Here is a 72,089-nt window from a genome sequence, read left to right on the forward strand (position 1 = left end):
TTCCCCTTTCTGGAGACATAGAGGAAGGAAAATAACATTAAGTATACCTTCCTTTAGGCCAAAATATCTCCGGAGATGGCAAGGTGTCCTTTTACACTACAATTTCTAGATATCACAAGAAAAGGTGAGTCCTCACGGGTATGAGCAGCTCTCTGTGGGCTTTGTCGTCCTGTGGGTGACAGAGTACTTTGCTAGCGTCTTTTGCCTATGGGTCAGTGATGACTAAGGTACGGAAAGTCCCTTTCCGAGGTAAAAGGTGAGGGCATCGATATATGGTGCCGTCTGTGGCCTCATCTCCTAGTGTTCTGAAACACGCGGCTAAGGGATGTGGCCTCTGTCTACATGGCTTTCCCTTAAATACCTTTGCAAAGTCTTCGAGTAGAGTGACATTCTGCGTCAGAGCTAACTCTCAATGAAGAGGCCTGGACGAACACGTTGTCATTATTAGTTAACTGTACTTGTTGTGGTAACGCGTATAGACATGTTGACCAAGTCTCTCTAGTCAGAAGGAAAGGGGTAGCCTATATCGGGGGCTTGCAAGGCCCAGTCGAGCAGACCTTTGGAGTGAACTGCAATGCCGTGCAAAGACCAGTGGATCAGGAAGTTTTGGTCCATTTTGGCCCACATTATTCCTCTGCCGATGAAGTGAATGAACCCCTGTACCTTCCCTTGACATGAATGTCCCATACCCTGCTGTTGGGAAATGGAAAAGGCAAGCTGTCAAAGGGAAATATCATATGGCTTCCCACAACATGTGCCTCGGGTGGAATACCTTGGCCCTAATAAGGAAGGGAATACTGAAGGGCAAGAAGTCAGAGATGGAGCCCCACAGGAGTGACTCAGGACTCTGAGAATCAAGCTGAGGTTTACCGAAAAGAGTACTGCTTAATGGGTGGTCAGGAGTTGTGGCATATATTAGGAGGAGCACTAGGACTTACATGAAACTAATGCATCCGTGAATTCTCTGTCAAAAACGGATGAGGGATGATAGGCAGGCTTTCTCAACAGAACAGCAACAACAACAACATAAATTCAGAGTAAAATAATGTGGCCCTCTCAAAACCAAAGGAAGCCACAGGGAGAAAAGGAGCCATTAGATTGTTTATCATCTTTCCATATTGAAATGACATGGGATTGGTTTCATAAAATGTCCTTCTTTGAATTGGGTCTTTATCCTTGTGAATTAGAGTTTACCCCCCTCTTCCATCTCTGGATTTGATCAGAGGACATGGCAATGCCTTCACTAAATACCTAGAAGAGTGGTCAAGGAAAATGATATTTTGGGCCTAGCTTCTTTAGAGATGGAAAGTATTCCTATTTCTTCTGAAATTTCTAGAGACATCAGAAACAACAAGTCCTCTTGTATATCATCCCGTCTCTCTGAGGTTTCTCATCCTGTGGATTAGAGAGTGACATTATACATAATAGCTAAACCTTAAGGAGGAGCAATGGACAGCACTCCTTGTTACCATTATTTATCTCTACCTACTGTGTTAATGGGTATAACCCTGTTGACCAAGTCTCTTTAATCAAAAGAAAATTAATGGCCTATATCGATGGCCTGCAAGGCTCACTTGAACAGAACTGAGGATTGAGCTGCAATGTCCTTGCAAAGACTAGTGGATAAAGAATGTGTGGTCCATATTGGCAACAGAGTATTCCTCAGACATTAGGGAGGATGAACTCTTGTTTTTGCACTGACTTGAATGACACAGGACTGGGTTTGTGAAATGAAAAGGGCAAGGAGACAGAGGGAAATATCATATGGCTTCTCTCATATGTGCGTAGGAGGAATACCACGGGCCTTAGTAGAAAGAAGGAAAAACTGAAGGGGGATAAGTCATGGAATAAGACAAACCAATAGTAACTCAGAACTCTGAGGAATCAAGCTGAGAGTCAAGAAAAAAAGAGACATGCAGAGAATGAGGGAACTGGCTAGTGGGTGTTGACGAGTTCTGGCATATCTTAGGAGGAGTACTAGGTCATATATGGAACTAAAGCATCAGTGAATAATCTGTCAAAAATGGATGATGGATGACAGGCTGGCTTCCTCAACAGTACAAAATAATAAAACAAAAACAAGCTGGCCCTTTCAAATGCAGGTGAAGACAGAAGGAAAAAAAAAGAATTATATTTTTATTATGTTTAATTATTGAAAAGGAATATAATTGATTTCCTAAAATGTCATTATTTGAATTGGGTCTTTATACTAGTAAATTAGAGTTCATCCACCTCCTCCCTTTGTGGAATCGATGAGAAGAAATGGCATTGCCTTCCCTAATGTCTAGAAGAGTTGAACAGGAAATGATTTGCACCTCACCATCTGTGTGGTGACAGGGGATTGATTACTGCTTCAAACGCTTTAGTCACTACTACAGAGCTGAGATTTTGTAGGTTTCCTAACCTAACCTTTGGAGTGAATATGTGCCTTGGAATTTATCCTTTTCTCTCAGTTCTTTTCTTTTGGGTTTGCTTCATTAGTGCTATTCTTCACTTCCTCCACATCTTTGTGTGTCTTATCTGTGTGTGTGTATGTGTGTGTGTGTGTGTGTGCTGTCTGAGTGTGTTTCAAATAACAATTATAATTAAATTGATGATATAGGAAGTCGGTATTTAATGGATGCAATTCAATTTGACATTCCTTGAAAACTCACATTCCCTCTCTTTCAGCCACATTTCCTACAAAGAATGTCATCTGTTGTCCTCTTTGATAAACACATATTCTCTCAAACCTGACCTAAACAAACACCACATTTTGTGTGCCTAGTTAGTGTCGTATTGTTTGTCCCTTTTCCCTTGCTTTTTCATATGTCTCTTTAGAGTCATGAGAGAGTGAAATTGTATGTTATTTGTCTTTCTGGGACTGATAGATGTGACGTAGGCTAATGCTCTCCACAATTCTGCCACATGAGGCAAGTGGCAAGAATTCATTCTTGCTTATGGCTGGGTAAGATTCTGTGGGGCTTTTTCAGGACAGTGAGATGGTAGTAGTGTTTAGGAACTCCAGACTTGTCCTTAGCCAGGAACACAACAGGAAGATTACCACATCAACTTCAACATGGCAGAAATGAACTGGAGCCTACAAAGCAAACTCCATAGCAAAAGAGAGAATAAGTTGTAAACACTATGGGAGAAGATTGGAGACATGGTTTAGGGGGAAAGTGGGAAGTTGGTAATTCAGAAGGCAGTTGAGACAAGGCAATGGACAAATCCACAAGAGATCGGAGCACACTTGGAACCCACAAGGAGTACGCTCTCCAATTCCATTGATTCTGAGCATCAGGGGGTCTGAATTGTACTACTTCATGCCAACAAAGGGCCTTGAGTCCTGGAGATTTTAGATCATCAGCCTTGGCATATCAACTCAAAAGAACACTGTATTTCTCTGGCAGAGAACACCAACAAATAGCCAGGTGAAGACAGCCTGGAAACCACGGTTAGAGACAATACCAGGTAACACAGTGGGAAGATGGTGGGTTCTGGCTGTACATTAGTGAGAGGCAGTCTTCTTGGAGATGATTTGATGGGGGCAAAAGAAATTTGGGGCTCTCGCATAGGCAGCATCAAGTCAGACCTACTGGCCAAAGACAGGATGGTGAGGGCTTTAATTTTCTCTCCAGCAAAAACGGAATTATAACCATGGAACACATAGGGTACTGTGTTCTTCAGTCCAACTTGCTTCATTTTAAGAGAACAGATTCTCAAATAGGGGACTAGAAGAAAGCCCTGTCTACAGGCTCTCCCCTGACCACAGAATGCTACAGGCCTTTATTCTGTTGTGTAGGTTGAATTTCTCCTTTCACAGGCGCACCAGATCCCACCAAGCTAAACCTAGGCCTATTCGGCCCAGACACCAAACACACCCAAAGGCTTGCAAAGAGAGCCTCTGCAGATGACTGGTCTCAAGGACAGGGGGCAGGTATGATACAACAGCAGAGGGCATGCATGCCACACACATACCCGAGACTCCCGCAAGGGCCACTCCCTGATCTCTTATTTCTAAAGAAATTACTATCAGGATAAAAAACAGAATTGATTTCTCAAATACTGAGAAAAATTCAGAGACCTATATCCAAGACAAAAATGAAAGCACCAATAGTTGCCAAGGAAGAAGACAAGAAATAATCATGGACAGGTAATCAGAGTGAAACCTCACATATAACACGCCCAATGGAGGATTGAAAGCAGAAAGATATCAGGGATTCTCAAACCACATAGATTAAACTGATAGAAGTAAGATAAAATGAAATAAAATAAATAAATAAAATAAAATAAAATAAAATAAAATAAAATAAATAAAATAAAAAAGAGTTTCTGAAGAAAAGGTTGGTAGCAGACTGAAGGAAAAGTCCAAGAAGCTGGCAGAAGCAAAGGACCTAATTTTTGACCTGGCAGAAAAGGATTGGTAAATAAGGAAGTAAATCCAAAGAAAGAAGGATGAATGATGAAACATGACCATAAGCTTAGGAAAGTCATAGACACCAAGGAATAGAAAGAGGTGCTTATTGTAGGAGAACTAGGACTGAGAGAAAAAAAAAGAGTGCTGAACATGGATTTGAGAATTCAGAGGTAAAACTGTCCCTCATCTGGGAGCAGAAACAGAGATCCAGATTCAGAAGCAAGGAGGACTCACATCACCATCCACAGAAGCATAGAACCACAAGACATAGTTTTATTCCCCCTGCAAAAGCGATCAATGGAGGAATTCTCTTTACCTAAATATGCGTGGGAGTGTAGTTTGTACATAGCCAAGTCACTTAACTCAAGAGGTCAAACTATACCAGCTCTCGAAGCAGGCCAGATAGCTCAAGCAACACCAGCCCAAGCCAAAATAAATTTCCCCTGCATTTGTGAATTATGACAGAGCCGTGGTTCACGACTAGAACTAGGACATATTCAGAAGTCAAAGATTGTGTCATGGATTGTGTCTATCAGTTCAGACGCAGCCTTCAGCTCAACTCATGATCCCATGGTCTTGGCATCGACTCTGGTCTCAGGTTCCCTTCTCAGGGATAAGTCAGCTTTTCCCTCTCCAGCTCTACAGCCTGATTGTGATCTCTCTGTCAAATATGTGTACGTGCATTGTTTGACAAAAAGACAAAAAGATAACCAGGGTACAAGGATTGACTGTGGCCAGGGGATGTTTTCTTTAATTTGGACCTAGATCTCTATGGAAGGCAGCCAGGTTCAGAGAACCTCCCACCATCCTCAAATGCCAGACCTTCGCTCAGAGCTCCAATGTTCATTCTCCACTTCCTTATCTTCCTGAATATCCTCACCAACCTGTAGCATACGCTGTCTGTGGCTCTGTAATGGCCCTTTGTTGACCCACTGTTCATCTTCTGCTGGCTCCATTAGAACACGCCCATCTTCCACAAGAGGCACTGTTTGCTTATCCCATAAAACCATTTGGGGGATGTTCATGAGAGGGTGAAGGCAGGCTTGTGCTGTCACATCCACATGTACTTCTCCAGAGGGTATCTGCAGGACCCTGTGGGAATTCTCCAGGTTCTTTGACATTTGAATCCTCTTCAATGCGTCCTTTTGAAAATACAAGTTGTCTTCCTGAAACAGGCACAGAAGTCCTTCAGATGGCTTCCCTTGGGCTATGGGTCTTTTCCAACATGCTCCATGCTTGCTCCTGTGGACTCCAAGTACATGAGTCCAATGTGGACCTAAGGTTCTAGGATGTAGAATCTGCCTTTGGTACATCGTCAGTTTTGAAAATTTGGAAGTCATTTTGGCTCGATTTCTATACACGCTACAGGTACTCGTTATAAGGGCCACTAGGCCAGAGGGAGTCATTTTGTGTTTCTGCAGTAAACTTATATTGAACCCATGCAGTAAACTAAATTGTCCCTACTCCTCCCAGTGGACACTAGAACTCTCAAAACCTAGATAAAAGGGTGAATCAGGCCAGGTGAAGACATCTCATTAGAGAGGCATGCATATATCTACTAGGATAATTTGAGATCCAATTGTCCACCCATGTGTTACCTAGCATTTTTGTTTTTGTGGTGTAGCCGACTTAGCATGACTGTGCAGTTTTTTTCTGTATTGTGATCTCATTGGCCACCTCTGTATAGCCTGGCTAAACTACCGCTATAAATGTTAGTCTGTGAGGCTGGGAGGTGTCGCCTCTTTGCAAGAGAAGGCCCTGACCAGTCAATATGATTCTCGATGCTTTGTGCAAAATTAACGTTTGCTTGACCTTCACTTTGTATCAGACTTGCTCCTTTGATAAAGGACCCTATCTTTGGAGGGCAACCCGATTTCAAATGATGAGAACTGAGCCAGCATTCGAATTTTTGGAAAAGCCTCTGGAATTAACATCTTGAGATTCTGCATGGAGCTGCAGGGTATGGCCCACTGGTAGAAGCTGGCAGCAGCCATGCTCCCCAGAGCTGGTGTGGATGCGGAGATGCCCCATCCTCTCCTGGTAGATTATATGGGGTTTCAAGTCCCTTTGTGTGGTCAGGAGGTTCGAGTCCCCCTAGATGGTCTGGGGGCTCGAGATCCTTTTGGCGGTTTTAGGGGGTTCAAATGCCCCTAGGCGAACTCCAGGGGGTTCGAGTCCCCCTAGACTTTCAGGGGGTTCACGTGCCTCTGGGCGGTTTGGTGGTTCGAGTCCTCCTAGGCAATCAGGGGATAAAGAAAGCCCCCACCAGTGTAAGGTTATTGGTAAGAATTGTTGGGCCTACGGTTGTCTTTGCCTGGTCCTTTTGTTTTCTGTTGTATTGTTTGTTATGATTGAAGGAATGGGGAAAGCAGAGAGTAAAGGGATTCTGACTTCATCTCTCTGTTTTTCATAATAGATGTGAGGCTTCTCACTCACTCATTTCGTGTGTTAAGGGCTATGACTGTAGCCAACTGGGGTTAGTCTAAGAGTGAGTTAAGGTGCCCAATGCTGATGCTCATTGGAGCTGAGCGTGGTATATGAGTGCCAAATGGACCACTTTTGATAAGCAGAACTGGCACTGTGAGATGAACCTACCTTGAGCCAAAGACTTTAAAAAATATTCCCAAGCAGCTGCCCGAAACTGCCTTTGTTTTGGGGAATTCTTTGCCTTCTCTGGCCTGATATGGACTGCCTAGCCCCTCCGCCTTGTTGGCGGGAAATCATGGCATCTGAAGTGGAGATAGTTATTTGTTTGTCTCAAGGTTTTAATGGGTAATTGTTAAAGTGGCTTCCAAAGTCTTTGGTAACCTGAAACTGTGAACGGTTGCTTGAATGACAAATGGAATTAAATTCGTTGGACATGTAGGTCTTAACCAAATGAGATATAATGCTAGACCATTAGGTCAAAATCTCATCTTGACCACCACACACTCTATCGAGGACATTCGTAGACTCCAACCGACTGATGATGGTGAACACCCGAGAGACAGGGTATCAGACCCTCCTCCTCAACAAACCAAGAGTGATCTCACAGCACCCAGTGGTGCTAAATCCAGCCACACTGCTCCCAGAGGAGCTGGCTGACCATCCACACAACTGTGGGGAGGTCCTAAACCAAGTCACAGGAATAAGACTGGATCTCAGAGACATGCCCTTCCCAGATGCAGAGATGACTCTGTTCATGGAAAGAGGTATGTGAGGTATGTGAGGGCTGTGGTAGTTTATCCTGAGCAGGAATTCTGGGCAGCAACCCGCCACATGGAACTTCGGCACAACAAGCAGAACTGATTGAAATCACTAAGGCACTGCAGATGGCTAAAGGTAAAACCACCAACATCAATACGGATCACAGGTATGTCTTTGCTACTCTCCATATACATGGAGCTAGTTACATTAACATTAGAAGGAAAAGGAATTAAAACAGAAGAGAAATATTGGGATCCAAAAGAGGTGGCTCTTATGAATTTCTTGCGACACCAATAGCGGACTGATCTGATTTCAAAAGGTAACCAATTATCAGTTTGATATTTAAAAAAGCAGCCTGAGAAACAATGCAAGAGCTGGTTACACACCTGGATCTATCCCTACCAGATAAACTGGAGAAATAAGAGGTTGATTTAAAGTATTTACAAAAATGACTAAATTATATTATAAAGGGGACTGGGCTAAGACTAAAAGAGGAATATTAATTCTTCCGCAAAGACTAGGTAAGAAGTTAGTAGACCAGATACATTAGGGTACTCACCTGGGGTCACTCAAACTCAAGGAACTCAAAGGCACGCAGTACTAGGGTTCTAAATTATGGTGTATGGTTCAGGATATATTGATAAATATGCTCAGTGCCAGGCAGTTAATGTGGGAGGAAGTAGAATTGAAGAGGGAAAAGAGAAAGAGGAAGGGTACCAGGAATTTATTGGAAAATAGATACACAGAAATAAAACCCGGAAAATATGGAGACAAGTACACGTTAGTTTTTGTAGATACCATTTCAGGCCAGGTTGAGGCTTTTCCTGAGAAACATGAGACGGCAGGAGTGGTAGCCAGAAAGCTACAAGAAAAATAATTCCTAGGTCTGGGCTGCCTCTCATGATTGGGTCATTCAATGGCCTTGCATTTTGTGGTCAGTCTCACAGGAATTGGCCAAGGCCATGGGCACAGATTGGAAACTACATTGTGCCTATCAGACCCCGAGTTCAGGGCATGTAGAGAGAATGAACCAGACTCTTAAAGAGACCTTGACAAAACTAACCCTGGAGACGGGCAGTGGATGGGTGGAACTCCTTCTTTACCCTGCTCAGGGCAAGATGTACACACTATTGAAACAGGGTGACCCCATTTGAAATGTTTGGGAGAACCCTGCTCCCGCTCTGTCCTCGGCTACAAAAGGTTGCCCTAGCAGAAATGACTGATCAGTCTGTACTCCAGTCACTGCAGGTATTACACTCTGTATTTAAAAAAAATGCAGGGATCCAGACTGCCCACACTGGTATGGAGACTGAGGTGGAACCACATCCTTTCCAACCCAATCACTTGGTTTGGATATGACATTATCAATTGGGGAGCTTGGAGCCTTGCTGGATGGGACCTTTTACTGTTACCTTGAACACACCACAGCAGTAACAGTAGAACACATCAGGGCCTGGATTCACGCATGTCACATCAAATGAGCCAAGGATGAAGATGACCCCCAAAGGTGGAAGCCACAGCCAAAGATCCCGCTCACCCTGGACTAAATCTAAGACTGAAAAGACTATGCGTTTGTTGTTGCTTCTATTTTTACCTGTTTATGTAAAGTATAGGTAGTTAATTAGATAAAGGAAATTAGAAAAAAAATGGAAAGGGTTCTATGAAGTGGTAAATGGGTAACTCATCAGCCGACTGTGCACTAGTGTCATTTACACTAGTGTAAATATACAGCAGACTGTACAGTAGTGTCATGTACAAAATAAAATGAGAGCGATAAAAATGTTAGAATTACATGCTCAATAAACCCTTTATAACCAGAGAATGTAGAACTGGATGAAAAGTCAAGGATTGGACTAATCTCCAAAAAATAGGGAGGAATGTAAGAGCCTGGGTGGCCAGAGGAAATCATTTTGTGTTTATGCAGTATACATAGATTGGCCTCATGCAGTAAATTTAGATTGATACTGCCCCTCCCAAAGGTATTTACTCTCAAAGCCTAGATATAAGGGCAGGTAGGGCCAGATGAAGATATCCACTCAGTGGGGAGATTATATCTACTACGTAAATTGAGATTCAATTGTCCATCTGTGTGTTACTAGCAGTTTTTTTCTATGTCTGGCAGACGTAGCACCACTGTGCAGTTTTCTCTGTGTATTGCAATCTCAAGGCCACCTGTGTATAGCCCAGCTAAACTACATCTATACATGTTAGTCTGTGATGCTGGAGGGGGTCCAATTTGGAAGAGAAGGCCCTGACCAGTCAGTATGATTCTCGATGTTTGGAATGAAATTAAGTTTTGCTTGACCTTCGCTTTGTATCAGTCTTGCTCCTTTGATTAAAAACCCTAACACTTCTGTCTGCACTGTTGAAGACTCCAGACATGTCTAAGTCATGATTGGAGGTGTTCCCTTTGAGCTTTCCTTGGGTGGCTCTTCTCCTGTTCAGAAGATTGGTGATTGGGTGGTAGGGCCTAACACTTGTGCAGGGCTCAGATTCCCTCTCCTGAGGTTTGCTTGAGGCATGATTGTTACTTGACCTTTCCTGGCTAAGATGGAATGGTGGATTCTTGCCTTTCTCCGGAATCCAGAGGGCTGGTGCTGACAGTCAGGACCAAACACTATGAATCAGTCCATGATGAAGGTGATACCGAATAGCTTCACAAATTGCCTTGGTGAGAGAACCAGGAGGCTCCACCGGTTTGGGAAGGCTAGGGGTCCTATTGGCACACCCATGAATACTCCAACCAAGTTTAGTGATCAGGCATGGGTTTATGAGGAGTGGTTGTTATGACCTCAAAGCGTTGTGACATCACAGATGCTGGCTTCACTGAAGCAGCTGTCCCTCTCCCATGACCTTAGTATCCTATGGCTTTAGGTAGGAAGCAACAGGAAGGACAGAACATTAGCCCTCTGAGCCTGAACAGGAACTCAGGATGTCTTGTGGGTTAATGTCCCACTTCCCCTTTCTAGATAAATAGGAAAAAAAATGATGTTCATTATACCTTCCTTTAGGCCAACATTTCTCCAGAGACAGCAAGGTGTCCTATTTCCACTACAATTTATAGATCTCAAGAAACAGTGAGGCATCTTGGGTACCAACAGCTCTCCATGGGATTTGTCATCCTGTGGGTGATCAAGTCCATTGTCAGTGTCTTTTCCCAACGGGTCAGTTATGACTAACGGACAGAAAGTCCCTTTTGAGGAGAAAGGTAAGGGCATGGATATATGGTGCTGCCTTTGTCCTCATCTCCTAGAGTTCTGAAACACAAGGTTAAGGGATTAGGGCTCGTTCTACCTGGTTTTCCCTTAACTTTGCAAAGTCTTCGAGGAAATTGACGTTCTGAATCAGAGCTAACTCTTCAGGAAGAGGCCTGGACCACACCTTTTGTCATCATTAGTTAACTGTACTTGTAGTGGAACGGGTATAGACATGTTGCCCAAGTCTCTTTAGTCAAAAGGAAAGGTACGGCCTATATCAATGGCTTGCAAAGCCCACTTGAGCAGAACTGTGGACTGAGCCTCAAGGTCCTTGCAGACCAGTGATGAAGAAGGTGTGGTCCCTCTTGGTAACACAGTATTCCTCATCCATCGGGGAGGATGAACCCCTGGAACTTACATTGACATGAACATCCCATGTCTGGGTGATGGGAAATTGAAAAGATAGGCAGAACAATGGAAATATCATATAGCTTTCCACAATATGTTTCTCAGGAGGAATACCTTGGCTCTTCGAAAAGGAAAGGGAAACTGAATGGGAAGAAAGCAGAGAAAGAGACCCACCAAGAGTGACTCAGGACTCTGAGAACCAAGCTGAGGGTTACAGAGAAGAGACACATGCAGGGAATTTTTAAATGCTTAATGGGTGTTCAGGAGCTATGTCATAGATTAGGAAAAGCACTAGGTCGCATATGAAACTAACATCCGTGAATACTGTGTCAAAAAAAAAAATGACAAAAAAATTCAGAGAAGAATTCTAAGATTTTAAACAAAAAAATTCCGAAAAAAACAATGTGACCCTTTCAAAACCTAAAGAAGGCGCAGGGAGAAAAGGAAAGAATTATATTTTATATTATCTTTCCTTATTGAAATGGCATGGGATTTTCCTAAAATGTCCTTATCTGAATTGGGTCTTTATCCTTGTAAATTAGAGTCTACCTGCCTCTTCCATCTCTGAAGTTGATGAGAAGACATGACATTGACTTCGCTAAATACCTAGAAGTGTGGCCCAGGAAAATGACTTGGACCTGGCCATCTGTGTGCTGGCAGGTGTTTGATTACTGCTTCAAACACTTCAGTCACTACTAAAGAGCTGAGATTTTGTAGGTTTCCTGACCTCATCGTGGGAGATTCTATGTGTCTGGGAATTTAACCTTTTCTCTCCGGTCTTGATTTGCTAGCATAAATGTGTGTATGTGCCTCTTAGGTTATTCTTTTTTTCTTTCTACCAGTTGTCATGTAATTTCTTTCTTTCAGCTGTGTGCTTGTCTCCCTGCTATATCCCAGTAATGGCTTTGCAGTTTGTTCATGTTTTCAGAACTGAAGTGTGAGATCTCTGGATTTTTTTTTTAATTGGTTTGTTTGTATTTCCTTTATTTCGATAATCATATGTATGATTTCATTTTTTCCATTAACTTTGGAGTTCGGCTCTTCTTCTACTTGTTCCTTCAGGCGTCCAGTTAGGTTCCTTTTTTTTCCAGTGTTTTTAAATTTTGGAAATGCATGCGTTTAACACTTTATGGTTTCCCAATAAAATGTTTTGGCATCACTGCTTAAGTTTCTTGACATTCTTTTGTTCATGGCTCTTTCTGCATTTCCTTTGGATTTTCTTTCTTGCATTCATTGCTAGTATGTGAGTGTGTTGTGTTTTCCAACCTTTAGGGTATGGCTGTATTTCCAATTTGAAAGTGATATCTTCCCGTTTTCATACCTTTGTGATCATAAGTGCCCAGGATAGGTTTTGACTTATCTTCCATGATTTAAGACTCGATTTGGTATCGAGCTCATGACCTGCGATAGACAAAGTTAGGTCTGCCGCTGAGAAGAACATATCTTACTGTCCTCATAGACGCAATCTTACTCATGGATCCCCAAAATTCAGGTGGTCTCGAGAGCCCATGTGGACGTCAGTTATTCCTTACAACCTTTCCATCCAGATGATCTATCCTGTGCTTAACTTGGATATCATAGTCCCCAACAATATTGGATTAAAGTCCCCATCTCCCTTCCTCTCTTTTCATATGCTTCCAACGTTAAGATACAGCCATGTTCTGGTATATATGTTCGCAGTTCTTCCAGGTTTCTGATGTTTTGATGCTCCATCATGACAAAACACCTTCCGCTCTCTTTTGTCTCTCAAAGGCATGAAAGCACTCTAGATGACTTAGGCACAATCACTTTGGCTCTCTTCACCTTGGCAAGAGCAGAACATACGTTTCCAAATTTCTTCACTTTCAAGCTATGTGTATCTTTATAGTCAAAGGAAATCTTCTATGGGCAACAGAATTCGAGCTTATTTAATATTTGTTGTTTTCTGATGGATCTATTCTCGTTTTTTGTTTGTTTGTTTGTTTTATTTTATTTTCTTTTATTTTATTTTATAATTTCAACCACACCTACAAAATGTTTGTATTGACGGGAGACTTTCGTCCTGAATGCTGAATGAATTATTGTTAGGTAAGAAGTTCACTTTCTTATTTCGGTGGACTTCTGACTTGAATTCTCTGTGCCTTTCTCTTTTATGGTATTTTCATTGGGGATGCTTCATTAGTGCGATTTCTCACTTCCTCCCCCTCTTTCGCATGTCTTATCTCTGTGTGTGTTCGTGTGTGTGTGTGTGCATGTGCATGTCTTAATGTGTGAGTGGTCTGTGCATGTTTCACACAAGACTTGTAATTCAATTTCAAGAGGTAGGAATTGGGTCTCTTAAGGTTAGCAATTCAATTTGACCTGCCTTGACATCTCACATTCCATCTGTTTCAAGAACATCTTCTGCAAGGAATGTCATCATTTGAACTCTTCCATAAACACGTATTCTCACAAAACTGCCTTCCAAAAAACACCACATTTTGTGTGCCTCATTAGCATCGTATTGTTTCTCTGTATACCCTTTGATTTTTCATACATTTCTTGACTGTCTTGAGGGAGTGAAATCGTCTGTTTGTTTTCTTTCTGAGAATGATAGATATGACAGAGCCCAAAGCTCTCTGCAAGCCTGTCACATGAGTCATGTGAAAGAATTCATTCTATTTTAAGTCTCAGTAAGAATTTGCGGTGACATCGAAGACAGTGAGATGGTAGTAGTGTCTAATAACAAAGTGGTTATCTTCAGCCATGAAGGCAAAAGGAAGATGACAACAATGACGGAGGCGGGGTGGAGATTGACCTGAAGCCTACACAGTAAACTCCACAGAGTAAGAGATCGGAGGTCGCAGAAACTATGGGAGTTTGGAGACATGGCTCATGGGAGATTTGGGTGGTTCGTGCATCAGAGGGCAGTGATCCCATGCAATGGACAAAGGCACAGGAGAACAGGGCACACTGGGAACCCACAAGAAACCTGTTTCCCAGTGCAATTGGCTGTGACTAACAGAGGGCCTGAGTTCATGACAACACAATTTTTGAGGGCTGGAGTTTTCAGATCAGCAGGCTTGGCAGAATACGACTCGAAAGAACACCATGTTTTTCTTGCAGGGGACACCAACAAGCAACCAGGTGCAGAAAGCCTGGAGACCATGATCAGAAACAATACCAGGAGATGTAGTTGGGGGAGACTGGGTCCTGGCAGTGCATCCATGAGAGGCAGTGTTTGTGAAAATGATTCAATGGGTGCATAAGAAATGTTCGGCTCTCAAACCTGTAGAAACAAATCTGAGCTACTGGCCAAAACAGGATGGTGAGACTTTTGCTGTCTACCCTGCCAACACAAAAACCCAACCGTGGAACACTTGAGGGACTGCCTTCCTCAGTCCAAGATGCTTAGTCCAAGGAGAACACATTCTTCCATAAGGGACAAAAAGAATTCCTTGACCACATGCTCTCTTCTGAACACAGCATTCTGCAGGCCTGCATTCTATTAGGTTGTGGAATGGCTCCTTTCACACGCACACCAGATCCTACTAAGTGAAACTTCAGCATATTCAGCCCGGGCCCCAAACATAGCAAACGCCAGACAAGGAGGGCCCTTGCAGTTGACTGGTCTCAAGGACAGGGTCAGCCACAATACAACAGCAGATGGCATGCATCACACACACACACACACACACACACACACACACACACACACACACACCTCCATCATCCCTTAAGGGCCAGCACTTGGTCACTCACGGATTTCCTCTACTTTCCTCTACCTCAGGATGGAAAAAGAATGAGCATTCAGAATATGGAGAGGAAGACAAAAACTTATATCCAAGGGTTATTCATTCTCCTGTTCTTTGTCTTCATGGATCTCCTCACCAACCTGAAGCATCAGCTGCGTGTCACGCTCTACTGACCCCTTGTTGAAACATGTTCATTCTCTTCTGGCTCCATTATAACATGCCCATCTTCTACAACAGGCACTGTTTGATTCTCACATGACATCATTTGGCTGAGGGTCATGAGAGGTAGAAAGCAGGCTTGTGCTGCCACATCTCCAAGCAGTTCCACAGGGGTAGCAGCTCCACCCTGAGGGAGTGCTCAAGGTTCTTCCACATTCGAATCCTCTTCAATGCGTCCTTTTGGACATACAAGTTGTCTTCCTGAAAAGGGCATGGAAGTCTTTCAGATGGCTTCTCTTGGGCTATGGGTCTCTTCCAAAATGCTCTCCGTTTGCTTCTGTGGACTCAAAGTACATGAGTCCATCCTGGACCTAACGTTCTACACCTAAGGTGTAGAGTCTGCCTTTGATGCATGGTCATTTTTGAATATTGGGAGGCCTTGTTGGCAGCATTTCTGGAGAGGCTTGAGGTACTCGTGTCCTCCCTGTTGAAGACTGCCGACATGTCTTTGGCACGGTTGCGGGTGTACAGTTTTCTTTCCTTGGGTGGCCCTTCTCCTGTTCAGAAGCTCTGTGATTGTGTGGGAGGGCCTTATCCTTGTGCCAGGCTCAGATTTACTCCCCTGAGGCTTTGCTTGAGGCCTGATTGTTTCTTGCCTGGTCGTGATTAAGATGGAATGGTGGATGCTTGTCTTTCTCTGGAGTCCAGAGGGTTGGTGCTGATAATCACGACCAATGACTATAAATTGGGCCCTGTAGAAGGTGACTCCGACTCGCTTCATAAACTGCCTTGTTGAGAGACCAGACATCTCCAGCGGTTCAGGACGGTCTGTGGTGCTCTTGGCCCACTCACGACTACTCTAGCCAATTGTAGTGATCAGGCGTGATGTAATGAGGAGTGGTTGCTATGAACTCAAAGCATTGTGTCATCACAAATGCTACCTTCACTGAAGCAGCTGTCCCTCTCCCATGACCTTGGTGTCCTAAGGCTTTAGGTAGAAAGCCCCCAAAGGAGAGACAAGAGCCCTCTGAGTCTAATCAAAAACTCAGGTTGTCTTGTGGGTTAGTGTCCCACTTCCTCTTTCTGGAAAAAGGGGAAAGAAAATGATGTTCAGTATACCTTCCTTTAGGCCAACATTTTCCCAGAGACGGCAAGGTGTCCTATTTCCACTAAAATTTCTAGCGATCTCAAGAAACGGTGAGGCCTCATGGGTATCAACTCTTAGTTGGTCTAATCTCTTAGTTTTCTGAAACACACGGCTAATGGTTTAAGGCTCTGTCTACCTGGCTTTCCCTTACACACCTTTGCAAAGTCTTATAGGAGAGAGTCATTCTGCATCAGGGCTAAATCTAAGGAGAGGCCTGGACCGCACCCGTTGTCATCATTAGTTGTCCTTGTTGCGGTAACGGGTATAATCATGTTGACCATGTCTCTTTAGTCAGAAGGATAGGTACGGCTAATATCGATCGATTGCAAGGCCCATTCGAGCAGACCTTTGCAGTGAGCTGCAATGCCCTTGCAAGGACTAGTGGATAAGGATGGCTTGGTCCATTTTGGCAAGACAGTATTCCTCGGCCGTCGATGAGAATGAACGCCCTGGACCTTGCCTTGACATGAATGTCCCATGCCTGGCCTATGTGAAATGAAAAGGCAAGCAGAAAAAGGGAAATATCATATGGCTTCCCACAATATGTTCCTCATAAGGAATACCTTGGTGCTTTGTCCTCTTCAATAAACACGTATTCTCATAAAACTGCCTTCACACAATCACCATGATTGTGTGCCTCATTAGTGCCATATTCCTTGTCCCTATACCCCTTGCTTTTTCATCTGTTTCTTGACTGTCATGATGGATTGAAATCATCTGTTTGTTGTCTTTGTGAGAATGATAGATGTGACGAAGCCCAATGGTCTCCGCAGCACTGCCACATGAGGCAACTGGAAAAATTCATTCTTTCTTATGTCTCAGTAAGAATTTGTGGTGACATGGAGGACATTGAGGTGGTAGTAGTGTCTAATAATCTCGTGCTTGTATTCAGCCAAGAGGCAACAGGAAGATGACCACAACAACTGCAACAGAGTGGACATTGACGGTAAGCCTACAAGGTAAACTCCACAAAGAAGAAAGGTAGTTGCAGAGACTAAGGGAGAAGTTTGGAGACATGGCTTATCGGAGATTTCATTGGTTTTTGCATCAAATGTCAGTGATCCCTTGCAAAGGACAAAGGCACAGGAGAGGAGGGCACGCTGGAAAACCACAAGGCACCTGTTTCCCAGTGCCATTGGCTCTGACAAGAAGAGGGTCTGAAGGGCACGAGTTCTTGACAACACAAGTCTTGAGTGCTGTAGTTTTCAGATCAGCAGGCTTGGCAGATATAAACTTGAAATAACTCCATGTTTTTCCTGCATAGGTCACCAACAAGCAACCATGTGCAGACAACCTGGAGACCATATTCAGTGACAATACCAGGACACGCAGTTGGAATATGGTGGGTCCTGGCAGTGCATCCATGAGAGGCAGTGTTTGTGGAGTTGTCTCAATGGGGGCATAAGAAATATTGGGCTCCCACACGAGGAGCATCAGGACCGAGCTACTGGCCAATACAGGATGGTGAGGAGCATCCTCACCTCATACAGACCACCAAAAGACTGCCTACTCTGCCCATACGAAGTCCCAACTGTGGAACCATTGAGGGACAGCCTTCCTCACTCCAAGTTGTTTAGTCCACGTAGAACAGACTCTCCCATAGGGGACGAGAAGAATGCCTTGACCACATGATCTCTTCTGAACACAGCATTCTGTAGGCCAGCGTTCTGATGAGTTTGTGGAATGTCTCCTTTCACAGTCACACCAGAGACCACCAAGGTAAACCTCAGCATATTCATCCCAGGCTCCAAACACACCAAATGGCAGGCAAGGGGAGCCACTGCAGATGGCTGGTCTCAAGGACAGCGTCAGCCAGAACACAAACATCAGATGGCATGCATGCCACACACACACACACACACACACACACACACACACACACACACACGACAAAACTTAAGGGCCCGCCCTTGGTCACTCAATGATCTCTTCTACCTAAATAAATTACCCACAGGATAGAAAACAGAATAAGTATTTTGAAACATAGATGAGACAGAGATCTAGATCTAATACAAGATGGAAGAATCAACAGATGTCAAGGAAAAAGAACAAGAAAGGATCATGGCTAGGAAATCAGTGTGAAGCTTCTACATATAACATGCCCGATGTGGGTTTGATAGCAGCGGCCTGGATCCTCCCTATACATCAGAAAACATAGAAGATATCAGAGAGTCTCAAACCACAGAGATAAAACTGATAAAGATAAAAGAACCTAAAGAGCTCCTAAAGAGAAGATTGGTAGGAGACTGGATGCAATGACTCTGAACATGGCAGAAGTAGAGGATCCAATTAGTGACCTGGAAGTACAAGCCTAGAAAATAAGCAAGCAATTTCTAAGAGAGAAGGAAGAATGACGGAACATGACAATGAGCTTAGGGAATCATCATCCAAAAAGAAAGGAAATAGGTGCCTATTGTAGGATAAGTAAGAGTGAGAGAAAGAAAATAGGGCTGAACATGGATTTGAGAATCAGGGCTGTCAATGACCCTCATCTGGGAGCTGAAACAGAGGTCCAGAAATGAGGCACACAGGACTCCCATCACCTTCCACAGAAGCAGAGCACCAAAAGACATAATGTCCTTTCCCCTGGATAATCTAGGCATGGCGGAATTCTCTTTAGGCAAATAGGCATTGGAGAATAGTTTGTCCATAGCCCAGTCACTGACTTCAAGAGGAAAACTATACCAACTCTCAAAGCAGGCTGGATAGCTCAAGCAACACCCGACCAAGCCAAAATCCTTATCCCCTGCATTTCTGAACAATGACAGAGCAGCGGTTAATGTCTAGAACCAGGAGGTATTCAGAAGTTAAATGTTGGGTCCCTTGTTGTGTCCATCAGTTCAGACGCGACCTTCAGATCAACTCATGATTCCAGGATCTTGGCTATGACTCTGGACTCAGGTTCTCTGCTCAATGGCAAGTATACTTCTCCGTCTCCAGCTCCAACCCCTGATTGCGATCTCTCTGTCTATCTGTCCAATACGTGCATGTGCATCATTTGACAAGATAACAAAACAAACCAGGGTACATTAATTGATTCATGCCAGAGGATGTTTTCTTGAATTAGGACCTAGGTTCCTGTGGAGGGTAGCCAGGTACAGAGAACCTCTCACCATCCTAAAATCCCCTACCTTTGCTTCGAGCTCACACATTTATTCTACTGTTCTTTTTCTCCCTGGATCTCCTCACCAAACTGAAGCATCTGCTGTCTGTCGAGCTGTACTGACACCTTGATGACAATTGTGCATCTTCTCGGGGCGCCATTAGAACATGCCCATCTTCCGCAAGAGGCACTGTTTGCTTATCTCATGAAACAATTTTGGGGATCATCATGAGAGGGTGAAGGAAGTTTTGTGCTGCCACATTTCCATGCAGTTCCTCAGAGGGTAGCTGCTCCACCCTGAGGGAGTGCTCAAGATTCTTCCACATTAGAATCCTCTTCAATGTGTCCTTTTGAACATAAAAGTTGTCTTCCTGAAATGGTTAGGAAGTCTTTAAGATGGCTTCACTTGGGCTTTGGGTCTCTTCCAACATGCTCTCCATTTGCTCCTGTGGACTCCAAGTACATGAGTCCATCCTGGACCTAAGGTTAAGGGTGTAGAGTCTGCCTTGATGCATGGTCATTTTTAAAGATTGCGAGTCCTTGTTGGCACCTTTTCTAGAGACGCTCGAGGTACTTGTGTCCTCGCTGTGGAAGACTCCAGACATGTCTTTGGCACGGTTGCAGGGATTCATTTGGAGCTCTCCTTGGGTGGCCCTTTTCCTGTTCAGAAGCACCATGATAGGGTGGGAGGGCCTTACCCTTGTGCCGGGCTCAGATTTTCTCCCCTGAGGCTTTGCTTGAGACCTCATTGTTATTTGGCCTGTTGTGGTTAAGATGGAATGGTGGATGCTTGCCTTTCTCTGGAGTCCAGAGGACTGGAGCTGACAATCACGACGAAACACCAACTCGCTCGCATACTGTCTTGAATTGAGACTGAAGCAGCTCCAGCAGTTTGGGACGGCTTGGTGTCCTCTTGTCCCACCCAGCCAAGTGTAGTGATCAGGTGTGGGTTGATGAGGAGTTGTTGCTATGACCTCAAAGCTTTGTGACATAACAGATGCTGGCTTCACTGAAGCAGCTGTCCCTCTCCAATAAACTTGGTGTCCTATGGCTTTACATAGGAAGCCCCGGGAAGGAAAGAACAAGAGCCCTCTGATTCTGATGAAATACTCAGGTGTCTTGGGGGTTAATATCCCACTTCCCCTTTCTAGACTAAGAGGAAAGAAAATGACACTCAGTATACCATCCTTTAAGCCAACATTTCCCAGATATGGAAAGGTGTCCTATTTCCACTAAAATTTCTAGAGAGCTCAAGACACAGGAGACCTCGTGTGTATCAACAGCTCTCCGTGGGTTTTGTCATCCTGTGGGTTATGGCGTCTTTGTCAGCATCTTTTGCCTATGGGTCAGTGATGAGAAAGGATGGAAAGTCCCTTTTCGAGGAAAAGGTGAGGGCTTCGATATACGGTGCTGTCTGTGGCCTCATCTCCTAGTGTTCTGAAATGCACGGCCAGGGAATAGGGCTCTGTCTCCCTGGTTTTTCCTTAATTACCTTTGCAAAGTCTTCGAGGAGACTGACCATTGGCATCACAGCTAATTCTTAAGGGAGAGGACTGGACTGCACCCGTTGTCATCATTAGTTAACTATACTTGTTGTGGTAACGGGTATAGACACGCAGACCAAGTCTCTTTAGTCAGAATGAAAGGGACGGCCTATACCTACGACTTGCAAGGCACATTAGAGCGGACCTTTGGAGTGAGCCGCAATGCCATTACAAGGACTAGTGGATAAGGAAGGTTCGGTCCATCTTGGCAACTCAGTATTCCTCAGCCATCGAAGAAAATGAACCCGTAGACCTTGCCTTGACATGAATGTCCCATGCCCTGCTGATGGGAAATGGAAAAGGCAAGCAGAAAAAGGGAAATGTCATATGGATTCCCACAATATGTGCCTCGGGATAAATACCTTGGACCTTAGTAAAGGAAGGGAAAACTGAAGGGAAAGAAGTCAGAGAATGAGACCCACCAGGAGTGACTCAGGACTCTGAGAACCAAGCTGAGGGTTACAGAAAAGACAACTGTTAAAGGGGTGTTCAGGAGTTGTGGCATATATTAGGAGGAGCACTGGGACGTACATGCAACTAAAGCATCCGTGAATAATCTGTCAAAAACGGGGTAGGATGATAGGCAGGCCACTAAACAGAACAGCAACAACAACAAAAATTCAGAGGAAAACAATCTGGCCCTTTCAAAACCAAAGAAAGTCACAGGGAGAAAAGGATAGCATTATCTTGTTTATGATCTTTCCTTATTGAAATGACATGGGATTGCTTTACTAAAATGTCCTTCTCTGAATTGTGTCTTTATCCTTGTGACTTATATTCTACCCGCCTTTTCCATCTCTGGAATCGATGAGAGGACATGGCAATGCCTTTGCTCAATACCTAAAAGAGTGGCCCAAGAAAATGACTTGGACCTGGCCTTCCGTGTGTTAGCAGGTGTTGGATTACTGCTTCAAACGCTTCAGTCACTACTAGAGAGCTGAGATTTTGTAGGTTTCCTGACCTAATCTTGGGAGTTGCTATGTGTCTGATAATTTATCCTCTTCTCTCCAGTCTTGGATTTGCTAGCATAAATGTGTGGATGTGTCTCTTAGGTTATTCTTTTTCCCTTTCTACCAGATCTCAAGTTGTTTTATACTTTCAGCTGTGTTCTGGTCTCCCTTTTTTATCCCAGTAATGGCTTCTGCAGGTTGTTCATGATTAAGACACTGAATTGTGAGATCTCCTGATTCTTTTTCCTATTGGTTTCTTTGTATTTCCTTTATTTTGATAACTATATGTATGATTTTATTTTTTCTGTTAACTTTGGAATTTGGTTCTTCATCTTCTTGTTTCTTCAGCATTGAGGTAGTTTGCTTTTTTGTGTGTGTGTTTGTGTTTATATTTTGGAAATATGTGCATTAACACTATTTGGTTTCCCCATAAAATGTTTTGGCATTACCCCATAAGTTTCTTGACATTCCTTTGTTCATGGCTCTTTCTGCTTTTCCTTTGGATTTTTATTCTTGCATTCATTGCTAGTTTGTGATGTGTTGTTTTTTCCAACTTTTAGTGTTTGGCTGAATGTCCAATTTGAAAGTGATATCTTCCCGTTTTCATACCTTCATGATCATAAGTGCACAGGATAGGTTTTGACTTCTCTTCCATGAATTACCCCTGGATTTGGACTCCAGCTCATGATTTGTTATATACAAAGGTCGGTCTGCCTTTGGGAAGAACATATATTATGCTCCTCAGATACTCAATCTTACTCATGGATCCCCAAAGCTCAGGAGGTCTAGAGAGCCAATGTGGACGTCTGTTATTCCTTACCACCTTTCCATCCAGATGATCTGTGCTGTGCTTAACATGGATATCATAATCCCCAACAATATTGGATTAAAGTCCCCATCTCCCTTCCTCTCTGTTTATATGCTACAAACGTTTAGATACAGCCATGTTCTGGTATACACGTTGACTGTTCTTCCATGTTTCTGATGTTTTGATGCTCCATCGAGATAAAACACCTTCCACTCTCTTTTGTCTCTCAAAGGCATAAAATCACTCGAGATGACTTAGGCAAAATCACTTTGGCGCTCTTCTCCTTGGCAAGAGCAGAACCTATGTTTCCAAATTTCTTCACTTTCAAGCTATGTGTATCTTCATAGTCAAAGGAAATCCCGTTGGGCAACAGAGGTCGAGCTTGTTTAATATTTGTTGTTTTCTGATGGATCTTTTCTCGGTTTTTTTGTTTGTTTGTTTTATTTTATTTTATTTTATTTTTATTTCAACCACACCTACAAAATATTTGTATTGACGGGAGACTTTCGTCCTGAAAGCTGAATGATTTATTGCTAGGTAAGAAGTTCCCTTTCTCATTTTGGTTGACTTCTGACTTGAATTTTCTGTGCCTTTCCCTTTTATGGTATTTTCTTTGGGGATGCTTCATCAGTGTGATTTCTCACTTCCTCCCCCTCTTTTGCGTGTCTTCTCTTTGTGTGTGTTTGTGTGTGTGTGCATGTGCATGTGTTAATGTGTGCGTGGTCTGTGTGTGTTTCACAAAAAACTTATAATTCAATTTCAAGAGGTAGGAATTGGGTCTCTTAAGTTTGGCAATTCAATTTGACATGCCTTGACAACTCACATTCCATCCGTTTCAAGAACATCTGCTGCAAGGAATGTCATCATTTGTACTCTTCCATTAACACGTATTCTCACAAAACGGCTATGACCTCAAAGCTTTGTGACTTCACAGATGCTGGCTTCACTGAAGCAGCTGTCCCTCTCCCATGACCTTGGTGTCCTATGACTTTAGGAAGGAAGCCACCTAACAAGGACAGTACAAAAGCCCTCTGAGCCTGAACAAGAACTCAGGTTGTCTTGTGGGATAATGTCCCACTTCCCTTTTCTAGAGACAAAGAGGAAAGAAAATGACATTCAGTATACCTTCCTTTAGGCCAACATACCCCTGAGACGGCAAGTTGTCCTATTTCCACTACAATTTCTAGAGATCTCAAGAAACGGTGAGGCCTCCCGGGTTGAGCACTCTCCGTGGGGTTTGTCATCCTGTAGGTAGAGCTTCCTTTGTCAGCGTCTTTGGCCTATAGGTCAGTGATAACTAAGGGATGGAAAGACCCTTTTCGAGGAAAAAGGTGAGGGCATCAATATATGGTGCTGTCTGTGGCCTTGTCTCCTAGTGTTCTGAAACACGTGGTTAAGGGATTAGGCCTCTGTGTATCTGGCTTTCACTTAAAAACCTTTGCAAAGTTTTCGAGAAGAGTGATATTCTGCATCAGAGCTAACTCTTAAGAAAGAGGCCTGGACCACACCCATTGTCATCATTAGTTATCTGTACTTGTTGTGGTAACGGGTATATATATGTTGACCTAGTCTTTTTAGTCAGAAGAAAAGGGATGGCCTATACCGACGGCTTGAGAGGCCCATTGGAGCAGACCTTTGGAGTGAGACACAATACCCTTGCAAGGACTAGTGGATCAGGAATTTTGGGTCCATTTCGGCACCACAGTGTTCCTCAGCCGTCGAAGCGAATGAAACCCTGGGCCTTCCCTGACATGAATGTCCCTTGCCTGGCTGACGGGTAATGGAAATGGCAAGCAATTTAAGGGAAATATCATATGGCTTCCCACAATATGTGCCTTGGGAGTAATACCTTGGCCCTTAGTAAAGGCATGGAATACTGAGGGGCAAGAAGTCAAAGAAGGAGACACACCAGGAGTGACTGAGGACTTGAGAACCAAGCTGAAGGTTACTGAAAAGAGAACTGCTTAATGGGTGTTCAGGAGTTGTGGCCTATATTAGGAGGAGCACTAGGACGTACATTCAACTAAAGCATCCATGAATACTCTGTCAAAAACGGATGATAGATGATAGGCAGCCTGTCTCAACAGAACAGCAACAACAACAACAACAAATCAGTGGAAAACAATCTGGCCCTCTCAAAACCAAAGGAAATCACAGGGAGAAAAGGAAAGCATTATATTGTTTATCATCTTTCCTTATTGAAATGACATAGGATTGGTTTCCTAAAATGTCCTTCTCTGAATTAGGACTTTATCCTTGTGAATTAGAATCTACCTCCTCTTCCATCTCTGGAATTGATGAGAGGACATGACAAGGCCTTCGCTCAATACCTAGAAGAGTGGCCCAGGAAAATGACTTGGACCTGGCCTTCTGTGTGTTGGCATGTGTAGGATTACTGCTTCAAACGCTTCATTCACTAGTAAATAGCTGAGATTTTTTAGGTTTCCTGACATAGTCTTGGAAGTTTCTATGTGTCTGGGAATTTATCCTTTTCTCTCAGTTCTTGGATTTGCTAGCATAAATGTGTGGAGGTGCCTCTTAGGTTATTTTTTTTTTTTCATTTCTACCACTTGTCATGTGGTTTAATACTGTGAGCTGTGTGCTTTTCTCCCTGTGTTTTTACAAATAATGGCTTCGGCACTTTGTTCTTGTTTTCAAACCGAAGTGTGGGATCTCCTGATTTTTTTTCCTATTGGTTTGTTTGTATGTCCTTAATTTTGATAATCACATGTATGATTTCTATTTTTCTGTTATCCCTGGAGTTCGGTTTTTCTTCATTCTGTTCCTTCAGTCGTCCAGTTAGGTGGATTTCTTTTTCGGTGTTTTCAAATTTAGGAAACGCATGAATTTAACCCTATATGGTTTACCCATAAAATGTTTTGGCAACATTTCATAAGTTTCTTGACATTCCTTTGTTCATGGCTTTTTCTGCTTTTCCTTTGGATTTCCTTTCTTGCATATTTTGCTAGTTCGTGAGTGTGTTGTGTTTTCCAACTTTTAGTGTCTGGCTGTATTTCCATTTGAAAGTGATATCTTCCTGTTTTTGTACCTTCGTGATCATAAGTGCACAGGATAGGTTTTGACTTCTATTCCATGAATTGCGACTGGCGTTGGACTCGAGCTCATGACCTGCGATAGACAAAGTTAGGTCTGACGCTGTTAAGAACATATGTTTTGTCCTCAGAGACGCAATCTTACTCATGGATCCCCAAAGTTCAGGTGGTCTCGAGAGCCCATGTGAACGCCTCTTATTCCTTAGCACCTTCCCATCCAGATGATCTGTCCTGTGCTTAACGTGTATATCATAGTTTCCAAGAGTATTGAATTAAAAACGCGATCTCCCTTCCTGTCTGTTCATAGTCTTCCAACGTTTAGATACACCCTTGTTTGTGCTGTATATGTTGGCAATTCTTCAAGGTTTCTGTTGTGTTCTGTTGTGTTGATGCTCCATCAAGACAAAACACATTCTGTAATCTTTTGTCTCTCGAAGGCATAAAATCACTCTCTCTGACTTAGGCACAAACACATTGGCTCTTTTCTCCTTGGCAATATCATAACCTACCTACTCCCAATTTCTTCACTTGTAAACTATGAGTTTCTTTCTTATTCAAAGGAATTCTCCTATGGGCAACAGAAGGTCGAGATTGTTAATATATGCTGTTTTATTGTGGATCTTTTCAACTTTTTTTTTTTTTTTTGGTTTGGTTTTGAAATTTCAACCACTTCTACAAACTGTTTGTATTGATGGGAGACATTAGTCTCATTTCGGTTGGCTTCTCACTTGGATTCTATTTGCCTTTTCCCTTTATGGTAATTTCTTTGGTTTTGCTTCATTGTTACGATACCTCGCTTCCTCCCCATCTTTTGCATGTCTTATTTTTGTGTGTGTTCTTGTGTATGCATGCGCATGTGTTAATATGTGTGTGGTCTGAGTTTCACATAACACTTTTTATTAAAATATGAGAGATAGGAATTCAGTATCTAATGTGTAGCAATTATTTGACATGCCTTGAAAACTCACATTCCATCTGTTTCTAAAAATCTCCTGCAAGGAATGTCATTTTTTGTCCTCTTAGAGAAACACGTGTACTCACAAAGCTGCCTTCAAACAAACACCACCATTTGAGTTCCTCATTAGAGTCGTACTGTTTGTCCCAATACCCTTGCTTTTTTGTAAGTTTTCTGACTGTCATCAGGGAGTGAAATCGTCTGTTTGTTGTCTTTCTGAAATGATAGATGTGACGAAGCCCAATGCTCTCCGCAGTGCTGCCATATGAGACAAGTGGAAGAATTCATTCTTGCTTATGTCTCAGTAGGAATTTGCGGTGACATAGAGGACAGTAAGATGATAGTCGTGTCTAATAACCTTATGCTTGTCTTCAGCCATGTACGCTACAGGAAGATGACCACAACAACTGTATTGGGGTGGAAATTGACCTGAAGCCTACAAGGTAAACTCCACATTGAAAGAGAACGGAAGTTGCAGAGATAATGGGAGAAGTTTGGGTACATGTCGCAGGGTATATTTGGTTGGTTCCTGGATCAGAGGCCCGTAGCCCATGCAGAGGACAAACGCTCAGGACAGCAGGGCACACTGGGAACCCACAAGGAATCTGTTTCTCAGTGCCGTTGGCTGTGACATGCAGAGGGCCTGAAGGGCACGAGTTTTTGACAACACAAATATTGAGGGCTGGTTTTTTCAGATAAGCAGGCTTGGCAGACTTCTACTTGAAAGAACACCGTCTTTTCCTGCATAGAGAAGGCAGAATGATGTAACATGATAATGTCTTTAGGGAATATCTTGTAGGAGAAGTAAGAGTGAGAGAAAGAAAAGAGCCCTGAATGTAGATTAGAGAAATCAGGATTGAAAGTGTCCCTCATCTGGGAGCAGAGACAGAGGTAAAGAACCAGAGGCACCGAGGACTGCCATCACCTTCCATAGAGTGGAACACAAAAGACATACTGTCATTTCCCCTGGAAAATATAGGCATGGAAGTATTCTCTTAAGGAAAATAGGCATAAGAGAATGTTTTGTGATAGCCCAGTCACTGACTTTAAGAGGGAAAGCTATACCAGGTTTCGAAGCAGACCAGATAGCTCAAACAACACCCGACCAAACCAAAATCGTTATCCCCTGCATTTCTGAACAATGACAGAGCAGCGGTTCTTGTCTAGAAACAGGAGGTATTCAGAATTCAAAGGCTGGTCCAGGGTTGTGTCCATCAGTTTAGAGGCAGCCTTCAGATCAACTCATGATTATAGGGTCTTGGCATTGACTCTGGTCTCAGGTTTTCTACACAGGGGCAAGTAAGAATCTCCCTCTCCAGCTTCAAACCCTGATTGGGATCTCTATGTCTCTGTTCAATACGTGCATGTGCATCGTTGGACAAGAAAACAAAAACTAAAGCAGTGCACAATAAATAACTGGGGCCTGAGGATGTTTTATTGAATTTGGACCTAGGTTCCTATGGAAGGCAGCAAGGTACAGAGCGCCTCCCACTATCCTAAAATGCCAGACCTTCACTCGGAGCTTCCTTGTTCATTCTCTGGTTCTTTTTCTTCCTGGATCTCCTCACCAACCTGCAGCATCCGCTGTCTGTCGCGCTGTACTGACCCCATGTTGACACACTGTGCATCCATTTGGGGCTCCATTGGAACATGCCCATCTTCTGTAAGAGGCACTGTTTGCTTATTGCATATAACCATTTGGGGGATGGTCATGAGAGGGTGAAGGCAGGCTTGTGCTGCCACATCTCCCTGCAGTTCCACAGAGGGTAGCTGCTCCACCCTGAGGGAGTGCTCAACGTTTCCGCATTCGAGTCCTCTTCAATGCGTCCTTTTGGACATACAAGTTGTCTTCCTAAAACGGGCACGGAAGTCTTTCAGATGGCTTCACTTGGGCTATGGGTCTCTTCCAACATGCTCTCCATTGGCTCCGATGGACAACAAGTACATGAGTCCATCCTGGACCTAAGTTTCTATGGTGCAGAGTCTGTCTTGGATGCATGGTCATCTTGGAAGTTTTGGAGGCTATGTTAGCACCGTTTCTGGAGATGCTCGAGGTTCCCGTGTCCTCACTGTGGATGACTCCAGACATGTCTTTGCACAGTTGCAGGAGTTCACATTGATCTTTACTTAGGTGAACCTTTTCCTTTTCTGTAGCTCTGAGTTTGTGTGGTATGGGCGGCCTCACCTTCCGCATGGCTCAATTTCCTCCCCTGAAGTTTTGCTGGCGGTATAATAGTTTCTATGCCTGTCATTGTTAAGATGGAATGAAGGATGCTTGTCTTTCTCTGGAGTCCAGAGGGTTGGTGCTGACAGTCACGACCACACAGTACAAATTGGGCCATGGAGAAGGTCACACCGACTCTCTATGTAAACAGCCTCGGTGAGAGATCCAGGCAGCTCCAGCAGTTAGGGACGGTGAAGTTCTCTTGGTGCACCCATGAATACTCCAGCCAAGTGTAATGATCAGTCATGGGTTGAGGAGGAGCGGTTGCTATGACCTCAAAGCTTTGTGACATCACAGATGTTGGCTTCACTGAAGCAGCTGTCCCTCTCCCATGACCTTGGTGTCCTATGACTTTAGGAAGGAAGCCCCGGGAAGGACAGAACAGGAGCCCTCTGAGTCTGAACAAGAACTCAGGTTGTCTTGTGGGATAATGTCCCACTTCCCCTTTCTAGAGACAAAGAGAAAAGAAAAAGACATTCAGTATAACTTCCTTTAGGCCGACAGATCCCCTGAGACGGCAAGTTGTTCTATTTCCACTACAATCTCTAGAGATCTCAAGAAACAATGAGGACTCCGGGTATGAGCGCTCTCCGTGGGGTTTGGCATCCTGTAGGTGAGAGCTTCCTTTGTCAGTGTCTTTTGCCTATGGGTCATTATGACTAAGCGACAGAAAGTCCCTTTTCTAGGAAAAAGTGAGGGCATAGATATATGGTGCCATCTGTGGCCTCATCTCCTAGTGTTTTGAAACACGTGGCTAAGCGATTAGGCCTCTGTATATCTAGATTTCATTTAAAAACCTTTGCAAAGTCTTCGAGGAGAGTGATATTCTGCATCAGAGCTAACTCTTAAGGCAGAGGCCTGGACCGCACCCGTTGTCATCATTAGTTTACTGTACTTTTGTGGTAATGGGTATAGACTTGTTGACTAAGTCTCTTTACTCAGATGGAAAGGGACGGCCTATACCGACGGCTTGCAAGGCCCATTCGAACAGACCTTTTGAGTGAGCCACAATGCCCTTGCAAGGACTAGTGTATCAGGAAGTTTGGGTCCATTTCGTCACTACAGTATTTCTCAGCCGTCGAAGTGAATGAAACCCTGGACCTTGCCTTGACATGAATGTCCCTTGCCTGGCTGAGGGGTAATGGAAAAGGACACAGAAAAAGGGAAATATCATATGGCATCCCTCAATATGTGCCTTGGGAGGAATACCTTGGCCCTTAGTAAAGGAAGGGTAAACTGAAGGGAAAGAAATCAGAGAAGGAGACCCATCAGGAGTGACTCAGGAATCTGAGAACCAAGCTGAAGGTTACTGAAAAGAGAACTGCTTAATGGGTGTTCAGGAGATGTGGCATATATTAGGAGGAGCACTAAGACGTACATGCAACTAAATCATCCGTGAATACTCTGTCAATAACGGATGATGGATGCTAGGCAGGCTTTCTCAAAAGAACAGCAACAACAACAACAACAAAAATTCAGAAGAAAACATTCTGGCCCTCTCAAAACCAAAGGAAGGCACAGGGAGAAAAGGAAAGCATTATATTTTTTATTATCTTTCCTTATTGAAATGACATGGGATTGGTTCCCTAAATTTTCCTTCTCTGAATTGGGTTTTTATCCTTGTGAATTAGAGTCTACCCTCCTCTACCATCTCTGGAATCGATGAGAGGACATGACAAAGCCCTTCGCTAAATAATTAGAAGAGTGGCTCAGGAAAATGACTTGACCTGGCCTTCTGTGTTTTGGCAGGTGTTGGATTCCTTCTTCAAATGCTTCAATCACTACTAGAGAGCTGAGATTTTGTAGGTTTCCTGATCTAATTGTGGGAGTTTCTATGTGTCTGGGAATTTATCCTTTTCTCTCAGTTCTGCGATTTGCTAGCATAAATGTGTGGATGTGCCTCTTAGGTTATTCTTTTTTCATTTCTACCGCTTGTCATGAAGTTTAATACTGTGATCTGTGTGTTTGTCTCCCTGTGTTTTCCCAGTAATGGCTTCGATGGTTTTTTCTTGTTTTCAAACCGAAGTGTGGGATCTCCTGATCTTTTTTTTTTTTTTCCTATTGGTTGGTTTGTATTTACTTAATTTTGATAATCACTTGTATGAAATCTATTTTTCTGTTAACTCTGTAGTTCGGTTTATCTTCATTCTGTTCCTTCAGTCGTCCAGTTAGGAGTCTTTCTTTTTTGGTGTTTTTAATATTTGGAAATGCATGCATTTAAACCCTATATGGTTTCCCCATAAAATGTTTTGGCATCATCCCATATGTTTCTGAACATTCCTTTGTTCATGGCTCTTTCTGCTTTTTCTTTGGATTTTCGTTCTTGCATATTTTGCTAGTTCCTGAGTGTGTTGTGTTTTCCAACTTTTAGCGTCTGTCTGTATTTCCAATTTGAAAGTGATATCTTCCTTTTTTCATACCTTTGTGATCATAAGTGCACAGTATAGATTTTGACTTCTCTTTCAGGAATTACGACTGGCGTTGGACTCGAGCTCATGACCTGCAATAGACAAAGATAGGTCTGCCACTGGGAAGAACATATCTTATTGTCCTCAGAGACACAACCTTACTCATGGATCCCCAAAGTTCTAGTGGTCTCAGAGCCCTTGTGGACGTCTTTTCTTCCTTTGCTCCTTCCCATTGTCCTGTGCTTAACGTGGATATTATAGTTCCCAACAGTATTGGATTAAAGTCGCCATCTCCCTTCCTGTCTGTTCATAGGCTTCCAACGTTTAGATACACTCTTGTTCGTGGTTTATATGTGGCAATTATTCCAGGTCTCTGTTGTTTTGAAGCTCCATCAAGACAAAACACCTTCCACTAATATTTTGTTTCTCGAAGGCATAAAATCACTCTTGCTGAATTAGGCACATGCACATTGGCTCTCTTCTCCTTGGCAATAGCATAACCTTCGTCTTCCCGATTTCTTCACTTGCAAGCTATGACTCTCTTTATAGCGAGGAAAATCTCCTATGGGCAACAGAAGGTCTAGCTTGTTTAATATTTGTTGTTTTCTTAGGGATATTTTCTACCTTTTTTTGTTTGTTTGTTTTGGAATTTCAACCACTCCTACAATCTGTATTGAAGGGAGACTTTGGTTCTGAATACTGAATGAATTAATGATAGGTAATAGTTCCCTTTCTCATTTCGGTTGGCTTCTCACTTGGATTCTATTTGTCTTTCCCCTTTATGGTATGTTCTTTGGTTTTCTTCATTGGTACAATTCCTCGATTCCTCCCCATCTCTTGCATGTCTTATCCTTGTGTGTGTTCATGTGTGTGTGCATGAGCATGTGTTAATGTTTGTAATGTCTGTGTGTTTCACATCAAACTTATTATTAAAATACGAGAGATAAGAATTCGGTCTCTTATGGGTAGCAATTAAATTTGATATGCCTTGAAAACTTACAATCCATCAGTTTCAGGACAATCCCCTACAAGGAATGTCATCTCTTGTCCTCTTTGAGAAACACATGTTCTCACAAAACTGCCTTCAAAAAACACCACCATACCAGTTCCTCATTAGAGTCGTACTGTTGTTTCTGATACTAACAGTTAGTCCTGATCAGTATTTTTGGTTTGTTTCTTGACTGTTATGAGTTAGTGAAATCGTCTGTTTGTTGTCTTTCAGAGAATGATAGATGTGATGAAGCCCAATGCTCTCCGCAACACTGCCATATGAGACAAGTGGAAGAATTCATTCTTGCTTATGTCTCAGTACAAATTTGCAGTGACATGGAGTACAGTGAGATGGTAGTAGTGTCTAATAACCTCATGCTTGTCTTCAGCCATGAAGGCAACAGGAAGATGACCACAACAACTGCAGTGGGGTGGAAATTGACCTGAAGCCTACAAGGTAAACTCTAAGCGAAAGAGAATGGAAGTCATAGAGATGATGGGAGAGGGTTGGAGACAGGGAATATTTGGTTGGCTCATGGCTCAGGGAAGATTTGGTTGGTTCGTGGATCAGAGGTTGGTTCGTAAGCCCATGCAGAGGAACAAGGCACAGGAAAGCAGGGCACACTGGGAACCCACAAAGAACCTGTTTACCAGGGCAGTTGGCTCTGACACACATAGGGTCTTAAGGGCATGAGTATTTGACAACACAAGTCTTGAGGGCTGGAGTTTTCAGATCAGCAGGCTTGGCAGACATCGCCTTGAAAGAACACCATATTTTCCTTCATAGGATGCCAACAAGCAACCAGGTGCAGACAGCCTGGAGACAATGGTCCGAGACAATACCAGGAGACGCAGTGGGAAGATGGTGAGTCGTGGGAGTGCATCCGTGAAAGGCAGTTTTCCTGGAGGTGTCTCAATGTGGACATAATAAATTTTGGGCTCTCACACCAGCAGCATCAAGACAGAGTTACTGGCCAAGACAGGTAGGTGAGGACATTGGCTGCCTACCATGCCATCACGAAATACCAAACGTGGATTATGGAGGACTGCCTTCCTCAAGTCTAAGATGCTTTCAATGGGTGGCGCTTTTCCTGCTCAGGAGCTCTGAGATTGGGTGGGAGGGCCTCACCCTTGCACAGGGCTTGGATTTGCTCCCCTGAGGCTTTGCTTGTGGTTTGATTGTTTCTTGGCCTGTAGTGGCTAAGATGGAATGAAGGATGCTTGCCTTTTTCCGGATTCCAGAGGGCTGGTGCTGACTGTCACAACCAAACACTATGAATTGTGCCATGAGAAGGTGACATTGACTGGCTTCGCAAACTGCCTTGGTGAGAGACCCACGAGGCTCAGCAGTTTGGGACAGCTTGGCATCCTCTTGGCCACCTATGACTACGCCAGCCAAGTGTAGTGATCAGGCGGGGGATGATGAGGAGTGGTTTCTATGACATCAAAGCATAGTGACATCACAGAATGTGGCTTTACTGAGGCAACTGTTCCTCTCCAATGACCTTGGTGTCCTATGACTTTAAGTAGGAAGCCCCGGGAAGGACAGAACAAGAGCCCTCTGAACCTGATCAAGAACTCAGGATGCCTGTGGGTTAATGTCCAACTTTCCCTTTCTGGAGACATAGAGGAAGGAAAATTACATTCAGTATACCTTCCTTTACACCAACATATCCCAGGAAACAGCTCGGTGTACTTTCCACTATAATTTCTAGATATCTCAAGAAAAGGTGAAGCCTCGCGAGTATGAGCAAGACTCGGTGGGGTTTGTTGTCCTGTGGGTGAGGGCATAAAATGACAGCGTTTTTTGCCTATGGGTCAGTGATGACTAAAATACGGAAAATCCCTTTCTGAGGTAAAAGGTGAGGGAATCGATATATGGTGCCGTGTGTGGCCTCGTCTCCTAGTGTCCTGAAACATGCGGCTAAGGGATGAGGCCTCTGTCTACCTGGCTTTCCCTTAAACACCTTTGCAAAGTATTCGAGGAGAGTGACATTCTGCATCAGAGGTAACTCTCAATGAATAGGCCTGGACCGCACCCATTGTCATCATTAGTTAACTGTACTTGTTGTGGTAACGGGTATAGACATGTTGACCAAGTCTCTTTAGTCATAATGAAAGGGAAGGCCTATACCGACGGCTTGCAAGGCCCCGTCGAGCAGACCTTTGGAGTGAGCCACAATACCCTTGCAAGGACTACAGGATCAGGAAGTTTGGGTCCATTTCGGCACCACAGTATTCCTCAGCCGTCGAAGTGAATGAACCCCTGGACCTTGCCTTGACATGAATGTCCCATGCCCTGCTGATGGGAAATGGAAAAGGCAAGCAAACAAAGGGAAATATCATATGACTTCCCACAATTTGTGCCTCTGTGAATACCTTGGCCCTTAGTAAATGAAGGGCATACTAATGGGCAAGAAGTCAGAGAAGGAGACCCACCAGGTGTGACTCAGGACTCTGAGAATCCAGCTGAGGGTTACAGAAAATAGAACAGCTTAATGGGTGTTCAGGAGTTGTCGCATATATTAGGAGCACTAAGACGGACATGCAACTAAACCATCCATAAATACTCTGTCAAAATGGATGATGGATGACTGGTTGGCTATCTCAACAGAACAGCAACAACAACATAAATTCAGAGGAAAACACTTTGCCCCTCTCTAAATGAAAGGAAGTCACTGGGAGTAAAGGAAAGAATTGTATTGTTTATTATCTTTCCTTAAAGAAATGACATGGGATTGGTTTCCTAAAATGTCCTTCTTTGAATTGGGTCTTTACCTGTGAATTAGAGTTTACCCGCTTCTTCCATCTCTGGATTTGATGAGAGGACATGACAATGCCTTCACTAAATACGTAGAAGAGTGGCCCAGGAAAATGACTTGGACCTGGACTTCTGTGTGTTGGCAGGTGTTTGATTAATGCTTCAAACGCATCTGTCACTAGTAGAGAGCTGAGATTTTGTAGATTTCCTGACCTAATCTTAGAAGTTTCTATGTGTCTGTGAATTTACCTTTTCGCTCAATTCTTGGATTTGCTAGCATAAATGTGTGGATGTGCCTCTTCTGTTATTCTTTTTTCCTTTACCAGTTGTCATGTGGTTTCATACTTGCAGCTGGTTCTTGTCTCCCACTTTATCCCAGTAATGGCTTCTGCAGGTTGTTTGTGTTGTCAAAATAAAATATGAGATCTGATTTTTTTCCTATTGGTTTGTTTGTACCACATGTATGATTTCAATATTTCTGTTACCTTTGGAGGTCGGTTTTTCTTCATCTTGTCCTTCAGTCGTCCTTTTATGTGGCTTTCTTTTTCGGTGTTTTTAAATATTGAAAATGCATGCATTTAACCCTATATGGTTTCCCCATAAAATGTTTTGGCATCATCCTCTAAGTTTCTTAGAATTCCTTTGTTCGTGGTTCTTTCTGCTTTTCCTTTGGATTTTCTTTCTTGCATCCATTGCTAGTTCGTGAGTGTGTTGTGTTTTCCAACTTTTAGTGTCTGGCTGTATTTCCAATTTGAAAGTGATATCTTCCTGGTTTCATACCTTTGTGATCATATGTGCACAGGATAGGTTTTGACTCCTCTTCCATGAATTACGACTGGATTTGTACTCGAGCTCATGACCTGTGATAGACAAAGGTAGGTCTCCTGCTGGGAAGAACATATCTTATCCTCCTCAGAACGCAATCTTACTCATGTATCCCAACAGTTCAGGTGGTCTCGAGAGCCCATGTGGACATCTGTTATTCCTTAGCATATTCCCATCCAGATGATCTGTCCTGTGCTTAACGTGGATATCATAGTTGCCAACAGTATTGGATAAAAGTCACCATCTCCGTTCCTGTGTGTTCATAGGCTTCCAACGTTTAGATACAGCGTTGTTCGTGCTGTATATGTTGGCAATTCTTCCAGGTTTCTGTTGTTTTGAGGCTCCATCAAGACAAAACACCTTCCGCTTAGCTTTTGACTCTCAAAGGCATAAAATCACTCTCGCTGAGTTAGGCACAAACACTTTGGCTCTCTTCTCCTTGGAAGTACCATAACCTACGTCTTCCCGATTTCTTCACTTGCAAGCTATGAGTATCCTTATAGTTGAAAAAAATCTCCAATGGGCATCAGAAGGATTACCTTGTTTAATATTTGCTGTTTTTTTATGAATGTTTTCTAACTTTATTTTGTTTTGTTTTGTTTTGGAATTTCAACCACTCCTACCAACTGTTTGTATGGAAGGGAGACTTTAGTCCTGAGTACTGAATGTAATATTGATAGGTAATAGTTCACTTTCTCATTTCGATTGGCTTCTCACTTGGATTCTATTTTCCTTTCCCCTATATGGTATTTTCTTGGGGTTGCTTCATTGGTACGATTCCTCGCTTTCTCCCCATCTTTTGCATGTCTTCTCTTTGTGTGTGTTCATGTGTGTGTGCATGTGCATGTGTTAATGTTGTGTGGTGTGTGTGTGTTGCACATCACAATTATTATGAAAATACGAGAGAATGGAATTCGGTCTCTTGTGGGTCGCAATTCAATTTGACATGCCTTAAAAACTCACATTCCATCGGTTTCATGATATCTCCTGCAAGGAATGTCATCTCTTGTCCTCTTCAAGAAACTCATGTTCTCACAAAACTGGCTTCCAACAAACAACACCATTTGAAATTTTCAGAGAGTCATACTGTGGGTCCCAATACTCTTTCTCTTTCGTATATATCTTGACTGTCATGAGTTATTGAAATCGTCTGTTTGTTGTCTTCCCGAGCATGATACAGGTGACAAAGCCCAATGCTCTCTGCAAGACTGCCATAAGAGACAAGTGGAAGAATTCCTTCTTGCTTATCTCTCAGTACGACTTGTGGTGACATGGAAGACAGTGAGATGGTAGTAGTGACTTATAATCTCATGCTTCTTTAGCCATGAAGGCAACAGGAAGATGAACACAACAACTGCAGTGGGGTGGAAATTGACCTGAAACCTACAAGGTAAACTCCAGAGCGAAAGAGAAGAGAAGTTGCAGAGATGATGGAAAAAGTTTGGAGACATGGCTCAGGGGAGATTTGGTTGGTTTGTGGATCAGAGGTCTGTAGCCCATGAAGAGGACCAAGGCACAGGAGAGCAGGGCACATCGGGAACCCACAAGGAACCTGTTTCCCTGTGCCGGTGACTGTGACACGGCGAGGGTCTGAAGGGCACGACTACTTGACAACACAAGTGTTTAGGGCTGAAGTTTTCATGTCAGCAGGCTTGGCAGACATTGACTTGAAAGAACACCATCTTTTTCCTGCATATGACACCAACAAGCGACCAGGAGCACACAGCCTGGAGACAATGATCAGAGAGACACAGTACCAAAAGACGCAGGGGAAAGATGGTGAGTTGTGGGAGTGATTCCGTGAAAGGCAGTGTTCGTGGAGATGACTCAATGTGGACATCATAAAATTTGGGCTCTCGCTACAGCAGCATCAAGACAGAGCTAATGGCCAGACAGGTAGGTGAGGACATAGGCTGCCTAGCCAGCCAACATGAAATCCCAACAGTGGAACACTTGGAGGACTGCTTTCCTCAGTCGAAGATGCTAAGTCCAAGGAGAACAGACTCAACCATAGGTGACGAGAAGAAAGCTTTGACCACATGTTCTCTTCTGACACAGCATTCTGCAGGCCTGCGTTCTGTTGAGTTGGTGGAGTTTCTCCATTCACAGGCACACCAGAGCCCACCAAGGTATACCTCAGCATATTCAGCCTGGACCCTAAAAAAATCAAACGGCCCGAAAGGAGAGCTACTACAAATGACTTGCCTCCAGGACAGGGTCAGTCACAACACCAACAGCAGATGGCATGCATGCCACATACACACTGAAACACACACACACACGCACGCACTGAACAAATCTGAAGGTCCAGCCCTGGGTCACTCACGGATCCTTTCCTCCTATAGAAATTACCCTCAAGTTAGAAAACAGAATGAGTTTAACGAATACAGAGAGGTGACAAAAACCCAGATCCAACGCAAAGATGGAAGAATCAATTGATGCTCATGTAAAGGAGGAAGGAATGATCACGGCTAGGCTATCAGAGTGAAACCACTGCATTGAACAAGCCCGATGCAGGATTGGAAGCAGCGGCCTGGATGCTCGCTGTACATCAGAGAACATAGGAGATATCAGAGAGTCTCGAACCACAGAGATAAAACTGATAAAGATAAAATCACCTAAAGAACTCCTGAAGAGAAGATTGACAGGAGACTGGATGCAAAGTCTGGGAACATGCAGAAGTGGAGGATCCAATTAGGGACCGAAAAGAACAAGCCTAGAAAATAAGGAGGCAAATTCTAAGAGCGAAGGCAGAATGATGGAACATGATAGTGAGCTTAGGGAATCTCCAAGGAAATGAAAGAGGTGCCTCTTGTAGGCGAAGTAAGAGTGAGAGAAAGCTAAGAGAGCTGATCCTAGATTGGAGAACTCGGGGCTGAAAAGGACCCTCACCTGGGAGCAGAGAAAGTGGTCCAGAATCAGAGGCAGCGAGGACTCCCAACAACTTCCACAGAAGCGGAGCGCCTAAAGACATAGTGCCATTCCCGCTGGGAAATCTAGGTATGGAGGTATTCAGTTTAGGCAAATAGGCATCAGAAAATAGCTTGTCCATAGTACAATCACTAGCTTCAAGAGGAAAAGCTATACCAGCTCTCGAAGCAGGCCGGATAGCTCAAGCAACACCAGCCCAAGCCAAAATCCTTAGCCCCTGCATTTCTGAACAATGACAGAACAGCCGTTCTGTCTAGAACCAGGAGGTATTCAGAAGCCAAAGGTTGGGTCCCGGGTTGTCTCCATCAGTTCAGAGGCGACCTTCAGATCAACTCATGATTCCAGGGTCTTGGCATTGACTGTTTTCTCAGGTTCTCTGCTCAGGGGCAAGTAAGCTTCTCCCTCTCCAGCTCCACCCCCTGATTGGGATCTCTCTGCCTCTCTGTCCAGTACGTGATTGTGCACGTTGGATAAGATAACAAAGACAAAAACAGTGCACAATAATTGAGTGGGGCCAAAGGATGTTTTTTTGAATTTGGACCAAGGTATCTATGGAGGGCAGCCAGGTACAGACAACCTCCCACCATCCTAAAATGCCCGACCTTCGCACGGAGCTCCCTTGTTCATTCTCCTGTTCTTTGCCTTCCTGGATCTCCTCACCAACCGGCAGCATCTGCTGTCTGTCGCGCTGTACTGACCCCCTGTTAACACATTGTGCATCCTCTCGGGGCTCCATTCGAACATGCCCATCTTCCGCAAGAGGCACTGTTTACTTATCACATGTAACCATTTAGGGGATGGTTATGAGAGGGTGAAGGCTGGCTTGTGCTGCCACACCTCCATGCAGTTCCACAGAGGGTAGCTTCTCCATCCTGAGGGAGTGCTCAAGGTTATTCCACATTCGAATCCTCTTCAATGCGTCCTTTAGGACATACATGTTGTCTTCCTGAAACGGGTCCGGAATTCTTACAGATGGCTTCACTTGGGCAATGGGTCTCTTCCAACATGCTCTCCGTTGGCTCCTGTGGACTCCAAGAACATGAGTCCGTCCTGGACCTAAGGTTCTAGGGTGGATAGTCTGCCTTGAATGCATGGTCTTTATGGAAGATTGGGAGGCCTTGTTGGCACCGTTTCTGGAGACGCTCGATGTACTCGTGTCCTTGCTGTGGAGAACTCCAGACATGTCTTTGGCACGGTTGTGGGGATTCACTTTGAGTTTCCCTTGGGTGTCCCTTTTCCTGTTCAGATGCTCCGTGTTTGGGTGGGAGAGCCTTACACTTGTGCAGGGCTCGGATTTCCTCCCCTGAGGCTTTGCTTGTGGTCTGTTAGTTTCTTGGCCTGTCCTGGCAAAGATTGAGTGAGGGTTCCTTGCCTTTCTCTGAGGTCCAGAGGGCTGGTGCTGACACTCACGACCAAACACTACGAATTGAGCCATGGAGAAGGTGACACCGACTCGCTTCGCAAACTGCCTTGGTGAGAGACCGAGGCGGCTCCAGTGGTTTGGGTCCTCTTGGCCCACCCATGACTACTCCAGTCAAGCGTAGTGATCAGGCCTGGGTGGATGAAGAGTGGTTGCTATGACCTCAAAGTTTTGTGACATCACAGATGCTGGCTTCACAGAAGCAGCTGTCCATCTCCCATAACCTTGGTGTCCTAGGGCTTTAAGTAGGAAGCCCCGGGAAGGACAGAACAAGAGCCCTCTGAACATGATCGAGAACTCAGGATGTCTTGTGGGTTAATGTCCAACTTCCCCTTTCTGGAGATATGGAGGAAGGAAAATGACATTCAGTATACCTTCCTTTAGGCCAATATATCCCAGGAGACCGCAAGGTGTCCTTTTCCACTACAATTTCTAGATTTATCCATAAAAGGTGTGGCCTCGCGGGTATGAGCAGCTCTCCGTGGGGTTTGTGGGGGACAGCGTACCTAGTCAGTGTCTATTGCCTATGGGTCAGTGATGACTAATGTACGGAAAGTCCCTTTCCGAGGTAAAAGGTGAGGGCATCGCAATATGGTTCCATCTGTGGCCACGTCTCCTAGTGTTCTGAAACACGCGGCTAAGGGATGAGGCCTCTGTCTACCTGGCTTTCCCTTAAACACCTTTGCAAAGTCTTCGATTAGAGTGACCTTCTGCATCAGAGCTAACTCTCAATGAAGAGGCCTGGATCGAATCCGTTGTCATTATTAGTTAACTGTACTTGTTGTGGTAACGGGTATAGACGTGTTGACCAAGTCTCTTTAGTCAGAAGAAAAGGGACGGCCTATAACGAAGGCTTGCAAGGCCCAATCGAGCAGTCCTTTGGACTGAGCCGCAATGCCCTTGCACGGACTAGTGGATCAGGAAGTTTGGGTCCATTTCAGCAACACAGTATTCCTCTGCCGCCGATGTGATGATCCCCTGGACTTACGTTGACATGAATGTCCCATGCCCTACTGATGGGAAATGGAAAAGGCAAGCAGACAAAGAGAAATACCATATTTCTTTCCAGAATATGTGCCTCGGGAGGAATACCTTGGCCATTAGTAAAGGAAGGCAATACTGAAGGGCAAGAAGTCAGAGAAGGAGACCCATCAGGAGTGACTCAGGACTCTGAGAATCAAGCTGAGGGTTACTGAAAAGAGAACTGCTTAATGGCTGGTCAGGAGTTGTCACATATATTAGGAGGAGCACCAGTACGTCCATGCAACTAAAGCATCCGTTAATACTCTGTCAAAAACGGATGAGGATGATAGGCAGTCTTTCTCAACAGAACAGCAACAACAACAACATCAATTCAGAGAAAGCAATGAGGCCCTCTCAAAACCAAAGGAAGTCACAGCGAGAACAGGAAAGAATTAGATTGTTTATTATCTTTCCTTATTGAAATGACATGGGTGGGTTTGCTAAAATGTCCTTCTTTGAATTGGGTCTTTATCCTTGTGAATTAAAGTTTACCCGCTTCTTCCATCTCTCGATTTGATGAGTGAACTTCACAATGCCTTCACTAAATACCTAGAAGAATGGCCCAGGAAAATGACTTGACTTGGCCTACTGTGTGTTGGCAGGGGTTGTATTACTGCTTCAAATGCTTCCGTCTCTACTAGAGAGCTGAGATTTTGTAGGTTTCCTGATCTAATCTTGGAAGCTTCTATGTGTCTGCGAATTTATCCTTTTCTCTCAGTTCTTAGATTTGCTAGCATAAATGTGTGGATGTGCCTCTTCGGTCATTCTTTTTTCCTTGCTAGCAGTTGTCATGCGGTTTCATACTTGCAGCTGTGTGCTTGTCTCCCTGTTCTATCCCAGTAGTGGCTTCTGCGGGTTGTTCATGTTGTCAAAACTCAATTGTGAGATCTCCTGATTTTTTTCCTACTGGTTTGTTTGTACTTCCTTAATTTTGATAATCACATATATGATTTCAATTTTTCTGTTAGCTTTGGAGTTCGGTTTTTCTTCATCTTGTTCCTTCAGTCATCATTTTAGTTGGCTTTATTCTCGGTGTTTTTAAATTTTGGAAATGCATGCATTTATCCCTATATGGTTTCCCCATAAAATGTTTTGCCATCATCCTCGAAGTTTCTTAGAATTCCTTTGTTCATGGCTCTTTCTGCTTTTCCTTTGGATTTTCTTTCTTGCATCCATTGCTAGTTCGAGAGTGGGTTGTGTTTTCCAACTTTTAGTGTGTGGCTCTATTTCTAATTTGAAAGTGATATCTTCCTGGTTTCATATTTTCGTGATCATAAGTGCACAGGATAGGTTTTGACTTCACTTACATGAATTATGACTGGATTTGGCCTCGAGCTCGTGAGCTGAGATAGACAAAGCTAGGTCTGCTGCTGGGACGAACATATCATAGTGTCCTCAGAGACGCAATCTTTCTCATGGAACCCCAAAGTTCAGGTGGTCTCGAGAGCCCATGTGGACATCTGTTATTCCTTAGCACCTTCCCATCCAGATGATCTGTCCTGTGCTTAACGTGGATATCATAGTTGCCAACAGTATTGGATAAAAGTCGCCATCTCCATTCCTGTGTGTTCATAGGCTTCCAACGTTTAGATACAGCGTTGTTCGTGCTGTATATGTTGGCAATTCTTCCAGGTTTCTGTTGTTTTGAGGCTCCATCAAGACAAAACACCTTCCGCTTAGCTTTTGACTCTCAAAGGCATAAAATCACTCTCGCTGACTTAGGCACAAACACTTTGGCTCTCTTCTCCTTGGAAGTAGCATAACCTACGTCTTCCCGATTTCTTCACTTGCAAGCTATGAGTATCCTTATAGTTGAAAAAAAATCTCCAATGGGCATCAGAAGGATTACCTTGTTTAATATTTGCTGTTTTTTTATGAATATTTTCTAACTTTATTTTGTTTTGTTTTGTTTTGGAATTTCAACCACTCCTACCAACTGTTTGTATGGAAGGGAGACTTTAGTCCTGAGTACTGAATGTAATATTGATAGGTAATAGTTCACTTTCTCATTTCGATTGGCTTCTCACTTGGATTCTATTTGCCTTTCCCCTATATGGTATTTTCTTGGGGTTGCTTCATTGGTACGATTCCTTGCTTTCTCCCCATCTTTTGCATGTCTTCTCTTTGTGTGTGTTCATGTGTGTGTGCATGTGCATGTGTTAATGTTGTGTGGTGTGTGTGTGTTGCACATCACAATTATTATGAAAATACGAGAGAATGGAATTCGGTCTCTTGTGGGTCGCAATTCAATTTGACATGCCTTAAAAACTCACATTCCATCGGTTTCATGATATCTCCTGCAAGGAATGTCATCTCTTGTCCTCTTCAAGAAACTCATGTTCTCACAAAACTGGCTTCCAACAAACAACACCATTTGAAATTTTCAGAGAGTCATACTGTGGGTCCCAATACTCTTTCTCTTTCGTATATATCTTGACTGTCATGAGTTATTGAAATCGTCTGTTTGTTGTCTTCCCGAGCATGATACAGGTGACAAAGCCCAATGCTCTCTGCAAGACTGCCATAAGAGACAAGTGGAAGAATTCCTTCTTGCTTATCTCTCAGTACGACTTGTGGTGACATGGAAGACAGTGAGATGGTAGTAGTGACTTATAACCTCATGCTTCTTTAGCCATGAAGGCAACAGGAAGATGAACACAACAACTGCAGTGGGGTGGAAATTGACCTGAAACCTACAAGGTAAACTCCAGAGCGAAAGAGAAGGGAAGTTGCAGAGATGATGGAAGAAGTTTGGAGACATGGCTCAGGGGAGATTTGGTTGGTTTGTGGATCAGAGGTCTGTAGCCCATGAAGAGGACCAAGGCACAGGAGAGCAGGGTACATCGGGAACCCACAAGGAACCTGTTTCCCTGTGCCGGTGACTGTGACACGGCGAGGGTCTGAAGGGCACGACTACTTGACAACACAAGTGTTTAGGGCTGAAGTTTTCATGTCAGCAGGCTTGGCAGACATTGACTTGAAAGAACACCATCTTTTTCCTGCATATGACACCAACAAGCGACCAGGAGCACACAGCCTGGAGACAATGATCAGAGAGACACAGTACCAAAAGACGCAGGGGAAAGATGGTGAGTTGTGGGAGTGATTCCGTGAAAGGCAGTGTTCGTGGAGATGACTCAATGTGGACATCATAAAATTTGGGCTCTCGCTACAGCAGCATCAAGACAGAGCTAATGGCCAGACAGGTAGGTGAGGACATAGGCTGCCTAGCCAGCCAACATGAAATCCCAACAGTGGAACACTTGGAGGACTGCTTTCCTCAGTCGAAGATGCTAAGTCCAAGGAGAACAGACTCAACCATAGGTGACGAGAAGAAAGCTTTGACCACATGTTCTCTTCTGACACAGCATTCTGCAGGCCTGCGTTCTGTTGAGTTGGTGGAGTTTCTCCTTTCACAGGCACACCAGAGCCCACCAAGGTATACCTCAGCATATTCAGCCTGGACCCTAAAAAAATCAAACGGCCCGAAAGGAGAGCTACTACAAATGACTTGCCTCCAGGACAGGGTCAGTCACAACACCAACAGCAGATGGCATGCATGCCACATACACACTGAAACACACACACACATGCACACACTGAACAAATATGAAGGGCCAGCCCTGGGTCACTCACGGATCCTTTCCTCCTATAGATATTACCCTCAGGTTAGAAAACAGAATGTGTTTAACGAATACAGAGAGGTGACAAAAACCCAGATCCAACGCAAAGATGGAAGAATCAATTGATGCTCATGAAAAGGAGGAAGGAATGATCACGGCTAGGACATAAGAGTGAAACCACTGCATTGAACAAGCCCGATGCAGGATTGGAAGCAGCGGCCTGGATGCTCGCTGTACATCAGAGAACATAGGAGATATCAGAGAGTCTCGAACCACAGAGATAAAACTGATAAAGATAAAATCACCTAAAGAACTCCTGAAGAGAAGATTGACAGGAGACTGGATGCAAAGTCTGGGAACATGCAGAAGTGGAGGATCCAATTAGGGACCGAAAAGAACAAGCCTAGAAAATAAGGAGGCAAATTCTAAGAGTGAAGGCAGAATGATGGAACATGATAGTGAGCTTAGGGAATCTCCAAGGAAATGAAAGAGGTGCCTCTTGTAGGCGAAGTAAGAGTGAGAGAAAGCTAAGAGAGCTGATCCTAGATTGGAGAACTCGGGGCTGAAAAGGACCTTCACCTGGGAGCAGAGAAAGTGGTCCAGAATCAGAGGCAGAGAGGACTCCCAACAACTTCCACAGAAGCGGAGCGCCTAAAGACATAGTGCCATTCCCGCTGGGAAATCTAGGCATGGTGGTATTCAGTTTAGGCAAATAGGCATCAGAAAATAGCTTGTCCATAGTCCAATCACTAGCTTCAAGAGGAAAAGCTATACCAGCTCTCGAAGCAGGCCGGATAGCTCAAGCAACACCAGCCCAAGCCAAAATCCTTAGCCCCTGCATTTCTGAACAATGACAGAACAGCCGTTCTGTCTAGAACCAGGAGGTATTCAGAAGCCAAAGGTTGGGTCCCGGGTTGTCTCCATCAATTCAGAGGCGACCTTCAGATCAACTCATGATTCCAGGGTCTTGGCATTGACTGTTTTCTCAGGTTCTCTGCTCAGGGGCAAGTAAGCTTCTCCCTCTCCAGCTCCACCCCCTGATTGGGATCTCTCTGCCTCTCTGTCCAGTACGTGATTGTGCATGTTGGATAAGATAACAAAGACAAAAACAGTGCACAATAATTGACTGGGGCCAAAGGATGTTTTATTGAATTTGGACCAAGGTACCTATGGAGGGCAGCCAGGTTCCGAGAACCTCCCACCATCCTAAAATGCCCGACCTTCGCGCGGAGCTCCCTTGTTCATTCTCCTGTTCTTTGCCTTCCTAGATCTCCTCACCAACCGGCAGCATCTGCTGTCTGTCGCGCTGTACTGACCCCCTGTTAACACATTGTGCATCCTCTCGGGGCTCCATTCGAACATGCCCATCTTCTGCAAGAGGCACTGTTTACTTATCGCATGTAACCATTTGGGGGATGGTCATGAGAGGGTGAAGGCTGGCTTGTGCTGCCACACCTCCATGCAGTTCCACAGAGGGTAGCTTCTCCATCCTGAGGGAGTGCTCAAGGTTATTCCACATTCGAATCCTCTTCAATGCGTCCTTTAGGACATACATGTTGTCTTCCTGAAACGGGTCCGGAATTCTTACAGATGGCTTCACTTGGGCAATGGGTCTCTTCCAACATGCTCTCCGTTGGCTCCTGTGGACTCCAAGAACATGAGTCCGTCCTGGACCTAAGGTTCTAGGGTGGATAGTCTGCCTTGAATGCCTGGTCTTTATGGAAGATTGGGAGGCCTTGTTGGCACCGTTCCTGGAGACGCTCGATGTACTCGTGTCCTTGCTGTGGAGAACTCCAGACATGTCTTTGGCACGGTTGTGGGGATTCACTTTGAGTTTCCCTTGGGTGTCCCTTTTCCTGTTCAGATGCTCCGTGTTTGGGTGGGAGGGCCTTACACTTGTGCAGGGCTCGGAATTCCTCCCCTGAGGCTTTGCTTGTGGTCTGTTAGTTTCTTGGCCTGTCCTGGCAAAGATTGAGTGAGGGTTCCTTGCCTTTCTCTGAGGTCCAGAGGGCTGGTGCTGACACTCACGACCAACACTACGAATTGAGCCATGGAGAAGGTGTACCGACTCGCTTCGCAAACTGCCTTGGTGAGAGACCGAGGCGGCTCCAGTGGTTTGGGATGGCTTGGGGTCCTCTTGGCCCACCCATGACTACTCCAGTCAAGGGTAGTGATCAGGCCTGGGTTGATGAGGAGTGGTTGCTATGACCTCAAAGCTTTGTGACATCACAGATGCTGGCTTCACAGAAGCAGCTGTCCATCTCCCATAACCTTGGTGTCCTAGGGCTTTAAGTAGGAAGCCCCGGGAAGGACAGAACAAGAGCCCTCTGAACATGATCGAGAACTCAGGATGTCTTGTGGGTTAATGTCCAACTTCCCCTTTCTGGAGACATGGAGGAAGGAAAATGACATTCAGTATACCTTCCTTTAGGCCAATATATCCCAGGAGACGGCAAGGTGTCCTTTTCCACTACAATTTCTAGATTTATCCATAAAAGGTGTGGCCTCGCGGGTATGAGCAGCTCTCCGTGGGGTTTGTTGGGGAGAGTGTACCTTGTCAGTGTCTATTGCCTATGGGTCAGTGATGACTAATGTACGGAAAGTCCCTTTCCGAGGTAAAAGGTGAGGGCATCACAATATGGTTCCGTCTGTGGCCACGTCTCCTAGTGTTCTGAAACACGCGGCTAAGGGATGAGGCCTCTGTCTACCTGGCTTTCCCTTAAACACCTTTGCAAAGTCTTTGATTAGAGTGACCTTCTGCATCAGAGCTAACTCTCAATGAAGAGGCCTGGATCGAATCCGTTGTCATTATTAGTTAACTGTACTTGTTGTGGTAACGGGTATAGACGTGTTGACCAAGTCTCTTTAGTCAGAAGGAAAGGGACGGCCTATAACGAAGGCCTGCAAGGCCCAATCGAGCAGTCCTTTGGACTGAGCCGCAATGCCCTTGCACGGACTAGTGGATCAGGAAGTTTGGGTCCATTTCAGCAACACAGTATTCCTCTGCCGCCGATGTGATGATCCCCTGGACTTACGTTGACATGAATGTCCCATGCCCTACTGATGGGAAATGGAAAAGGCAAGCAGACAAAGAGAAATACCATATGGCTTTCCAGAATATGTGCCTCAGGAGGAATACCTTGACCATTAGTAAAGGAAGGCAATACTGAAGGGCAAGAAGTCAGAGAAGGAGACCCATCAGGAGTGACTCAGGACTCTGAGAATCAAGCTGAGGGTTACCGAAAAGAGAACTGCTTAATGGCTGGTCAGGAGTTGTCGCATATATTAGGAGGAGCACCAGTACGTCCATGCAACTAAAGCATCCGTTAATACTCTGTCAAAAACGGATGATGGATGATAGGCAGTCTTTCTCAACAGAACAGCAACAACAACAACATCAATTCAGAGAAAGCAATGAGGCCCTCTCAAAACCAAAGGAAGTCACAGCGAGAACAGGAAAGAATTAGATTGTTTATTATCTTTCCTTATTGAAATGACATGGGTGGGTTTCCTAAAATGTCCTTCTTTGAATTGGGTCTTTATCCTTTTGAATTAAAGTTTACCCGCTTCTTCCATCTCTCGATTTGATGAGTGAACCTCACAATGCCTTCACTAAATACCTAGAAGAATGGCCCAGGAAAATGACTTGACTTGGCCTACTGTGTGTTGGCAGGGGTTGTATTACTGCTTCAAATGCTTCCGTCTCTACTAGAGAGCTGAGATTTTGTAGGTTTCCTGATCTAATCTTGGAAGCTTCTATGTGTCTGCGAATTTATCCTTTTCTCTCAGTTCTTAGATTTGCTAGCATAAATGTGTGGATGTGCCTCTTCGGTCATTCTTTTTTCCTTGCTAGCAGTTGTCATGCGGTTTCATACATGCAGCTGTGTGCTTGTCTCCCTGTTCTATCCCAGTAGTGGCTTCTGTGGGTTGTTCATGTTGTCAAAACTCAATTGTGAGATCTCCTGATTTTTTTCCTACTGGTTTGTTTGTACTTCCTTAATTTTGATAATCACATATATGATTTCAATTTTTCTGTTAGCTTTGGAGTTCGGTTTTTCTTCATCTTGTTCCTTCAGTCATCATTTTAGTTGGCTTTATTCTCGGTGTTTTTAAATTTTGGAAATGCATGCATTTATCCCTATATGGTTTCCCCATAAAATGTTTTGCCATCATCCTCGAAGTTTCTTAGAATTCCTTTGTTCATGGCTCTTTCTGCTTTTCCTTTGGATTTTCTTTCTTGCATCCATTGCTAGTTCGAGAGTGGGTTGTGTTTTCCAACTTTTAGTGTGTGGCTCTATTTCTAATTTGAAAGTGATATCTTCCTGGTTTCATATTTTCGTGATCATAAGTGCACAGGATAGGTTTTGACTTCACTTACATGAATTACGACTGGATTTGGCCTCGAGCTCGTGAGCTGAGATAGACAAAGCTAGGTCTGCTGCTGGGACGAACATATCATAGTGTCCTCAGAGACGCAATCTTTCTCATGGAACCCCAAAGTTCAGGTGGTCTCGAGAGCCCATGTGGACATCTGTTATTCCTTAGCACCTTCCCATCCAGATGATCTGTCCTGTGCTTAACGTGGATATCATAGTTGCCAACAGTATTGGATAAAAGTCGCCATCTCCATTCCTGTGTGTTCATAGGCTTCCAACGTTTAGATACAGCGTTGTTCGTGCTGTATATGTTGGCAATTCTTCCAGGTTTCTGTTGTTTTGAGGCTCCATCAAGACAAAACACCTTCCGCTTAGCTTTTGACTCTCAAAGGCATAAAATCACTCTCGCTGACTTAGGCACAAACACTTTGGCTCTCTTCTCCTTGGAAGTAGCATAACCTACGTCTTCCCGATTTCTTCACTTGCAAGCTATGAGTATCCTTATAGTCGAAGAAAATCTCCAATGGCATCAGAAGTATTAGCTTGTTTAATATTTGCTGTTTTTTTTACGAAAGTTTTCAAATTTATTTTTGGTTTGTTTTGATTTGGAATTTCAACCACTCCTACCAACTGTTTGTATGGAAGGGAGTCTTTAGTCCTGAGTACTGAATGTAATATTGATAGGTAATAGTTCACTTTCTCATTTCGATTGGCTTCTCACTTGGATTCTATTTGCCTTTCACCTATATGGTATTTTCTTGGGGTTGCTTCATTGGTACGATTCCTCGCTTTCTCCCCATCTTTTGCATGTCTTCTCTTTGTGTGTGTTCATGTGTTTGTGCATGTGCATGTGTTAATGTTGTGTGGTGTGTGTGTGTTGCACATCACAATTATTATGAAAATACGAGAGAATGGAATTCGGTCTCTTGTGGGTCGCAATTCAATTTGACATGCCTTAAAAACTCACATTCCATCAGTTTCATGAAATCTCCTGCAAGGAATGTCATCTCTTGTCCTCTTCAAGAAACTCATGTTCTCACAAAACTGACTTCCAACAAACAACACCATTTGAATTTTTCAGAGAGTCATACTGTGGGTCCCAATACTCTTTCTCTTTCGTATATATCTTGACTGTCATGAGTTAGTGAAATCGTCTGTTTGTTGTCTTCCCGAGCATGATACAGGTGACAAAGCCCAATGCTCTCTGCAAGACTGCCATAAGAGACGAGTGGAAGAATTCCTTCTTGCTTATCTCTCAGTACGACTTGTGGTGACATGGAAGACAGTGAGATGGTAGTAGTGACTAATAACCTCATGCTTCTTTAGCCATGAAGGCAACAGGAAGATGAACACAACAACTGCAGTGGGGTGGAAATTGACCTGAAGGTTGGAGACATGGCTCAGGGGAGATTTGGTTGGTTTGTGGATCAGAGGGCTGGAGCCCATGAAGAGGACCAAGGCACAGGAGAGCAGGGCATATCCGGAACCCACAAAGGAACCTGTTTCCCTGTGCCCTTGACTGTTGACACGGCGAGGGTCTGAAGCGCACGACTACTTGACAACACAAGTGTTCAGGGCTGAAGTTTTCATGTCAGCAGGCTTGGCAGACATTGACTTGAAAGAACACCATCTTTTTCCTGCATATGACACCAACAAGCGACCAGGAGCACACAGCCTGGAGACAATGATCAGAGAGACACAATACCAAGAGACGCAGTGGTAAGATGGTGAGTTGTGGGAGTGATTCCGTGAAAGGAATCTAGGCCCCTGTGGTATACAGCTAAGTACAGAGCACCTCCCACCATCCCGCTATGCCAGACCTTTTATCGGAGGTCAATTGTTCATTATCCTCTTCTTTGTCTTCCTGTATCTCCTCACCAACCTGTAGCATCCACTGTCTGTTGCACTGTAATGGCCCCTGGTTCAGATATTGTTATCCTCTCCTGGCTCCCTAAGAACATGCCCATCTTATGCAAGAGGCACTGTTTGGTTATCGCATGAAATCATTTTGGGGATGGCAATGTGATGTTTAAAGCAGGCTTGTGCTGTAACTTCTCCTTAAAGATTCCCTGAGGGTATTTGCAGAACCCTGAGGGAATGCTCACAGTTCTTCAACATTCGAATCTTCGCCCTTCGTCATGTTGGAGATAAAAGTTGTCATCCTTAAAAGGGCATGTATTCTTTCAGATGGTTTCACTTGTTCTATGGGTCTCTTCCAAAATGCTCCATGCTTGCTTCTGTGGACTCCAAGTTCATGAGTCTGTCCTGGACCTAATTTGTAGAGTGTAGAGTCTGCCTATGTTGTTTGGTCAGTTTTGAAGTTTGGGAGGCCATTTTGGCTTGATTTTCAAAGCTGCAAGAGGTACTAGTGTCTCGCTGTAGAAGACTCTAGACATGTATTTAGCATGGTTGTGGGTGTTCCTTTAAGCTTTTTTTGGGTGACCCTTTTCCTGGTCAGAAGAGACCTGATTGGGTTGGAGGACCCTACCCACGTGCAGGGCGTGGATTTCCTCTCCTGAGGCTTTGTTTGAGGCCTTATTGTTTTTTGGTCTTTCGTGGCTAAGATGGAATGGTGGATTCTTGCCTTTCTCCAGAGTAAAGAGGGATGGTGCGGACAGTCACAATAAAAGACTACAATTTGGCCATTGAAAAGGTGACACTTACTCACTTTACACACTGCCATGGTGAGAGACCCAGGCACCTCCAACACTTTTGGAGGTTTTGGGATCCTCTTGGCCCACCCATGACTATCCCAGCCAAGTGTAGTGTGTAGTGATGAGGCGTGGGTTGATAAGGAGTGGTTGCTTTGAACTCAAATATTCATGACATCACAGAAGCTGGAGTCACTAAAGCAGCAGTCCCTCTCTCAGGAACTTTCAGTCCTATGGCTTAAGGTAGGAAGCTCCAGGATGGACAGAAAAAGGACCCTCTGAGCCTGGTCAAGAACTCAGGTTGTCTTGTGTGTTAATGTCCCACTTCGCCTTTATAGACAAAGGGAAAAGAAAATAACATTTGGTATACCATCCTTTAGGCCAACTTTTATCTGGAGACGGCAAGGTTTTCATATTTCCAGTGGAATTTCTAGAGATATCAAGAAAGAGTGAGGCTTCTTGAGTATTAACTGCTATCTGTGGGGTTTGTCATCCTGTGGGTGAGAGAGTCCCTCTCAACGTATTTTCCTTATGGATCAGAGATGACTAAGGAATGGGAAGGAAAAATGTTAGGGCATGGATGTATTGTGCTTTTTGTGTCTCATGTCCTAGTGTCTGAAACATGTGTCATAAGGGGTTAGGGCTCTGTCTATCTGGCTTTACCTTAAACACCTTTGAAAGGCTTCAAGGAGAGTAACATTCTGCATGAGAACCAATCTTAAGGAGGAGCCCTGGACAGGAACCCTTGTCAACTAGTTAACTCTACCTTCTGTGGTAATGGGTATAGCCATGTTAACCACATCTCTTTAATCAGAGGAAAAGGAACAGCCTATATCGATGGCCTGTGTGTTTCAATCAAGCAGAACTGTGGATTGAGCTTTAATGTCCTTGCAAAGACTAGTAGATAAAAAAAGCAGTGGGCCTATTGGCCACACAGTATTCCACAGCCATCAGGGACGATGAACCCCTGATACTTGCATTGTCATGAATGCCACCGGACTGAGTGATGCAAAGTGAAAAAGGCAAGAGACAAATAAAAATATCATATGGCTTCTCTCGTATGTGCCCCAGGAGGAATACCATGACGCTTAGTAAAGGCAAGGAAAACTGAAAGGGAAGAAGTCAGAGAAGGAGTCAAACTGGGTGTGACTCGGGACTCTGAGAACAAAGCTGAGTGTTACAGAAAATATAGAAATGCAGGGAATGAGGGAAGAGGATAATTGGTATTGAGGATTTGTGGCAGGTATTAGAATGAGCACTAGATCTTATATGGAGCCAAAGCATCCTTGAATACTCTGACAAAAATGGATAATGGACGGGGCTAGATGGAGGGAAAGTAGGAGGAGGCGCCTTTTCAACCTGTACCCTAAAGCAATTGATTATCTTCCAAAGAACTTCGATCACCCATGAAATCAGCCCAAGATTAGAATTTTGAGACAAAGTATTAACATGTTTTGCAGTGTGAAGGCTCTGAGATAAAGCCAAAGAAGAGACAGTTGCCGCGGCTGTTATTAGTAATACCTGTTATAAGTAACCCAACAAATCGACGTGTTCACCTAACTGTTTTTCTAATTCCAAAGTGAACTGGTATCCATAGTTAGCATACCAAGGTCCTGTAACTTCTACAGGCAATAAAACACAAGGCGGCTGCATAACTAAAAATAACACTGTAGGCTGATCAGACCTATGTAAACTGAAAGCAAGCAAACAATTAGTCAATATACAGTGAGGACAGTGAAACTTATACATAATAGTTCCATTAACTGTATATCTTGATATTATTCCTGCCCCAACAACCAATAGGATGGTCGAGGGACACAAGCTCTTAGTCAGCTTTCCACTTCCTGGGTAATAAGCAGACAGAGGTGCATCTGTGGTAACAGGTCCCATAGCAGCCACAAGCTTCCAAACCTTTAATACCCTGCATTAAAACATGTGTAGAAAACATGCTATCAGGGATAGCATTAAGATGAACATTAAGAGAATCAATAACAGCAATCTGAGTCATTTGGGAGTTAAGACTTTTGCTCTTAGACCAATCAGTAATAGAGACATCAGTAATAATGACATGGGGAGTAAGAACCTATGGATGTCTCTACAAACATTCTACCCACGGAGATGAATTGTTGAGCCAGGTACTAGAAGTAGCACAATAAGGATGATCTAAAGGAGTCATCCTGACCACCAGATGAATGGGAAAAGTTCCTGATTGTACTTCCAGCAGGGTCCAGTGTTCTTCCTTAGCTCCTGGTTTAGCTATGGAAGTCTCTGCCTCCTCATCATAATTGTGCTGAAACCATCAAAGTATTTTAAAGTGTGTGAAGACTTAGAAACAGTCAGGCTCCCATATACTGGTTGTTGATTATCTCGGGGAAACTGAAAACAAATGGGAGGGCCTGAGGTGAGGCCCATGAATTAAATTAATGAGCAGCAGTATTAAGTGAGACACTCACTTATGCCTTAAAAACCCAGGTAAAATTTGTCTGGATCCTTGGAGACGGATCACTCCAAGTAACCGCCTGAAAAGTAGGTGAATCGGGTATGTAGGCCCAATAAGGGAGAGTCTCTGAGGCAGCAGTTAACAAACCAAGGAATGCTAAGAACAAATTGGTTGGGGTAACAGGCTTATCTGTGGATTTTATAACGCCACAGCCCGAGAAGAAAGGGCTTTCATGGTGCCCCAAGTAGATGTTGCTTGATGTCGAGAACATCATCTGCTGGGCTCACTCAGCCGAAGTTTGACCATCTTCCACTTTATCAGGGAGCAATTGTACCCCTCCTGCCAGGAGCCAGCGTGGCGCTTCCTCATCCTGTGGAAAAATACAAATAAAACCCTGACCCCTCCTAAGGACAGGATCAGGCCCACGCCACATGTGAGTGAGGGGATCCTTCCACTTGGCATATGGAAGTGGTGATAAATCAGGAGTCCAGAAGTGCTCAGCTGCAGTCTTCACAATAGTATCTACATGCAAAAAAATTTAAAACATATAAAGCTAGAGATAAATGAACATGAGGTTTATATTTAAGTTTACTCTGTAAGATTTCCTCCTCTTTTAATTTTTTCAGAGCATTTTTGAGACTAGCATGACATTGGTTCACAATGGCTTGACTTGCATAATTATATAGAATAGCTGTAGAATGAGCAATGTGGAAAGTAGAACAGGATTGTTAAAAGGCCATAGAAGTGTATGCAGAGCCATTGTCAGTCATAATGATCCAGGTGTGCAAATGCCTGAAAAAAAATGATTTCTGCAATCTGTAAAAGCTTCTCCTGAATGTGCAGTAGCAAAAGTATATTCTGAAAAGGTGTCCATAGAAACATACAAATACGATAACTGACCAAAGGGTTTATATAAAGTAATATCCATCTGCCAAAGAGAATTAAGAGTTAGCGTACAAAAAGTTGGACAGGTTTGACATGATTTAACAACTTGTCCAGCTTGTACTATGACAATCTTAAATTTCCCTTGTAATGCTTGTGCATTTTGGTGAAACATTTTGTGACTTCTCTTTGCTTTTTCTAAGGGAGTAAATATAGCAGTATGAGTTGAAGCATCTGCTAGAGCATTACCTTCGGAAAGTGGACCTGGAAGGGCTGTGTGAGCATGAATATGGAAAATGAAAAGAGATTCAGTTCTGGTTGTCAGTAAATGTTGAATCTGTGAAAATAAATGAACTAATTTTTTATCATTGCTAAGAATAAACGTAGAGATTCATCGAGAAATTGTTTTAGCCACATATTGACTATCTGTGTATATATTGAAGAGCATATTGGAAGGCTTTTAATTCAGTGTTCTGCACTGAAGAGGTTTGATAATGTAGTTTAGTACTAGTACAACGTAAGGTGGAAATGAAAATGATTCCAATGTCTCCAGTTTTACTTGCATCTATAAAAACAGTCGGCACATGAATAATTGGGGTTCGCTGGAAAGGCAAGGAAAAATGACAGCAGTCAGATTAAGAAACTGTAAAAGATTATTATTAGGTAAGTGGAATATAATCTGTCCTGGGTATGTGGCCAAAGCAACTTGCCATTTACTATCATTCATTTATAGACTGGATAATTGTTCTTTTGTAATTATTGGCACAATGATAAAGTCAGGTTCTTGTCCCAATAACTGAAACAACCATGTGTGTCCCTTGGTTATCAATTGTACTACCATTTGTAAAGTTGGATTGATAACTTTTTAAAATTTATTTCTTTATTTTCAGCATAACAGTATTTATTTTTTCACCACACCCAGTGCTCCATGCAATCCGTGCCCTCTATAAACCCACCACCTGGTACCCCAACCTCCCACCCCCCGTCACTTCAAGACTCTCATATTGTTTTTCAGAGTCTAGAGTCTCTCATGGTTCACCTCCCCTTCCAATTTTCCCCAACTCTTTTCACCTAACACCCCATGTCTTCCATGCTTTGTGTTATGCTCCACAAGTAAGTGAAACCATATGATAATTGACTCTCTCTGCTTGACTTATTTCACTCAGAATATCTCTTCCAGTCCCATACATGCTGCTACAAAAGTTGGGTATTCATCCTTTCTGATGGAGGCATAATACTCCATAGTGTATATGGACCATAACTTTTAAATAATGAATGGCAAGATGAATCCATTCCAAAATTCCTGAAGATTGCCACAAAATAGCAATAGGTAAAATTTGTGGACATAATATATTCAAATATATTGATTGGTTGTGTAAACTCGAGTTAATTGTGCTTGTGAGATAGCCTGTTCTACCAGAGATAGAGCAGTTGTAGCTGCCTCAGTTAGTTGCCATGGTGAACTTAGATGAGAATCATCTTTTAATATCTGACATAGTGGTTTTAATTGTTTAGCAGTAAGGGCTAAAGATGGGCGAAGCCAATTAATATCGCGTAATAATTTTTGGAAATCATTAAGAGTTGTAAAATGCTGTGTTCTAATTTGGATGTTTTGTGGTCTTATTTTCTTATTATGAATGACATATACTAGATATTCAAAAGGTTGCTGTCTTTGAATATTTTATGGTGCCACAACTGACCATACAGATCCAAAACTGTAACAATTTTTTTAAAGCCTGTTGCAACGATATCTCAGTTTTTGCTGAAAGCAAAATGTTATCCATGTAATGTATACAGTATATTTGATTCTGATATTTTTTTCTCTAAAATGGAGTCAGGGCCCGAGAAACATATTGTTGACCCAAAGGAGGACTGTTAGCCATCCCTTGAGGCAGAAAAGTCCTTTGATATCTATCATGAGGTTCTAAAAAATTTGTACTTGGCACTGAAAAAGCAAATCTATCAATATACACTGGGGCTAGCGGAATGATAAAAAAGGAGTCTTTCAGATCTATAACTAACATTTAATGATCAAGTGGGATACTAGTTGGAGATGGTAGTCCAGGTTGCAGGAATCCCATTGTTTGTAGCCCAGCACTACTTGCCCTGAAATCTTGTAATAATCTCCATTTGCCAGATTTCTTTTTAATAACAAATATTGGGCTATTCCAAGGACGAGTAGATTTTTGTAGATAACCAAGAGCATATTGTTCATCCATTAACAATTTTGCTGCCTCTAACTTCTCCACACAGGAGTAGAGGCATAGCATGGGGTCTAGTCAATAGCCCTTATGAAATAGAAGAGGTTCAATAGGGCCTTGTAAAGTCTTTCCAAGGCCTTTGCCTTTTTCATACCCCGTTCTGTGCATCATTTGAATAACTTAAGGAGATTGTGATTCTTTAGGAATGGGAGGTGTCTCTAACACTAGTCCCATATCATATAGTATATCTCTGCCCCAAAGGTTCAAATCTATATCTAATATAAAAGGTTGAAAATTTCCATGATGGCCTTCAGAAGTTTGCCAAGGTGAGTGGTTAGAGCTAATTTTTGGAGCTGATGCATTACCTACTCCCTTTATGTGAGTGGTAGTGCTTTTGAAGGGCCATTGAAAGGGCCAATCCTTGAGTGCTATGACTGACATATCAGCTCCGGTATCAATCAAGCCCTGATATGGATGACCATGGATATATAGGGTCAAAAATGGTTTATCAGAGGTAATAATTCTCATCCAATAGGCATCTGTTGAGCCAAATCCTTGTTCCCCACGTTGAGGTTTCACAATTTGATTCTGTGATTGAACTCTAGATAACAAGATTAATTGTGCTATAGACATTTTAGGTTGCAAGGCCATGATCCCAGAAGAGAGGGAAATCATTATTTTAATTTCTCCTGTGTAATCATCATCTATAAATCCAGGATGAAAATTTAACCCCTTCATAGTCCAGCTAGAATTGCTTAATAAAAGTCCCCAAATTCCTTTTGGCAAGGGGCCCCATATTCCAGTAGTGATTGCTTTAGAGGGTTCCCCAACCTCAATGTAAACAGCAACATCTGGGGCAAAGTCGAGTGCAGCACTGGAGGGGGTACCTCAGAATAATTTGTTGACTCTGGGCAAGTCTGCACTGTTTGCTTGGGGAATTGTGGTAGGAGGGATGCTATTGTTTGGTGGGGCAGCAGTGGGCCCCTTTTGAAGTTTCCCTGAAGGGGTTGGCCAAATTTATCTGTTTTGGATAGACAGTCATTTGCCCAATGATAACCTCTCTGGCAATGGGGACATATAGATTGAGGCTTACTCTTTTGATTATTGGGAGGAGTAGGCAAACCTTTACTTTGCCTTCATTTAGATAATTGGAGGCATTGAGCATGAAAGTGTCCCAAATTTCCACATTGAAAACATACTCGATTATTAAATTGTCCTCCCTTAGATTTAATAAGGTGTTGCTGCATTTCTTGAGGGGAAATTACTTTTAATATTACAGCCATAGGAACTCCTTGAATATAGGAAGGCCCGATATCAGCACACAATAGAATGTAATCCTCTAAAATGCCTGTTTTACTCCAAGGGCTTATAGCAGCCTGACATGCAGTGTTAGCATTCTCATAAGCCAATTGTTTGACTATAATACAATACAATCTTACCTACAGCCTTTAAGAGAGGGGCTACAAAGTCCTGACACGGCTCATCAGGTCCCTGTTGAATTTTAGATAATTCCTCAGTTTTTGCCCTATAGTAGGTAATCTCTTCCAAACCTTAAGAGCACATTCATTAATTTGATTGAATACAACCTCTGGATAATCTATTTGAATTACAACATCATAATAAGGTCCAGCTCCTACTAATATATTATAAGTAATAGGAATTTGTGTTCTTCTATTATACAAGGCCATTTCATTAGCTCTTTCAATGAATTTAGCCTTCTATAATAAGAAATCTCCACCTGATAAACATGCATGAGCTATGACCTTCCAATCACCAGGACACAAAGCTTCCATTCCCAAATTATCTAGTAGAGGTAAAGTAAAAGGAGCAGTAGGATCATACTGAGCACTGGCGGTTTTAATTTCTTTTAAGACTTTGAAATTTAGAGCTGTGTAAATTCTTTGTCCTTGCTGGTTGGCAGTAACAGGGAATGCAGAAAACTCTGCAACTTTTCCCCTTTTTGCTGTGCTTGATACAAAGCACGCTGTAACGGTGTTACTCCTGGTAAAGAAAGTAACTGTGCACTTTGTTGTGCAGCCATTATAGGAAAAGCAGCACGTTTAGTTCTTACTTTCTCTTTATGACTTGGGGCCTGCCATCCAGTATCCGGGATTTTATAGGCTGATTTTTTCGTAGATTCACCCCCTATGGAGGGAGTAGTATTAACCCCAACATGAGTACACTGTGGCACTAAAGTATTATTTGGTACCGGCTGTTTACATGGTGTATCAAAAAAGAGTGCAATGGAGCTGGAGAAGAGGAACCTTAGGACATTATCATCATCAAGATAAACATCATCCTTTTCAATTTCATCATCCCCTGAAGTTATCAATACCGGGGGTGGTAAACGAACCACACTGGGAGGACTCTCAGACATATGACTTTTATTGAATAATTCCTCCAAAGAGGGGAGAGACAGCGCTGATGCCATAACGCAATCTCCCCCATGAGAAGGGCTTAAACTGCACATTAGAAAATCCTCACCTTCTTCTCCCACTGAATGAGATTTTAAAGACAATAAATCAATAGAATGTTTAGGGTCCAAAAGGTCCCTAATATGGGACCAGAGGTTCATTGTACCCTCTGGAACTGTTGCAGCACCGTGAACAAAATTTGATTCTTAATTTCTTGACCCACATGGTGCCAAAGTTCAAGATTTGCACTCCCTCCCTTAGGAAACCAGGGGCATAAATCACCAACAACCTCAAAAAATCCCTGAAGAGTCTCGTGAGAGACTCCTGACCCTCTCTCCTTTAGAGGAGCTTGCAGGGCCTGCAAAAAATAACCTCTTAGGTTGACTGAACTTTCCCCATATTTCCCCCTGTCATTCCAGATCACCTTGATTCCCCTCCCTGATATAAAGTCATCAACTGAGGTGCCACTGTTCTTCAGGTCCCTGTTGGGGCACCACCTGTCGTGGCCAACGTGATAAAAGGGAGCAGGGTTGAAGGGTAGGAGAATGAAGAAAGGGAATGTGGGGAATAGGAAGGACACAGGCAAATGTGTCAAGCAGGTGCCAAAGTTTATTTTGAATAGCTCTGATTTATACCACACAGTAAGGGAATCACTTCCTGTACATCTGGTGATAGTTTCTATTTTGGCCTGAGAGTAGCTGGCCATACAGATATATCAGACAGCCTTGACCTTTATTGTTTGGACACTTAGGCCATAACTCAATATTCACAAAACACAGGATCCTTATTATCTTAGTCTTGAGAGAGCATCTTCAATGGCAATAAGCCTAACCTCACAATGTTCTCATAAGAATCACCAGGGAACAAGGTGTCACTCTATCTTGCCACCTGTGAAGGTCCTCAGATTAAGAGTTTCCAAGAACTGTTGCTCTATTGGGTTAACCCCTTGTAGGTACGAGGCCCCCAAACTTGATGGTGAACAATACAACAAAAACTTGGAGGATTTACCAACATATACACCATCAACATGGAAGCATATTAACAGAAAGGAAGGGATATGGGCACCTCAATCCAATATTTCTAGGGACTATAATATTCCTAGCACAGGGCAGATCATCCAGATGTAAAAGTGGTAGGGAATAACAGATGTCATCAGGATCTCTCTAGACCTCCTGAGTTCTGGGGATAAAACCATTAGATTGTGTCTCTGTGGATCATAAGAGGAGTTCTTCCTAAATGTAGACCTAACTTAATCGATCACAGATAGTGTGCTGAAGTCAAAATCAATATGTAACTAATGGAAGAGAATTCAAATACTCTCTTGTATACTTATGACCATGAAGGTATGAAAACGGAAAGAAATCACTTATGAATGGAAAACACAGCCAGACACTAATAGGTGGAAAACACAAAACACTCACGAACTAGCAAGGAATCAAAAAAAGAACATCCAAAGGAAAATCATAAAGTGCCATGAGCAAAGGAAAGTCAAGAAAATTATGAGATGATGCCAAAATATTTTATGGGGAAACAATAAGGGGTTAAATGTGTGCACTTCCAAAAATTAAAAACACCGAAAAAAGGCAACCTAACTGGATGCCAGAAGGAAAAAATAGAAAATACGAACTCCAAAGTTAACACAAAAATTGAAATAATACATATCATTATCTAATTAAAGGAAATACAAGCAAACCAAAGGAAAAAAAATCAGGGGAACTCACACGTCAGTTTTGAAAACATTAACAAACTGGAGGAGCCGTTACCTGGATAAAACAGGGAGACAAACACACAGCTGAAAGTATGAAACCACATGACAACTGATAGAAAGGAAAAAAATATCCTAAAAGAACCTTCTACACAATTATGCTAGCTAATCCAAGAACTGAGAGGAAAGGATAAATTCCAAGACACATATCAGCTCCTAAGATTAGGTCAGGAAATCTACAAAATCTGAGCTCTCTACTATTGGCTAAAGAGTTTGAGCAGTAATCAAATACCTGCCAACAAACAGAAGGCCAGCTCCAAATCCATTTCCTGGGTAACTCTTCTAGACATGTAGTACAAGCAATGTCATTTTTTCTAATCGATTCTGGAAATGGAAGAGGTGGGTAGACTCTACTTTAGAAGGATAAAGACCTTGTGCAGGTAAGGACATTTTAGGAAACAAATTCCATGCCATTCCCTTAATTAAAAATAATAAAAATATAATTCTTTCCTTTTATTTCTGTGTCTTAATCTGGTTTGAAATTGTTTTTCTTTGAATTGTTTTGTTCTGTTGAGGAAGCCAGTCTATCATCCATCATCCGTTTTAGACTAAGTATCCACAGATGCTTTAGTTCCATATACGACCTAGTGCTTCTCCTAATATATGCCACCACTCCTGAACACCCATTAAGCAGTTTCTTCCTTCCCTGCATGTCTCTCTTTTCTGTATCACTCAGCTTGGTTTTCAAGTCCTGAGTCACTCCTGGATTTCCTCCTTCTCTGACTTCTTCCACTTCAGTTTCTCTTATTTTATTACGGATTATGGTATTCGTCCTGGGGCACATATGAGAGACGACATATGATATTTCCCTTGGTCTGATTGCCTTTTTCATTTTGCATTACCCAGTCATAGGACATTCATGTAAATGCAAGGACCAGAGGTTCTTCCTCCCTGATGCTTGAGGAATATTCTGTTACCAAGATGGACCACAACTTCTTTATCCACTAGATTGTGCTAGGTACTGTGGCTCAATCCACAGTTATTCTCATGTGGACATTGCAGGCCATGGATATAGGCCATCCCCTTGCTCTGACTAAAGATACTTGTTCAACATGTCTATAACCATTACCACAAAAAGTGGAGTTAACTAATAATGACAAGGGGTGCTGTCCAGGCCTCTTCCTTAAGAGTTAGCTCTGATGCAGAAAGTCACTTTCCTTGAAGACTTGAAAAGGTGTTTAAGGGAAAACCAGGTAGAAAGACCACTAATACCTTAAAACTCCTGTTTCAAAACACTAGGAGATGAGGACACAGACAGCACAATAAACCCATGCCCTAAAATTTTTCCTTGAAAAGGGACTTTCCATCCCTTCATCATCACTGACCCATAAAGAAACGACATTGAGAAACGACTCTCTCACCCACAGGATGAACAAACCCATGGAGAGATGTTTATATCCAAGAGGCCTCATTGATTCTTGAGATCTCTAGAAACTTTAGTGGAAATAGGAACATATTGCAGTCTCTGGGGAAATGTTGGCTTAAAGGATGGTATACAGTACATTATTTTCTTTTCTCTTTGTCTAGAAAGGGGACGAGGGACATTGAAACCCAAGACAACCTGCGTTCTTGATCAGGCTCATAGGGCTCTTTTTCTGTCCTTCCCAGGCTTCCTACCTAAAGCCATAGGACTCCAAGGTCATGGGCGAGGGATGGCTGCTTCAGTGAATCCAGCAACTGTGATGTCACAAAGCTTTGATGTCATAGCAACCACTCTTCATCAACCCACGCCTGATATCTTACACTTGGCTAGAGTTGTCATGGGTGTGCCAAGAGGATCCCAAGTCTCCCGAACCGCAGGTGCCACCTGGATCTCTCACCAAGGCAGTTTGTGAAGCGATTCGGTTTCACCTTCTCTATGGCCGACTTCATAATCTTAAGAACCTTGAGCATTCCCACAGGGTGGAGCAACTACTCTCTGGGGATCTGCATGGAGATGTGGCAGCACAAGCTTGCCTTAATCCTCCCATGGCAATCCCCCAAATGGTTTCAAGGGATAAGCAAACAGTGCCTCTTGTGGAAGGTGGGCATGTTCTAATGGAGCCAGGAGACGATGAACAATGTGTCAACAAGAGGCCATTACAGTGTGACAGACAGCAGATGCTACAGGTTGGTGATGAGATCCAGGAAAACAAAGAACAGGAGAATGAACTAGGGAGCTCCGAGCGAAGGTCGGGCATTTTAGGATGGTGGGGGGTGCTCTGTACCTGACTGCATTTTAAAGGGACCTAAGTTCAAATTCAATAAAACATCCTATGGCCACATTCAATGCTTGTACATATTTGACAGAGAGAGAGAGTGATCACAATCAGGTGGTGGAGCCAGAGGGGAGAAGCTGACTTGCCCGTGAGCAGGTAACCTGAGACCAGAGAGAATGCCATGACCCTGGGATCATGAGTTGAGCTGAAGGCCACCTCTGAACTGATGGACAAACACCGAGACCCAACCTTTGACTTCTGAATACCTTCTCTTTCTCGATAAGAGCCGCTGCTCTGTCGTTCAGAAATTCAGGGGATATGGATTTTGGCTTGGGCTGGTGTTGCTTTAGCTGTCCGACCTAATTCGAGAGCTGGTATAGCTTGTCCTCTTGAAGTCAGTGACTTGGCCATGGACAAAGTATGCTCCAGCGCATATTTGGGTAATGGCAATTCCTCCATTTCTAGCTTTTGCAGGGAAATGACACTATGTCTTTTGGTGCCCTGCTTCTGTGGATGGTGATGGGATTCCTCTGTGACTCTGAATCTGGATCTCTTTTTCTGCTCCCAGATGAAAGCCATTTCAGCTCTGATTTCTCAAATACATGTTCAGCACTTTTTTTTCCCTCTCATTCCTAGTTCTCCTACAATCGGCACCTATTTCCATTCCTTGGATTCGATGGATTCCCTAAGCTCTTTGTCAGGTTCCATCACTCTTCCTTCTCTCTTTGGACTTTTTCCGTATTTTCTAATCTTTTTCTTCCAGATCACTTGGATCCTAGGCTTCTGCCAGCTTCCTGCACTTTTCATCCAGTCTGCTTCCAAACTTTTCATCAGAAACATTTATTTTTTTTTTAATTTTTTATTTTTTAGAAACATATTTTTATCCCCCGGGGTACAGGTCTGTGAATCACCAGGTTTACACACTTCACAGCACTCACCAAAGCACATACCCTCCCCAATGTCCATAATACCACCCCCTTCTCCCAAATCCCCTCCCCCTACCAACCCTCAGTTTGTTTTGTGAGATTAAGAGTCACTTATTGTTTGTCTTCCTCCCAATCCCATCTTGTTTCATTTATTCTTCTCCTACCCACTTAAGCCTCCATGATGCATCACCACTTCCTCATATCAGGGAGATCATATGATAGTTGTCATTCTCTGCTTGACTTATTTCGCTAAGCATGATATGCTCTAGTTCCATCCATGTTGTCGCAAATGGCAAGATTTCATTTCTTTTGATGGCTGCATAGTATTCCAGTGTGTATATATACCACATCTTCTTGATCCATTCATCCGTTGATGGGCATCTAGGTTCTTTCCATAGTTTGGCTTTTGTGGACATTGCTGCTATAAATATTCGGGTGCACGTGCCCCTCTGGTCACTACGTTTGTATCTTTAGGGTAAATACCCAATAGTGCAATTGCTGGGTCATAGTTCTATTTTCAACATTTTGAGGAACCTCCATGCTGTTTTCCAGAGTGGCTGCACCAGCTTGCATTCCCACCAACAGTGTAGGAGGGTTCACCTTTCTTCACATCCTTGCCAGCATCTGTCATTTCCTGACTTGTTGATTTAGCCATTCTGACTGGTGTGAGGTGATATCTCATTGTGGTTTTGATTTGTATTTCCCTGATGCCAAGTGATATGGAGCACTTTTTCATGTGTCTGCTGGCCATCTGGATGTCTTCTTTGCAGAAATGTCTGTTCATGTCCTCTGCCCATTTCTTGATTGGATTATTTGTTCTTTGGGTGTTGAGTTTGCTAAGTTCTTTATAGATTCTGGACACTAGTCCTTTATCTGATATGTCTTTGCAAATATCTTCTCCCATTCTGTCAGTTGTCTTTGATTTTGTTAACTGTTTCCTTTGCTGTGCAAAAGCTTTTGATCTTGATGAAATCCCAATAGTTCATTTTTGCCCTTGCTGCCCTTGCCTTTTGCGTTGTTCCTAGGAAGCTATTGCTGCGGCAGAGGTCGAAGAGGTTGCTGCCCGTGTTTTCCTCAAGGATTTTGATGTATTCCTTTCGCACATTGAGGTCCTTCATCCATTTTGAGTCTATTTTCGTGTGTGGTATAAGTAAATGGTCCAATTTCATTTTTCTGCATGTGGCTGTCCAATTTTCCCAGCACCATTTATTGAAGAGGCTGTCTTTTTTCCATTGGACATTCTTTCCTGATTTGTAGAAGATTAGTTGACCATAGATTTGAGGGTCTATTTCTGGGCTCTCTATTCTGTTCCATTGATCTATGTGTCTCTTTTTGTGCCAGTACCATGCTGTCTTGATGATGACAGCTTTGTAATAGAGCTTGAAGTCCGGAATTGTGATGCCACCTACGTTGGTTTTCTTTTTCAATATCCCTTTGGCTATTCGAGGTCTTTTCTTGTTCCATATAAATTTTAGAATTATTTGTTCCATTTCTTTGAAAAAGATGGATGTACTTTGATAGGAATTGCATTAAATGTGTAGATCGCTTTCGGTAGCATAGACATTTTCACAATATTTATTCTTCCAATCCAGGAGCATGGAACATTTTTCCATTTCTTTGTGTCTTCCTCAATTTCTTTCATGAGTACTTTATAGTTTTCTGAGTATAGATTCTGTGTCTCTTTGGTTAGGTTTATTCCTAGGTATCTTATGGTTTTGGATGCAATTGTAAATGGGATTGACCCCTTAATATCTCTTTCTTCTGTCTTGCTGTTCTTGTAGAGAAATGCAACTGATTTCTGTGCATTGATTTTATATCCTGACACTTTACTGAATTCCTGTATAAGTTCTAGCAGTTTTGGAGTGGAGTCTTTTGGGTTTTCCACATAGAGTATCATATCATCTGCGAAGAGTGATAATTTGACTTCTTCTTTGCTGATTTGGATGCCTTTAATTTCCTTTTGCTGTCTGATTGCTGATGCTAGGACCTCTAGTACTATGTTGAATAGCAGTGGTGATAATGGACATCCCTGCCGTGTTCCTGACCTGAGCAGAAAAGCTTTCAGTTTTTCTTCATTGAGAATGATATTTGCGGTGGGTTTTTCATAGATGGCTTTGATGATATTGAGGTATGTGCCCTCTATCTCTACACTTTGAAAAGTTTTGATGAGGAAGTTTTGCTGTACTTTGTCAAATGCTTTTTCAGCATCTATTGAGAGTATCATATGGTTCTTGTTCTTTCTTTTATTGATGTGTTGTATCACATTGACTGATTTGCGGATGTTGAACCAACCTTGCAGCCCTGGAATAAATCCTACTTGGTCGTGGTGAATAATCTTTTTAATATACTGTTGAATTCTATTGGCTATTATTTTGTTGAGTATTTTCGCATCTGTGTTCATCAAGGATATCGGTCTATAGCTCTCTTTTTTGGTGGGATCCTTGTCTGGTTTTGGGATCAAGGTGATGCTGGCCTCATAAAGTGAGTTTGGAAGTTTTCCTTCCATTTCTATTTTTTGGAACAGTTTCAGGAGAATAGGAATTAGTTCTTCTTTAAATGTTTGGTAGAATTCCCCCAGGAAGTCGTCTGGCCCTGGGCTTTTGTTTGTTTGGAGATTTTTAATGACTGTTTCAATCTCCTTACAGGTTATGGGTCTGTTCAGGCTTTCTATTTCTTCCTGGTTCAGTTGTGGTAGTTTATATGTTTCTAGGAATGCATCCATTTCTTCCAGATTGTCAAATTTTTTGCCGTAGAGTTGCTCATAGTATGTTCTTATAATAGTTTGTATTTTCTTGGTGTTAGTTGTGATCTCTCCTCTTTCATTCATGATTTTATTTATTTGGGTCTTTTTTCTTTTTTCTTTTTTTTTTTTTTTTGATAAGTCCGGCCAGGGGTTTATCAATTTTATTAATTCTTTCAAAGAACCAGCTCTTAGTTTTGTTGATTTGTTCTATTGTTTTTTTGGTTTCTATTTCATTGATTTCTGCTCTGATCTTTATGATTTCTCTTCTCCTGCTGGGCTTAGAGTTTCTTTCTTGTTCTTTCTCCAGCTCCTTTAGGTGTAGAGTTAGGTTGTGTACCTGAGACCTTTCTTGTTTCTTGAGAAAGGCTTGTACCGCTATATATTTTCCTCTCAGGACTGCCTTTGTTGTGTCCCACAGATTTTGAACCGTTGTATTTTCATTATCATTTGTTTCCATGATTTTTTTCAATTCTTCTTTAATTTCCCGGTTGACCCATTCATTCTTTAGAAGGATACTGTTTATTCTCCATGTATTTGGGTTCTTTCCAAACTTCCTTTCGTGGTTGAGTTCTAGCTTTAGAGCATTGTGGTCTGAAAATATGCAGGGAATAATCCCAATCTTTTGATACCGGTTGAGTCCTGATTTAGGACCGAGGATGTGATCTACTCTGGAGAATGTTCCATGTGCACTAGAGAAGAATGTGTATTTTGTTGCTTTGGGATGAAATATTCTGAATATATCTGTGATGTCCATCTGGTCCAGTGTGTCGTTTAAGGCCTTTATTTCCTTGCTGATCTTTTGCTTGGATGACCTGTCCACTTCAGTGAGGGGAGTGTTAAAGTCCCCTACTATTATTGCATTATTGTTGATGTGTTTCTATGATTTTATTATTAATTGGTTCATATAGTTGGCTGCTCCCGCGTTGGGGGCATAGATATTTAAAATTGTTAAATCTTCTTGTTGGACAGACCCTTTGAGTATGATATAGTGTCATTCCTCATCTCTTATTATAGTCTTTGGCTTAGAATCTAATTGATCTGATATAAGAATTGCCACTCCTGCTTTCTTCTGATGTCCATTATAATGGTAAATTCTTTTACACCCCCTCACTTTAAATCTGGAGGTGTCTTCGGGCTTAAAATTAGTTTCTTGTAGGCCATATATACATGGGTTTTGTTTTTTTTTATCCATTCTGATACCCTGTGTCTTTTGACAGGGGCATTTAGCCCATTCACATTCAGGGTAACTATTGAGAGATTTGAATTTAGTGCCATTGTATTGCCTGTAAGGTGACTTTTACTGTATATGGTCTCTGTTCCTTTCTGATCTACCACTTGTAGGCTATCTCTTTGCTTAGAGGACCCCTTTCAATATTTCCTGTAGAGCTGGTTTGGTATTTGCAAATTCTTTCAGTTTTTGTTTGTCCTGGAAGCTTTTAATCTCTCCTTCTATTTTCAATGATAGCCTAGCTGGATATAGTATTCTTGGCTGCATGTTTTTTTCTCGTTTAGTGCTCTGAAAATATCATGCCAGCTCTTTCTGGCCTGCCAGGTCTCTGTGGATAAGTCAGCTGCCAATCTAATATTTTTACCATTGTATGTTACAGACTTCTTTTCCCGGGCTGCTTTCAGGATTTTCTCTTTGTCACTGAGACTTGTGAATTTTACTATTAGGTGACGGGGTGTGGGCCTATTCTTATTGATTTTGAGGGGCGTTCTCTGAACCTCCTGAATTTTGATGCTCGTTCCCTTTGCCATATTTGGGAAATTCTCCCCAGTAATTCTCTCCAGTATACCTTCTGCTCCCCTTTCTCTTTCTTCTTCTTCTGGCATCCCAATTATTCTAATATTGTTTCATCTTATGGTGTCACTTATCTCTTGAATTCTCCCCTCGTGGTCCAGTAGCTGTTTGTCCCTCTTTTGCTCAGCTTCTTTATTCTCTGTCATTTGGTCTTCTATATCACTAATTCTTTCTTCTGCCTCATTTATCCTAGCAGTTAGAGCCTCCATTTTTTATTGCACCTCATTAATAGCTTTTTTGATTTCAACTTGGTTAGATTTTAGTTCTTTTATTTCTCCAGAAAGGGCTTTTATATCTCTCAAGCGGGTTTCTCTAATATCTTCCATGCCTGTTTCGAGCCAGGCTAGAACCTTGAGAATTGTCATTATGAACTCTAGATCTGACATATTACCGATGTCTGTATTGATTAGGTCCCTAGCCTTCGGTACTGCCTCTTGTTCTTTTTTTTGCGTTGAATTTTTACGTCTTGTCATTTTGGCCAGATAAGAGTAAATGAAGGGGCAAGTAAAATACTAAAAGGGTGGCAACAACCCCAGGAAAATATGCTTTAACCAAATTAGAAGAGATCCAAAATCGTGAGTGGGGAGAAAGGGGATAAAAAGAGGTTCAAAAAGGAAGTAAGAAAAAAAAAAGAAAAGAAAAAAGAATTTTTAAAAAAAGAAAACACCTAAGAAAAATGTAAAAATGAAAAATATATATATTAGATAAACTAGTAAAAAATCGTTAAAAAAGAAAAAGGTAACAGTTAAAAAAAAAAAAATTTTACCCGAAGGCAAGAAGAAAAAAAAAATGAAAAAGAAAAAAATAAATTAACTGCAAGACTAAAAAAAATCACAGGAAAAAGGCCATGAGTTCCGTGCTTGGCTTTCTCCTCCTCTGGAATTCTGTTGCTCTCCTTGATATTGAAACCGTACTCCTTGGTAGGTGAACTTGGTCTCGGCTGGATTTCTTGTTGATCTTCTGGGGGAGGGGCCTGTTTTAGTGATTCTCAAATGTCTTTGCCCCAGGAGGAATAGCAAGGCTTTTACCCGGGGCCGTGTTGAGTAATCCCCTTGGGTTTGCTTTCAGGAGCTTTTGTTCCCTGAGCACATTCTGTAGATTTCCGGAGAACGGGAATACAAATGGCGGCCTCCTGGTCTCCTGCCCGGAGGAGCCGAGAGCCCAGGGCCCCACTTCTCAGTGCACCCTCAGAGAACATCGCCCAGTTACTCCCGTCTGCCTGACCTCTGGCCGCACTCCGAGCTCACCTAGCATGCGTCCAGTTCAAGGTAACACTGAGCTGTGAGCTTACTGTCGGCTCTGTCTCTGTAGTTGGCTTTCCCGTTCCAATACCGGCAAGCTCTGCAACACTCAGACACCCCCGATCCTTCTGTGACCCTGCGGGACCTGAGGCCACGCTGACCTCGCGTGGGCTTTGCCCTGTTTTAACCACTGGAGCGATGTCCCTCAGCGGAACAGACTTTTAAAAGTCCTGATTTTGTGCTCAGTTGCTCCACTGCTTGCCAGGATCCGGCCCCTCCCCCCGGGGTCTATCTTCCCTTAGCTTTGGATTCACTTCTCCGCCGGTCCTACCTTTCAGAAAGTGGTTGTTTTTCTGTTTCCAGAATTGCTGTTCTTCTCTTCGATCTGCCGATGGATTTTCAGGTGTTTGCAATCTTTAGATAAGCTATCTACCTGATCTCCGCCTAGCTGAAGCAGTCTCAGCTTGCTACTTAGCCATCTTCAAGAAACCAGGAACATTTAATTTTATATTATTTTACTTTTATCAGCTTTATCTCATGGTTTAGAACTCTCTGATTATCTGTGTTTTCTGATGTTCAAGGAATATCCTGGATGCTGCCTTTTATCCTCCATTGGGGGTGTTTTATGTAAAAGTTTCTCTACGATTTCCAGGCCATAATCATTTGCTGTTTTTTTTTTTCTCAGCATCAATTGATTCTTCCATCTTTGCATTGAATCTAGGTCTCTATCTTCTTCTCAGTATTCTAAAACCCCATTCTGTTTTATAGCCTGGGAGGAAGTTCTATAGGAAGAAGAGGCCATGGAGTGCCCAAGGACTGGCCCTTGAGAGATTCTCAGTGTGTGTGTGTGTGTGTGTGTGTGTGAGTGTGTTATGAATGCCCTCTGCTTTTGTGTTGTGACTTTCCCCTGTATTTGAGACCAGTCATCAGCAGAAGATCTCCTTGCATGCCGTTGGGTGTGCTTGGGTTCTGGGCTGAATATGCTGATGTTTAACATTCTGGGTTCTCGTGTGCCTGTGAAAGAGGCGTTCAAACAACTCAACAGTTTGAAGGCCTGTAGAATGTTGTGTTCAGGAGAGAGCATGTGGGCAGGGCTTTCTTCTAGTCCCCGATGGGTGAGTCTGCTCTCCTTGAACTAAGCAGCTTGGACAGAGGAAGACAATCCACCAAGTGTTCAACGGTTGGGATTTTGGTATTTGCAGGTTAGGAAGCTAATGTCCTCACCATCCTGTCTTTGGCCAGTACCTCGGTCATGATGCTGCTGGTGCGAGAGCCCCAAATTTATTATGCCCCCATCGAGTCATCTCCATGAACATTGCTTCTCATGGATGCACTATCAGAACTCACCATCTTCCCACTCTGTCCTGAGATGGACTATGATCATGGTTTCTAGGCTGTCTGCACCTGGTTGCTTATTGGTGTCCTCTGCAGGAGAAACACAGTATTCTCTCAAATTGACGTCTGCTCAACCTGCTGATTTAAAATCTCCAGGCCTCATGACCTTTTGTTGGCAAGAACTCGGGCCATTCAGACACTCTGCTGTTCACAGCCAATGGCTTTGGGAAACAGGCTTCTTGTGTATTCCCAGTGTGCTCCTTTCTCCTGTGCCTTTGTCTTTTGCATT

This window comes from Mustela nivalis, assembly GCF_964662115.1.
Source record: "Mustela nivalis genome assembly, chromosome: Y".
In the NCBI taxonomy this organism is placed as follows: Eukaryota; Metazoa; Chordata; class Mammalia; order Carnivora; family Mustelidae; genus Mustela; species Mustela nivalis.